At 41.8% G+C, this 72089-nt stretch overlaps 1 protein-coding gene across 1 annotated transcript; it reads right to left on the bottom strand.

The window, feature by feature from the left end:
• Positions 1 to 10982: 10982 nt before the first annotated feature.
• GRAP2 (GRB2 related adaptor protein 2) lies at positions 10983 to 25177 on the bottom strand. The gene is made up of 7 exons (XM_059816918.1): positions 25085 to 25177; positions 21835 to 21926; positions 19357 to 19476; positions 17445 to 17613; positions 15700 to 15831; positions 13398 to 13517; positions 10983 to 11162 (listed from the first exon to the last, which is right to left on the bottom strand). Exons 1-7 carry the CDS (start codon positions 25160 to 25162, stop codon positions 10983 to 10985), a joined length of 891 nt encoding a protein of 296 aa, XP_059672901.1. The 5' UTR covers positions 25163 to 25177.
• Positions 25178 to 72089: the final 46912 nt, after the last annotated feature.

Here is a 72089-nt window from a genome sequence, read left to right on the forward strand (position 1 = left end):
TGCACAAGAAATAAACACCCACAAAGCGCTCTCGTCTCATATTCAACCACCATAATAAATACAAACTCTCTTCTGTAACATTCAATCATTATATTTAGTCTTAATATCATGCTTTTCATCTGCAAACACCCACACAAGCATTGGTTAATTTGTCCTTACAACAGCCCTGCAAGGTAGGTAATTATGTGTTATTATCTCCATTTTACACATAAGGGAACTCCAGAAGAAATTATGAAACTCCTAACAAGAACACATACCCACAAATGTAAACAGGTACTAACTATATCTTCTACAAATGCTCACATACACACAGTAGTCTACATACATATTAGTGTACACCGAAAATAAGGGACCAGCAAGCTTGCTGTAGAATGGGAGAGAGGCGCTCAGCACATTGCATCCACCAAAAAGGAAACTTCTCAGAACATGAGGTCGGCCTGGACAGCAGAGGAGAAGTGCAGGAAGCAAACATGAGCTCTCTGCAGCACACTGTAGTTTCTGGGCAGCATTTCATGACTTCACTTTCCTGCAGATGAGCAAATGTGCAAGGTGAACTCCTCCTTGCCCCCATGTACTTTTTCTGAAGCACCACCGAGGTTTGATTTCATATTTGCAGTTTCACCACTGGTGACTGCCCTTGCTCTATCAACACTTGTTTCTGACAAGAAGTTGGGAAAACCCAGTCATGCACAACCCCCAAGTGAGCTCCTGACCTATTTGAATGCTAATTACCTGTTAGTGCTCTATCCGACTTGTTCTACTGCCTATCAAGATGTCAGGATGGGAAGATAATAGACCTTCTGGACCAAAGGCAGCTGCACACACAAAACCATAGAAATACAGAAGAAACATTAGTGGGAAAACCAGAGTATGAAAATGAACACGAGTAATTAACCGTGATCCAGGATGTCAACAGTGTGTGCCAGAGTATGCTGGATGCAGCAACTCCCCTCCACCGCGGGGACAGGATGCTCTGTTCCGGTCCCATGCGGTACTCCCCCACAGCAGCCCTTGCACAGCAGAGGCTCCAGGGGCTCTGCAGGGTCTGGCAGGGTCAGTTTTGGAAGGTCAGATCCTCAAGTGTAGTTAGGCATTGAATTCCCACTTATGCAAGGGAGCTTCACTGCAACTAATGGGTATTAGATGCCATTAATGTAAAGAAACTGGACATGGAAAGAAAGACTTCTGCAAGGATTTGGGCCTTTGTGACTCCCCATTTCATTGTCCTCCATTCAATGTGACACAGAGGCTCTCATGGACTTGGGAGTCATGGTTCAATGAAAACTATCCTCTTCCCCCTTTGTTGATCCTCCTGTCTTATTTTCTGAACCTGTCAATCCTCTCTCAGCATATGTCCAGGCAAATGATTTTGATATTGTTTTCCTTTCACCCGTTGTGTTTTGGCTGGGACTGCAGATAAAGCTATATGACAGAGTTTGCCAAGTTGAATATACATTGCTTATTCCATAAAAACTGACACAAGGCCCCATGTCTTCTCTGTATCAATAAAAATGCGAAGTCTGTATCATTGCTAGAGTTTTTCCTATTCCAGATTTTCTTAAAATCCTTTACTGTTTTTAGCTTTTCCAGCCAGGGCTGTGTCCTCGATGTATTTGGTTTTCCATGTCAATTTTCTGCATTTCATAATTTCTGCTTTAGAACAATTGCAGTCTCTTTTTTATTTCCCCTGGTTGGCATATGTTACTTTTTTATTTCTAATTGCTGTCTGAGCTTTTCCACTGAGCCAGCACAGGCTGCTGCTTCCTAAAATACAGACAGTGATGCCAAGGCTGAAACTTCACAGAATTCTGCCAAACCTGGTGACTCTGGGTTCCTGCATCACAGGGATCCTCTCCGTTTCATCTCTTATTAATTACAATCAATCGTTCATACCACAGGAGCAACCCAAACTTCCAGACTAGTTCATGACCTAGGTGTCTACGTGCTGTGGAGACAGGGAGGGAAGGCCAGCCCTGTCTTACAAACTACAAGTTGACAAGGTGAGGCAAAATGATTTTTCCAGGTAAAAACTGTGGTCCTACATAGATGAGTGGTCTTTGCTTTAAGGACTCTCTTTTCCTCTTTATCCATGGGTAAAGGATCAGACCACCAGCAGAGCACCTGTGTTGGCAAGGCCATGCCAGACCCACAGTATGTGGGCTGGCTGCCCATGCCTCTGCATGTCTGGAGGGGTCCAGCTCCCCCCTGCCCCCTTCACTGGACGTGGGGAAACCACACCGCTTCACTGGGAGCAAAGCTGTGAGAGGGGAGGGGAGAAGAAAAGCACCAGGGAGCACTGACAGTGGAGTTACTACTTGCATGGTGGTGCTGCTGTAGGTCTTGTAGCACAAACAAGTCTTAAAAGGGATTTCAAGTCAGGGAGGGAAATACTTTATTTCTATAACATGCACTGAGATGTTCAGATGAGTCAAAAATGCCTGCTGCTTTGGCCATCACAGTGATCTATCCTGCCTCATTGCTTCCTTGTGCTACTCCTGTCTATTTGCCAGTACCCACATCTTATCACTAGCTGGAAGCTGCAAGAGCTCTGGGGCATGGCCATAGTGCTATCACTACAGGGCCTTGGTCTTGGTCTGGATTTAACATTCCAAAGTGCTTATGGCAACTTGGGAGTAGTAAGAATAAATACTAAAATAATACTAGCAAAACTTAAAAAAAAAAAACCCACACAAAAAAAGAGAGGCTGCACCAATGTCCACGATAGCTGTAATGAAACGGAATGCAAATCTACACACTTAAGAGAGAGGCAATTGGGATAGTGATCCTTAGGAACACTGTAGAACAAGTTCCAGGATCACAATGAAGCATTTGAGCTGGGGATGCAGGGTGAAGGAATTAGAAGCTACGATGATGAAGACAAGAGCTTCCAGCTGATGTAGGAGTGCAAAGGGAGACAGTGGCGGGATGCAAATAGGAGGTTGATGTGATTGCAGTGCTGAGCCAGCCAAGCCTTGTCTGTACGAGCAGTATACATCCTATTAGAAAGAGTTTTGCACCCACGCTCTAAGTAACAGGATGCTCAACATAAATTTGAATTTAGCATGAACAAAAGACAACTGCATTAAAAATGGGCTAGTCAGTCTTGGTTAATGCTCTCTGAACACAACACATGTCTTATATATGCTAGGCTTCAGCCTCCTTGGGCGCTGTATTCCTCAAAACGTTAGCTCTTCCTTACATGGGATAGTAATTTACACACATTTACAACACGGTCATTCTTCACTGACTCCCCTGTGAGGTCTATTATTCTACATTGGGTTGGCCTCCATCAAACACAGTGTCCTCTGCTTTTGCTGTGTGGACTGTGTGCATCCATGCAGGATGCTTGGCGTGACCATTTACTGTGAAGCCATCATGCCACAGTCACCAGCTTGAGTTATTTACTGGGCTGAACTAGCTCTAAGTTAACCAGCTGTTTTTCCTAAATGACACATTTTCCCTGTACAGGTATGGGTGGAAAAAAAAACCAAAACGCTTTTGCAGCAGCTTTTTCAGTAAGCTGGAGGCTGCAGAAATAAGGAAGGTAGAAACAGTAAAGCATAATATGAAGAGTATGTTGAGAAGAGCTTTGGAGCTGTGGTCAGCTTTGTCTGAGTCATGAGAAAAGACAACCACGAGGCTTTGACCATATTAGACTGTCTTACACAGGTAAGTATAAAGATCCTTTAAATAGATGAAAGATGATAATTATAATTTCAGAGAGGAGTAAATCACTACCCACACCCTTTGGCTCTCTACATGAAGATCTTATCAAATTGAATTATGATCTTTTTCTGGAATGAGGCAGAACCTCAGCTGGTAAAAATCAGAATAGCTCCATGGACTTAGGACATACAACAGTGACTTACTCACACAAAGCTCAGTCCCACTTGCCTGCCCAGATATCTTCTCAGGTGTCCCCCCTCCTCCCAGAGTCACATGCAAGCCTGCATGTGCCACAGCTGCCCACTCGGGCTAAAACAGTCTGCTGTTCAGACAGCTTTCTCTAGACTTGGGGAAGGCAGCAGCTAAGAAAAATAGGCTTCATATTTAAATGTTTATTGTAAGGACAATAAACACCACCAGTCTTTTGTTAGTAATAGTACCTTTCATCATAGTGGTTGGCCTTCAATACACCAACAGAGCTAAAGGCTTCAGAAGACTGAAGGGACAGTCGTGACCACGTTCTCCAGCTTCCCATTACCCAGGCCAGAGTATTTCACCCAGTAAATACTGCATCCAGCCTTCTTTCCAGCTGTGAGCTGGTGACTGTGTGGTAGCAAGCAACAGCAAGCTTGCTACTTTGTTCAAATGGTTATGAACCTTCTCTTTTAAATATGCATGTTTTATTTTTAGTCAGAATTTGTCTAAAGTCAATGCAAACCACCCATTTGTGTGTCTTGAAGGCTTACCTCTTATTTTTGGAGTCCTAAATTCAAGATGTTTACAACTGGTGTTCCAGAGTGCATTCTGCTGTGTAAGTGCTTGTGAAACGCCTGTGCTTTTCAAGTCACACACATTTTAAATGACAATATGCAGCTAACATTTTGGTCAGCTGATGCTGAAGATTTAAACATGCAAGCACTGGTGAGCTCTCCAACCTGATAAACACGACTGATACCTGCACCCCGCCCAGAAAGAGCGGCATCAGCAACAAGTGGCACTAATTTAGCTACTTCACAGGGCAGCAAGCTACCTCTTGCTATTATTTTTTTTTCTCCTGAAAACTCTTGTGTGTGGTTCATTCCCCTCAGAGGTAACGTTGATAATAGCTTGGATGACTGAGAGTTTTACTCTGGTGACCATGTTAGGAATTATTTTTTTTTCATGCTTTAATTTACAGTCCAAAAAAATAACAAATTCTTACAGCTTTGCTGCTTAAATGAAAAGACTTTCCGTGAGCTTCCATGGAGGCCATGTAGGATGCATTATTTGTAGCAGATCTGAGTTTTTTCCCCCTGTCCTGCCCCCACCCCAATCTCCCAAACAAGCTTTAAAAAAAGGATTCCTTACTCATGTAAAGGCATTATGGCAACCTTAAAGCCAAGAAGTTTTCGTTTTGCTGAGTCTGCAGCCTAGGATGAGGTGATCTAATAGCTTCTGCTGCCAGGACTGGGAGGTTCTGTCTTCCCCTTTCCCCTCCTGGCTGTGCATTCCCACTGCTTACCCTGTGCTGGCTCTGGGCCTCCTTGCACTGCCCTCGGTGAGCTGACTCAACTCATTAATGCGGCAAAAAACCAAGTGGATCATTTTCTGCAGGGTAGCTGTGAGCTGTTAGATGGACTCACCTGCTCTGATGAAATCATGGCCATTGTTATTAGCAGATCATCTTCATCCGATAACAGGCAAATAGCTGCCATCACAATAGCAAGCTCAGATACATAGATATGCAGCTACAGAGAGGTGATTCTCTGCCACATATCCCTCTTAGTCACACCTCTGCCAAGTGACCATAAAAAGCTGCTAGTTCAGAATGAGTCATTGGTCGTATGCATGCATTTGGCTCTGAGAAAAATGACTGTATGAAGGGACAGAGCAAAGGGCAGTTCCCCAACCCCTTGGTCCTGGTAGCACACTTGCAGCTGATTTTTTTTTCCCATAAATTTTGGTGAGACCAAGAAAAAACAAAAAGGCAGATGCAGTCTCCTTATAATTCAGCATTTTGCAGCCAAACTTATGGTGTGCTGCACCTGGCAGAAAACATTCAGTCATGAGAAGGGTCACTGCAGACTGGTTCCTGCTGTTTGTTATTATCTGTTGGTGCTGCAATAGCACCGTTCTTGGAATTTGACACGGGAGAGGGACTGGCCACTACCACAAGCAAGTTACGGTCTGAGTCAGACACACTTAGTACAGCACAGACATAAAAGATACAATGCAAATGACCTCTAGATCAGTAGAGAAGGTGCCTCTTTTTTTTTTCTACTTTTCTTTATCCATGGCTGGATATCACGGAATGGTTTCCCAGAGGCACCTCTTAAACAGGGAATTGAGCTTCAGTCATGATATCAGGACACTGTCACTATTTTATAGTTTTAAATGCACAGTAGTAAACTCATGTCCTAAACTGCATTTTTTTTTTCCATAGCTTTAATCTCATTTTTATTTGTGACAAACAAACTTGCCATGGCTATATCTTTCATAAATCCTGGTGGAAATGAGCCTGCTTGGACTAGTGGGGAGAAGCTGCAAGATATCTAGAGATCTTTTAATTTATTTGTTTTGTCTTCCTGCCTTTGTTGCTGGAGCTAATTTTATTTCTGCATGTCTACAAGGATCCGTGCTCACCTGCCATTTGTGAAATTTTGCATTTTCATGTTAGCAGGCTGAACATCCACCAAGCAGCTCTCACTTGCACAATGACAGCAGACAACATGCTTTGAATTTTCCCTCTGCATAAAGGTCAGTGAATTTTCCTCCTCATTTGCCTGTTTCCCTGCTGTCCTGTAACTTGCAGATGAGTCCTTGGCTGTTGTCTACTGTCAGTTCTGCTTATGTGAGAAACTTCTTTTGCATTTGCTCCTGAATTCTGCCACATGAAAGCTACCTCTAAAAATTGGAGAAATTGGCAATGCTCTGCCCTCTTCCTCAGTGCTATTAAAGGCTTTATCATACACTCAGTTCATGCTTCCCCACTGAAATGCAAAGCTTTCAGTGGCAAGGAGTGGTTGGGTGTCAGAAGCTCTTTAGTCAATGTGTGTGTTTTAACCAGTAAATGTTACTGCCTGGGTCATCTAGGGAACACTAATGGCTTCAACTGATCTCTGTAGGGTTTCATTTAAAAGCAGCTAAGCCAATTGCTTTGAACAAGTATTTGAAATGAGATGTCTGCAGGGGACTTTCTTATATCAGCACAGAGGCATAAGCTGGGCAATGGGCTTTCTGGTGCATCCAGGGACAGCAAGGTGATGGGCTGCAGCTGCAGAGAGGTGCGGGGAGGCTTCTTGGATGCATTGGGCAGGGACAGGCAGCATCGGAAGGAACAACATTGCCAAATACTTCTCACACCTAGTCTGGTGCAACCCAGGCTTCTTGGCAGAGAGCTGCGGAAGCAGAACAAGAGTCTGAGGACAGCCCTAGCACAGATGGACACATCTCTGTCTTGCCAGACATCCTTGTTGTCCCTATGATGTGACATTGATATAATTAAAGACCTGCCACTTCCCACTTAGTGTAGAGCTTACCCCTCACCTCATTGCTGGACTACAGCTGCTGGAGCATTACTCCTGCAGTGCAAAATGTCCCAGCTGATATCACATTGCTGTTCAAGGCTGATTTCTCCTGACCACATAGTCCTGGCTGCTGGATCTTTTGCTTCTGCCATCCTTGGTTGCTCTCCACAAGGGCTGAAGGCAAAATGGCCTCCCAAGAGCCTGTAGCATCAGGATCCCATTGGGGAGGAAGGATGAGGAGTGCTGCTGAATAGAAAAGATGATGAACAGGTGCCTGTTGTGAAAAGCTCCAGATTTCCTGCACAGCCCGCTGAAATTGAGAACTACTTTCAGTTTAAAAAAAACAACAACCCAGAAACTTGTTGTATCCCTGGTATAGGGTGACCAGCCTAGCACCCTGACCAGGTGCTGACTTTGTGGCAGCACTGAGGATCGTCTCCCTGGTGCTCTTAGACTGTCAGCAGTCAGATGGGAACCAGCCATGTTCCTGTTGTTTCCACGGCGTGTTTCAGTGATTGCAGCCCTTAGAGTAAGCATGTACACCAAGACAGAGACATCTCTATTTTGTGGCACAGAGAACTGCCTGGACAGCTTTCGCACGAAAGGAGATTTCCATTTACTGTTTTTTGCTCAGCCTTATTAATCACTGAGACATTTATAAACAAAATATGGATCTGCAGCAGAATGTAGGCAAAAAGTTCATTCAGGCAGGAGAAAGCGCAGCTCAGCTGTGCTCCTGTCCTACGTTGCCAACACATGCCTCTTGCATGGGCAATAGAATCTGAGTTTTTCACAGCACGGGTGTAAGTGAAGCACCACAATATTAGCAAGGACTGTGTTACAATTAAAAATCTATTGGAAGAAGCAGCAGGAAGTTTGGCAGGATGAGTGAAGGAGAGGAGTGTCGCTCTCTCTCTTTCCTTATTAAAAGTGACCTGATCTATGGAAGATACCATTTCATGGGCAGACTACAGCAGAAAATGGCACGGGGCATAGAAAACACCTCTGTCCTGTGGCTACAGCACCTTCTACCCCATCAAAACTCCCCTCTTTGCCTACACCTCTCCTTGTACCCAGAGACTCCATTGACTTGGGATGGGCCATGGTTCTTCTCTGTGCTGTTGTTTTGCTGGGAGGAAAACATCTTCTACTGTGGAAGAATACAAAATGATGCCTGTGCTTCCCTGCTGTTGGCATGTACAGTAAATGCAGGTAGCACTGCCTCTATTTTGGGGAGCAGGCAAGGACAAAAGCAGAAGCAAACAAGACTGGGTCTTGCAGACCAAAGCTTGGCCAGCTGCACAAGGCAGTGCAGAACACGGCAGTAGTATAGTTACCACAGACGCCATGATACCTTTGCCTCCTAGTAATTTTGGTGTCATTAGGTGCTGCTCATAATGGGAAATCATGATTTTACTGTGGTTCTGGTATGTTGTCCATAATTAGTGTGCAGTCCTTTAATGTTAATTATCTTAAGTATTAATTCCTTAAACATCAATTAAAAAAATCTCATTAAAATTTACCTCTTCCTCAAACGAATCATGAGTTAACATGGGGGTACTTACAATGTACTACTTAGACTTGCTTAATTAGTTAATCTCTGTAAAGGGGTTTCAAATGTGTGAAGAGCTATCAAACTGCTAAGTGCATTATCTTCAATTAATTTTGTGCAACTACATCTTCACTACCAAGTGGGTCTTTAGAGTGCTGAGGAAAGGAAAAGGAGATGTTGCTTCTAATTTTAAAAGTTACTAATCAAAAAAAGAATTAATTGAAAGATGATTTGACATGGTGGGAATAAGGGTGAACATACCATTTCTTCTGTTTCAGCCAGACCTGAATATGAAAGATTCATTACTCATAACTCTCCTCTGCCTCTGCCATACCCAGACCTCTGCTGGTCTCTGGTTTCTTTGCCTCCATCTTTTCCTGGTCTTAATCCTCTCTCTCACCAAATATTAACCCTCTCTCTTCCAAATTCGATATTACCTTAGCAAAAAAGAGTGAATCACAAGAAAACACTCTGCAAACTGTGGAGTCACCCTCACACCAACCCAATAATAAGGTAGCTTGTTCCAAAAGAAGCCTCATGGACTTCACTTCAAAAGGAGATGCTAAAGGCCCTGCTCCTACAATAGAACAGGGCCAAGTCCAGCCCAGGAAGTCCTATGGTATCTTTCCATTTCCTGAACCACCCCGGTAGCTATTGGAGATAAGCTCTTACTGTGTCTTTCAAAGTTTTCTATTCTATTTAGAGCTTGTATGCCTTATTAATTATTCTCATTTTACTTCACCCACTAATAATCTGCTTTTGGTGGAGTTCTCTCAAAAATTTGACAATGGGTTCTTTCTGCTAATACTCCGTCTAGCTGGCAGCTTTATTTAGGCCAGCTACATTGAATTGAACTTTACCAAGAACCTATTTCCCGGATTATTTTTCTCCCACCGGGACTAACAAAAGATAAGAACATTTTTCTTCCTGGGTCTGATTTGTTTTTAGAGTTTTTTCACTTGCCTTCTTTCCCAAGAATAATAAATCATCACTTCCTTGCTGACAGCTGAGATCCCATGTGTTGTGAAAAATTTAGGCAGCAGTTTAATATCAATTTGCCTGAGCAGTGGTTATGCAGCAGTGTCTCCTTCACAGGGTTTGGATCATTTTTAATGTGCATTTGCAGTATATTTGTATCACATCTGGGCATTCACTCAGCAATGATTTGAAAACCTATTCATTTACCTTATTTCATCCAAAAGAAACTGGAACAGAAAACAGACTATTTGATGGCCACAACTTTATTCTCTGCATGCTGTAAAGTAACAGCTTAACCTGTTGGATGATGCATTCCACTAGCAAGTCAGAGTTTTGTACACAGTGACCCTGAACACCCCGCATTCTCAGGGAAAGAACTTCTGCCACCAAACCTGAAAAACCTCTTCTCTCCAACCCCTCCCCAATTCAGTTTTACAAAAGGAACCAGTGAGGGATATTAATTGTTATCTGATCCAGTGGATATTAGTTTAGCTGAAGGGCCTGACCTGCTCTAACCAGGATGTCTAACAGAAGTGTAGGTACCTCAGAAAGCAGGTTGAAAATGGGACAAGTTTTTGTTACGGAGTGCAGAAAGAAGAGCAGGACTGTCAGAAGAAGCAAAGAAAGTAGCTTCTCACCCTCCCACACCTTCACCACTGGTCTGTTTGTACAAAAGCTTACCGGATCTTTTCCCTTCATCTGGTATATCCATACAGTCCATAGGCTACAGGGGTAGGCCAGAAACTATTTAGAAAAGTCAAGGTTGCCTTGCACCTCAGCCTAAAGTCCCCTCACTTTCCTTTCCTACCTGAAGGATTAATATGATTACCAATGATCATTTAATTCACCTGGGTGTTCAGAAAGGTGAAATGGAGCTTGAAGAGGCTATGAGCACCACCAGATCCAAAAGGAAGGGGCAGGGCTACCTGAATACTGAAACCTGACTTGTCTGACGTGCATTTCCACAGAACAAACCTAATTGCAGGAAGTTATCAATACTTAGCCAAAGAAGTGACAGGGCAGGGAGGATCCAGCAAGGTCTCAATGAACAGTCCAGGATTTTTGCTCCCTCCCCTTCATGGATGTGAAAAATAGCAGAAAAAATTCCTATACTCTTGAAAGTGTTCCCTTTCATACCAACATTTCAAAAGATCAATTGCCAATAAATTAAGACAAAACCAAAACCACCGTATGTCCTGGGGGCAAGAGATAATGCACTCTCTGTCCCTGTCATGTCAGAAGAGCAGCTCCAATATGGCCCTCTGGGGCATACTGTGCTCTCACAGGGGCACTGGTGTGACATAGTTGGCAGGGAAGAGACCCAGTTCCCCACGCAGACGTCCTTTCCACCATGATGGGTTGGAGCTGTCCAGCACCTCTAAGATGTCTCCACTGCGGAAGCCCAGCTCGTCATGCTCCACAGCATCAAAGTCGTACAAGGCACGGACCCATAGCGTTCTCTGGAAAGGAGATAGAGACAGGCAGGGAACAATGAACCAGAAAACTTAAAGATCATTCTCCTGTCACCCTTCTTATGCCCCAGTATATATGTTCACTAAGAGAAGAAAAGCAATGCTGAAATTGAGACCATCTTGCAATTAAACCAGGAAGTGGCCCAGATGCCAGGAAGGAGGGACCAATTTACTGGGACACCCAAGGGATGGTGCTTGGGTTCTCAGCAGCCTCAGTACATTCATAGGTATTGGCATGATAAGGTAAAAAGCCAGACTGAGAGCAGGTCCTTAGGAAATAGCGTTCACATGGCTCTGTCTCCTCCACCCTGTAAGATCAGCTGTGGTAACTATACTTGAAGCCAGTTATGGGAGCACAAGAAGGGCTCCTACCTGAGTCCTGCTGGGCTCTACACTATAAGCGAATGGCTCTTGGGAAGTGAGCTGGTGCTGGTACGGATGTAGAAATGTGCCCTTGGCCAGCAGAGGACTATGAGGGATACATCAAGAGAGCCAGCAGACAGGCGAGTCTAGTGAGCATTGTAAAGAATGACACTTGCTCTTTCAAACATCTCTGGGGCATAGGGGAGTCTTAAACTTTCTTTGGACTAACACAAGGTCAGTCCCCTGAGATCAAAAGGATTTAGGAACTGTTTGGGTGTTTCAATTTATTTTGTGTTTGCACTTTAATGAGCACTATGGTCAGATTTTTTTTCTTATGAGAACTTCATCGTAAGAGACTTTGCAGTCGATCTCCCGTTTTGACCAGAAATCAGATTTTAAAGGACACAGCATGGGCTTCTTTTCTGGGAAATTGTTGGCACCCACACCATGGGGCATGGACAATTTGGGAGGTATATTTTGCAGGCACAGATGGAGAGATCTGTTTGAAGACAGACTAACTTTTACTAAATCTTCCATTCAGAGCCCTGCTTAGACATGGCTCCTAGTTATTTGGCTAGACATATACACCTTCCTATAATTGGATTTGTGGCTTCTAGATCACTGATGGGGTGTGGCAGGCAAGGGCATGTTGTTATTCATTGCCACAGCATCCAAGGGATAAAAGGCATTTTATTTTGAGCTGGATTATAATAAAGATTTGGTGCTTTTGCCAAAAGAAGACATGTCCCTGTTTCCCAGTTTATTCCAAATTTCCTAATCCAATTTGTCCTTTTTCTCTCACACTTGAGAAGGGTCTGCTGTCCTTCCTTTTCCTCCTTGGATGTAGGTTCTCTGGTTTTTCTGGGCTAAGCTGTACGTTTCCTCAAGGAAGAGGTGCATGCCTTAGGTCATGCTTCTAGGAACTGATGGAGAAATGCTTTGGAGTTGGCAGTGGAATCACAGGCTGAAGCAAAGACACCATGCTCTATGCAGGCATTCACATAGTGGGAATTTGCAGAGCAGGTGGTTACTTAAGGTCAGCTGCCAGGTATGGATCCAGGTAGAGCAGTCTGAGATGTCTGCAGAGACATATCTGGATCATGCCCACATCCACTGTGCTGAGAGGCTCTGACAGATAAGCATGATAGGTAGGTGAGTCCCACTTTGATGGCATAGTAGGTCTGAGAGGATGTGCCAGGTGCAGACAAGTAGAACTGAGTGATGACAGGTCTTGTCAGGACTGAAGCAAAAAATAGTGGAAAAGGCAGTGTGACTACAAGTGCATTGCAAGACAGAAGGTGCACTGTAGCATGGCACAGTATCATGAGGCAACTCCCCACAGAAGTTAAAAAGAGTACTGTACATCTAGCTACTGTGCTTAGGAAGGCCTGGCTGTGATGGCAAAGATACTTGATAGTCCCTTGCATCAGTGCACATGAAGCCCTTCTAGGAAAAATCCTTAGGTTTTCAGAAATGTCTTCTGCTGGACTGGACCCATGCTTGATCCAAACCCATGGGTGAGCTTCGGTTCATTCATAATGTCCCAGATGCCTATTTTGTTGAGCTCATGCTAAGTTTCCTCTTCTACTAAGTCTTCATGTTACTAAGACTGGCCTTGAGAGCAGTCCTAGAACTATGCTCATGTAACGCCATAGTCCTACCCTTAGAATACCCCAGAAGCAGACTCAAGTAGCAGGGATAGTCTTGAGACTCAGAAACATCTTCTAAGATATGTCCCAACAGGCTTAATACAGTATTCCTCATGCAATCTCTGTGCAGGTGACATTGCCCGGACTGCTTGGCCATTGCTAAGGGACCCATTAAATTGGGCAGATGGGGCCTTCCAGGTACATCACCTACCGGTGTCTGCTGTTGCAGTGGGTCCGTGTGTCTCCGTTGCATAGCTACTACATTTCCTTGGCTGTGATCCCTTAGTCCATGCAGCCCATCTTTCCTGTCCAGACTCCCACCATATCTATCCTAGAAAGAAAACAGCAAGAGAAAAGTCATGTACATGCTGAGATGTATAAATGAGGGGCTTTAAGAGTCACTGGTGGCCAGGGAGTCAGGGTCCAACCCTCAAGTAAATCATCTTAGATGTCTGCTTCCAGTACAGTCCCTGTGCTGTAGTTCTGCAACCAATGCCTCTCATGGAAGAGGTCACCTTAGACTGTTCTGTTTTGAATTTTTCTTCTTAGAAGTTGAAAGTTGACTATCCTCAGCTGTGTTCCACAGCTGCTGGAAAAAGTGGTCAGAGTGGGGCTTTTTTGGCCTCTGGGACTTTTGGAGAAAATCTAAGGCTGTTCTAACTCACAGATGAAAATCTGTGCTCGCCAAAGGGACTTCTACCAGTCTGGAGTTATTATGCCCCAGTCCTGCCTACTCCTTGCTCTTCCTCTGTCCCGTATGCTGGTGGAATGCCAGCGATGCTGATGCAGCTGACTGTATATCTGAGGACTCACTACTTTTTACTTTTTCTTAGGCTGCTCCATGCTGTGAAGGGCAGGGAGCAAGCCTGAGAATTCAACAGCCCAATTAATCAAAGAAGAAAGAGACAAAATCAGGTTCAAAGAAAAGAAGTCATATGACCACACATCTGAAGTCATATCAACTAAAATCAGCCCAGAAGGATGGAGAGAGGAAGTAGGCAACATCTAGGGAGCAAGTTCTCTTTTGTCTGCACAGCTGAGAGGTGCTGAGTGTCTTCATCCCCCCAGGCCCTTAGTGCATACACTAAGCTTTTTTTATGATAACGGTGTGACAGAATCTGTTATAACGTTAGCTCAGGTTGCAGCAGTTCTTCAGTGACACAGGGTCTGATCAGCTGTGTCAACAGAGGGGGGGAAGAATAATAGCTTGTGCTTGCTGTTGCTTGTAAACAGCTTTTGTCCTCTCCCTCTTGCTGCTTCCTTTCTTGCGTCCACTCTTCCTAAAACTCCCTTGGTCTCAACTGTGCATTTGTCAGCCTAAAATGTTGTTGAGGCTGCCTGAGACTGGAGCACAATTTGCACCTCACCTGTCCCTGCTGGAAAGTGAGTGAACTCAATGTGGTATTGCTGCTGAAAGACTTACTACATGGAGCTTCACTCCTATGAGTGTTTCTGCTCCATATCAAATGTGACTCATGCATAGAACTGTGCTCCCAACAGTGCAGGCCCTCAGCATTGTCAGAAGCTGTATTATTCCATCAGCAGTCCCCTGACAGGCAACACTGCTTGTCTCATGAGAGAACAGCCATTTCACGATTGTCCCTGGCCTTGATATATGGGAGCTCTCATGCCTTAAGGGGCATGGTTTTGGATTTCTTCCCTTCAGTAGGACAAGTCCTCTCCTTGGATGATGCTACACTGTCTCTAGCTAGAGACATGAGCCAACCTCAGGAAAACTAATTCCCCCAAAATTGATTAGGAAGAACTTTGAAGGCAGCATCAGGTGCTGCTGTTGTCCTCTCCATTCCTATGCAATCAAAGGAGTAAAGAAACCTCACACATCAGGGATGCAACATGATGAAAGAGTGCAGAGAGTACCCAGAATAGGGAGGAGACGGAGGAATGTTCTGAAGGAAACCAAACTCTCCTAAGGTTACCATAGTCATTTCTTATCCCTATGATGTGTTTTGTGGTGCTGAATGTCAGCAGCATAACTCGGAAAAAAGAAACAGACAGCAAGGTTTCGTTTGTCTGACAGACTAGAGACAAGTTCCTGAAACCATGTATGTGTGTGTGTGCAAGATCTGGGAGTGTTTTTCTGCACTCTTGCTGGATGATACTTTATATCCTTTCCTAAGCAAAGCAAGAACATGATGCCATTCCTTGTTTTCCAGTTTTTGGGATGGAGCCCCAAAAACTCTCTAGGAGTCCTCCCAGGTTCCCAGTGAAAGGGCCACTGTACACTGACTTCTATTTTTTGCTGGTTTGTCAATCAGTCACAGATCACAGAACTAAGTAAAAGCCCACATATTTATTACACATCAAAAGACCTCCCCAGGCTGACACCATCATCACTGCTACTCCCATACAAAGACCTAACTGACTCTGCTTCCTAAAGCAGGTTCAGGGTGGCAGATTTTTGACAAAATGACTGTTCACTCGCTATCAAGCAATTAAGGCCAATGTTTCATGTGCCTGGGCTTGACATCTCAGCCCCTCATTCCTGGTAGTACCTGTTGCTGCTGCAGTATGGGGATAGGATGCTCTACATATCTCTTGGATATAGAAGAATGATCTTCTCCAGCTGCTCCACCCAGGTGGAATCCTTCCTGGCCCATCCGTTCCAGGCTCCCACCACGCCTCTCCTGATGGAAGAAAGATCACAAAAGTGAGGTCAGATTTTGCTTTCCACCACATTCTTGACTGAAGCTTAGCAATTGTTGCACACTGATCACTACCACTACCCTCTAACTTGGAGGCTCTTCCAAAGGAAAGATCCTGCCCCTCTGAGCAGAAGGACAAATCAGGAAACCCATATTTTAGATCTTTGTCATAGCCATTCCCCATCTGAAAAGTGGGTAGTAATGGGAGGTGCTGGGCTGATGTGAGGACTGGCACAGGAGCTAAGATCTTTTTGGAAATACTGCCCTTAGACTTCATTTGTTTCTGAACTGAAATCTGTATATTACTATCATTTTATCATATGGTGTGGCATCTAGAAATTGGAATTGTGAACAGAAACCCCACTGTGACGAGTGCTAAATGTACCCTGCTGAGCCCATCACCATAACAAATGTACAGAGTGTTTGCCAAAACAAACTTGACTCCTGTTCTTTCATTTGCCTGTCTGCATCTTGGAGCAAATGTTGTTCTCTTTCCCTTCCTGCTCACAGTCAGCCCAAACACACATGGATACAGTCTTCCTTTCTCCTTCCCCAGACAACTCTTCGCTGTGATCTCTCTCTCATAGGTCCCATAGCCTCTATTTTATATCTTACCAATGCATTTTTAAAGCTCTGTGTAAGTGGTCTAGAGGGAGACAACAATGCAAGCCCCTTCTTCAGACCGAAAAATACATCTTCTCTCTTTTGGAGCCAGCAAGAATGACCCACATGCAGCCTATAAAACTTTACTACTCCAGTGAGCAAGTCACGTACTTTCTGCCTTGCCTCTACCTGCACATCCTAGTAATTTAATACCAGAATCCATTTCCCAGTAAAGCAGGACTTTGGTTACAGTGACCAGGCATATTCACTCCCAGTACTGCATGTACAATGCATAGCAGTCTCTACTATGTTATTTGCTTGTTCCCCTGGCACAAAACCAGGCATTCATTGGACTGGGATTTCCCTGTCTTCTCAAACAGCTACTACTACTCCCTGAATGCCCAGCTTGTTCCCAATATCTGCTATATTCTTCTCAGCAGTACTTTTCAGTTCCTACCAGCCACCGCTCCAGGTTCTGCCCACAGTTCCTCCACACTCCTTACTGTGTTCGCTCGGTAAAAGAAGATGGATGATTCTTCTGAGCAGACAAACTTTCAACTGTAATAACAGCTGCACTCTGGGTGCATTCAAGGACACTAGGAAAACAGACTCAAATTCTACTGAGACACAACCTACCAGTCAGCTGTGTACCTGCCCTTATGAAATCTAGGCATTTCAATAAGGTAAATCCTGCTCCCCTTGCATGTGTAAGGCATCTTAAAATTTCAGCTCTGGGGCCTTAGCAGAGCTTTAGCAAAGCACCTCTATGCAGATTTGCTATCCAAAACAGAATCAGAAATTTCTGCTCAATTATATAACTGTATATACCACTGAATCCACTAAAAATCTGTGTTGCAGGGCCCACCAGTGTAGTGATGTGACTGGGTTTCCAAGGACAGACTCCCCCTCCCCACCCAGACATTCTCATGGGCTGAATTCCTTCCACAGAAAGGTTTCCTACTGAGAAACTCCTAAAGATAGTTTGTGTTTACCTTCTCTTCTCGGCTGTTGTCCCTCAGGAAGATCTGCTTCTGCCTGGAGATGGAAGTTGTCTTGTAGTAGTCCACCAGCTTGTTTAGTGAGTGGAATTTCTCTGTCCACAAGTAATAGTTACCCTTTGAATCCCTCATCACTTTGAAGTGTTGCACATCATCTTCATGCCTGGATCCAATTGGAAAAGTAGGAGATCATCAACCAGATTGCATTTTTATCTTTTTCAAAAAAGCCTTTTCCAGAAGGGTACCAAAGCTTCTTTCTTGGCCAAATCTAGACTTCTGGAAAGTAAAGCAATGTCAGTCCTTGTGTGTACTGGGCCTAGATGTGGCTCTGTATTTCAAAAGACTCATCAACTTACAAACATGGAGTGCGGCAGGGCTGCCCAGTCACAAAGCACTATCAGAACAAAGCATAGGGTTTTAAAGCCTCTCCTTTGAAATAAAGTCCAGAGGAGCTTTCAGGGCCACAAATAGCTAATAGCTTTATTCCATACTTTGTACAGGAGACAAAGGTGCAATTATAGTCTACCCACTAGCCTCTGCAGGTTCCTGTTAACATCCAGTCTGCATTGACTATAAGAGATATATTATACCTTTTCAGACTGCAGGCATCACCACTACATGCAGACATAGTCACATGAAGCAATACACTGAGTTTTATAATTGTATAATATCTAGCGTAATATCATTACTACTGGTCATTCTCCCTACCCAGAAGAAAAAAAAAAAGAGGACTTATTAGTTGCTGTTACAAGCCAAATTAACAGTCTCAACCTTCTGCCCCTGCTTTCCACCTGCAACTCCCCTCCTCTTATCTCTTGTCTGATTTGGACAATTCCTCTTTGCACCAGGTGTGATCTAGTTTTGGTACCCACCTCCTTGCTCTGTGCAACTCCAGGAACTCAAAACACTCATCTCAGAGGCTACATCTGCACAAATAAACTAAATGGGGACCAGGCAGGGACTGAGTGCTCTCCTGGAGTGCTGCAGTCACACAAGCTGTTGAAGTGTTAGTATGGATTTGGTTTAAACCAAAAAGCTCTCCCCTAATAGTGCTGGGCCATGGTTAGGGGGACAGAGTGGACCAGGAACTGTTTGCAGTGAGCTGCTTGAATACAGCTGTTCTGCTCTGTGGGGTGAAGAGGGTTTAGCCATATGGAGCTGAGCTCTGCCGCATTGCTTGACCTCAGGGCCAAAGAAGGAGCCTGACTGTACTTAGTTTATTGGTGTAGATGTAACCAGAATGTTTTCCTGCATTTCACCCAGATAGATAGTTTTTGAGCCTCCTGAATCTGAAAGTGCACAGTGCTTGGAAAGGACATTGCTAACCACTACTCTAATTTAAAACTGGTTATCAATTGTTTGATTGAAAATTGGGAAATCAACCATCATTTAAGAGCTCGGCTTTGAAGCAAACGCTCTGAGAAGGGCTGGACTACAATAAGTTGTTGAAATGCAGCTGGGCTGCCAGCAACTAAAAGCCATTCCTGTCCAATGGCTGTTTAGTGACCTGTGGGAAATAAGTTAACAATGTAATAGTCATCTCTTAATGGGTAGTAGTGGAATTCTTGGATTCAGTAACCAGAGCTGTCAGGGAATTAAAACAAATGTTTTGCAGTGTGGAAGACATCTCATATACCACTCTGCTTTGCTGCAGTTCTTTCAGAGAAGCAGGTCACCAGGGGATGCAGCTTTGGAATGGGGCATTCACTGTGTCACTTGAAGAGGCAGAAACATTTGGGAATCAGATGCCTAATTTGTTCTCATTCACAACACAGCAGCACTGCCAGTGACTGGCAGCATGCAGACTTCCCAAGAGGCTACGTCACATTAGGAATCCTGCCAAGAGGAGGCTAAGGACACCATTAAACAGGAAAAGAAGCAGGAAAATGCTGTGAGAAGCAGATACCTGACAGAGATGGAGAAGTCACCGTGAGAGTTCTGACTGGCTCGGACAATGAAGGAGCCAACTCCTTTGCTCATGAGGATGTTCTCTGCTTCGTGGCGGGATATCCTCTCATCAAACCAGCTGTCAAGTGGGAAAAATCATGGAGACATGAATAAGGAATGTGAATTAAGGTGAAGAACAAAAAAGTTGAGGGTAGGGAGAATGTGAATAAGCAGGGTGGAGGAAAGACAAAACAAAAGGTTCAGGGGAGTCCACATGACTACTCCCAGTGGCCATGTACATGCTAAGGTAGAGGGTTTTGATGGGTGCAGACCATTTTGTTTGAACAGTAAAAGCACATAGATGCAAAGAGAACAATGTAAGCTTTGGCCTGCTCAGAAGCAACACTCAGCTGAAACTGTAATTACAGGCACAGTACAGTAAGGTGTTAGTCAAAGAAATTTTAAATTACAAATGTGTATGTATATATACATACACACATAATTCTCAGACATATATATCAAACTGCCTTTGGTAAACTGATCGAAAATTACTGGACTGTGATGGATAGATATATTGCAAGGGACACACATAAATTTTTAGCAGAAGCAAGCCATGCAACTTTTAGTACTAATAAATTGGTTCCTGCAAGAGTTATAATACCACAAAATTGCAGAAACACAGAATACATAAGCACACATATGTAAATTTAGCGAGGCATAACCAATGATAGTATAAGGCACTGGACAAATAATGAGAAAGTCACCATAAATAGTAAAATAATAGAGTGTCAATAGGAATTTTTCAGTAGAGAAAAAAATCATCATGTACACTTATAAATGTCCACTCCACAGCTAACAAGATCTACAATCTGCAGTCTTCTGCTTTTACTTAACGCTTAATTGCCTGTATTGCATTAAAATTAAGGACTGATAGTTTCATAAGCTCTGTCATTTCCACTTTTGAGTTTTGTTATACTTCTTACTATCATCACAGTTTACCTATGTAACATTAACAAAGGGAAATCAGACTTTAATCAGCATTGATAACCAGTCTCAGAGATTACTTGACAAGAAAAATATGGAAAAAACCAGCCCATCAAAAATAGGAGACAGCTTTCTTCCCTACATCTGGTTCTAGCATCTAGCCTGAATTGCTTCAAAGTGCAGACCTGCTACTCTTAGAAAAGCGGCAAAGTGGAAATATTTCTTCACAGCTCTTGCACAGGGAAAGCATCATGAAAAAAATGTGTGTGAAAAAAGAAGCTGCTAGTGTCCTTGCATGATGCCACAGCCCTGTGAAAGAATGAACAAGAACAACAGACTGGAAGATCTCATCCTCCTGAGGCCCAGAAGTGCAAGACCATATTTGCACAGTGAACTAATAATGTCCTTCAGCTCAGCCAAGCAGGCTGGCTTATGTCCAAAAAGGCCAGTAAATGCCACATCCAAAGGGGACAGTGGCACTTACTTGTACCCTCAAATTCCCTGTACACTCCCAGTTTGCCTGCTCAGGGCACCAGTGTGTTACAGCTAGCAGTACCGGGCTTGGTGCATGGTCTGTCTGTTTGCTCCTGAAATGCTGCAGCACTTTTTCAAGAGAGGATAATTAGAGGGGCTTCAGGGAGCATTTCTGCCAACTGAAAGCAAAAGGTTGTAAAAATGCCATGCATTGTCATATTTATGGCATAGGGCCAGACAGCACGTTTAACATGCATTTAAACAGCTATCAGTCCTTTCTGAAAGTGCAATGCCATCTACTCGGTGGAAGGAGAGAAATGAAGGTATGCCTGTCCTCTGACAGATCTATGTTTGGGTGTGCAGTCACAAAGCGTAAAGAAGGGGGGGTGTGTGTGTGTGTCTGCATGTGTGTGGGAGCAGGGTGGCATGTCTGGTCTATCGTCTCTGTCAATCCATGAGTAACACCAGCTGTCACATTTCGCGTAGCATTGCACTGACCTCTAGCGTATCGAGAGAAACTCACACACATTTTGCGGGGGGGGGGGGGAGGGCGGGGGCGCCGGGGAACGCGGATGGCAGGGTGGGGAAAAGGGAGTTAATGTAGTTAAGAGTCGGGGGGGAGGCAATTACATTTTTATAATTCATTTTCAGAGAGATCTCTTGCTTTTCCTTTTGTGCTCCGCCTCTGTTGCCAAGACTTCACATCATGACTATTCTCCTTCTGTCCGAGGAGATCTAAATGCAATTCCTGCCACATCCCAGTGACATCTCTCTGAGCAACAGTAACAAAGGATTCACTTGGGACGGATAGAGAGCATTGAGAACCATTCAGATCTGAAAGGACAGAGGATGCTTCAGGGTATAAATAAGGTGTGCTGGCAGAACTGCATATAGTATTATGGCAGTCCTTGCCAGCCTTAAATTGTCAAATATTATAACCAGTGCTTCCTCTGTCATGTCTTCCTTTGTGCACGCATGCTTTTGACAGCACTCTGTGGAAATATGCAATGGTGGTACACACAGTTTCCGTGACACTTACGGGGGAACGTGAAAATCGACAAAGTTCTTAGGAACATAGCCTTCTTGACTTCTGAGCTCAGCCTTGTACCACTCTTCCTGGGAGCTCAAAACCTGCAATGGAGAGATGGATGGAATAAACGTGTCTTCTGAGAAAGGCAAAAGCAACCAAGATTCTGGCAGAAACCTAGAATTTCTTGTAAGAACAGAAGAGAACTCCACATATGCTCTACTCCCCACCCACCGTGCAGCAAGGTTAGTAGCTGATGACCACTTCAGAGCAAGCAAAGCAATAAAAAACACCGAGTAGAATTAGAGGGATTGCTTGTTAACTTTATCCCTTCATCTGAATGCCTGTCCAGGTGGCTGGGGATGTCATCTGCATGTCTCTGATGTCTGTGAAATGGAGAAATTCAGCTCTGAAGGACTTAGTAGGGTTTTAAGGAGTTCTCTGTGCTGCTTTTAATAGTTGGTATTGGAGCACCTCAGTTTCACAAGGGAGGAAAAAAAAAAATCTGTGAAAACTCCTCTGACTTGTATGGGTATGGAGGGATATAAAGCTGTATCTCTGTGTGTGTGTGCGTTATGACTGCACAGATGTTACCATATGCTCTCACATGTCATTTTGCAAGAGATTATTTAGTGGGTTAAGTCTTCAGCTGCCCTGAGCTTTGCCAAGGTAGATAAAAGAAGGAGGCAAGAAGTATTTTAAAGTCACTATTACACTTAAGAGATTGTAGGATAGTAGGAAGCCAGTCCACAGTGCACACTGGAGCAGCTTCAAGTGTGCTCACACTAATGTTGGTTGTAACGGTCCTTAGGGACTGCACTGCTGACCAGGGACTGCCCAGAGTCACTGCTTCCTGGCTGATGGCCCCTGATATAGCGCTAAGCTAGAGGAGAGAGGACGGGAATACAACCACATTGTGATTTTACTGCAAATGTTGTGGTCTTTGGTGTATTGTTTGGTGTATTCCAACTCCTGGGACAGAATTCCGTTTTATGAAATAGAATGTGTTTCTGTTCTCTCTGGTTTTGGAGATGAGCCTGAAAGCATGAGCCATGACAGTTTTAAAAGGAGAAAGCAAGTGGAAAAGACTTAATTTAAAATCTATTGTTAACAATAATAATACTTGTTTTGTAAGCCAATCTCATGTTTTTGGGAGCCTAACGCACATTCTAACTGCTTGGTGTTGGCAACAGGATGTTACTGTCTCTGGGGCCGATTCTTCATTGCCTTGCCTGCCACGTAGGCCTTTTTTATGCGTTTGGATACAGAAAGGTTGGGGAATAGAAAGCTGTGGAGTTCCCTGCTTGTATAGTCACTGCTCCCCCCATCCCTGGGTGCTGGATTAAGGCTCTTTTTTGCTGCTGTGGCCAACCAAAGGGGATGATAGCTACTCCTTGCTCACACTCAGGCCCTGCTCTGTTGGCAGCAAGGTTTCCAGAAAGACCCACCTGCTGGTTCTTGGTGCAGGGCTGGCAGGGTTCTCTCAGTGCGTCATCCTCTCAGAGAAGGATGTGTGGGGAGGTGAGAGGGTGGATTTCCTCCTGTCACTGCTGGTTGAGGGCCTCATGTTTCCTGTTTTCTAATCTCTGCATCAATACTGTTCATCTTATCTCCTTTATAAATCAGAAAAGACAGCCAGCAGGTTTTGCAGGCAGCAGGAGGGGGCTCATGACGGGGTATGAATGTATGTGTGCATATGCCAGAAGAGAGATACTACTCAGGCTAATTTACTGTTACTATGGCTTGGCCGGCTAAGGTGTTACTTTGTTTACCTTGAGGACCTTAAAGCAAGAGGCAGTCTGACTTTTCTGGTAGTGAAGTCTCTGTGACAACTAATAATAATACTGATGTGTAGTGTTATTTGACACTTTTCATCAGTAGCTTCCAACGTATTTTGAAAGGATGCTCTAGCTAATAATGATTTTACAGGAAGGGAAACTGAGGAACAGATGTAAGAGTGATCTGGCCAACACCATCACCCAGCCAGGGACTTGATGAAACCACAGTCTCCTGAGGAAGAAGATATCAGGTAAAGATCGTGGAACAGCAGGGGTGTGGGGACTGCTCTTGACCTAAGGAAGAATTAGGGTGACAGTGTTCATCTATGCTGAAGAGAGGCAGTGATTTCTCCAGAACCTTCTCATAGCTCTCTGGAAAATCCTGGTATTTGATCTTAATGAGTTCTGGATGCCATCAACTTTGTCTAAGCTTCAAGAATTAAAAGGCCAATAAAATAAAAAATGGTGGTGATGGAAGAGTCAAGGCTGAGACCCAACATCAGGTTATTATCTGGAACAGGTGGGACTGTACAAGGAAGTAGTGAAGGCTTCCTGGCCAAACAAGGGTTTAAATCCTATTGTCGTACAACATTCCTTTGGACAGTGGAGGAGTTAAGGCCTTAGAGAGGAGTTATATTCAGGCATTTTCAACTGAAACAAAACAGCTATGCTGGGGGCTGAGAAGTGGATGAATAATTAGGGTGGAGCAGCATGTGACTTCATCTGTGGGACTTTGGTAGGGTTGAAAAGAACTGTTCTACCATAACATATGCAAGTCAACTTTAAAGAGACTCTCACATGCTCTGTATTGTGTATGATCAACTCTACTTCTGCCATTCCCCCACTGCTAAATTCCTGCAAGGGTGTATATAATATTATTAGCCCAGGTCCTTTTAAACTCTTCCATTATGTGTGTAATAGACTGTCTCATGGACTTTTCCTCTTCTATTTGCAATTGCCCAAAACCCCTGAAGAAACTAACAGTAATTACATACAGAGAAAAGTTAGATATAAGTTCTATAATGCAGGATAACTAGTTTAAGAGCTGGAAATAAGGAAGACAACAATCTCTCTGGACCACACTCATCCTGCCTGCCTTTAGACATAGTCATCCTCAACATAGTCACCCTAGGCTACCTATATAGTCAATGAAAACAGACAGGACCTTCAAAACTTGTCTACTGAAGAACTGGTTCTCTGCCCCAGCAAAGGTACTTACCCTCCCCTGCTCACTACTGGAGGACTATAGGGCAACTAAATCCATAGTTTATGGACCTAAAATCAAGTGAAGTGGACACAGACTCAAGCAACCTGGGAATTGTTGGTTCATCTATAGCAAGCCCTATGGAAGATGAGTATCCTGCATTTGTATCCCAGTTTATAGACATCTGTCTTCATCTGTTTTGTCAAAGCAAATGGAAGCATAGAAAGATCTAGCAGCGCTCTCAGAAATGCTGTTTAGTCAAGCCTGGGACTGCACTTACCTTCAGCATATCCCCAGCCTGGAAGCTCAACTCATCCTCTCCAGAAGCACTGAAATCAAACTTCGCGATAGCTTCCATACTGTGTCTTGGCAGAGCAAAGCTGGAAGAAGTATATGCTTGTCAACACCTATGAGCTGTTGGGACTGCTGAGTCTAGCCTCTAGAAAGCTTATAGGCAATGCTGTGATTTGTACAAGGATGAGCATGCACCAACCATTGGTAGACATTAGTTACCAGACATGGAAAGACATTAGCAGGCAGAAGAGATGGCATGGCCAAGAGGCTATAATTAGGTCAAGTCAGTAGTTCAAACAATCCATTGTGTGTGCTTATTGTGTATGCTCTTTCTCTGCAGCAATCCCATGGAGAAGTTTGGACACATCACCCAAATAAGCTGGTAGCAGGGAAAAACCTTCCGTATAGACCAACCACTACTCTGTCACAGTTCCCAATAAAGCAAGTGACTCTGTCATGCAACAGAAGAACGCATTTGCCCTCTGCAGTGACTTACTCTTTATCTCAAGAGTGAGACAAATTGCAGACAAAATGAACAGCCTGCAATAAATATAATTTCTTCTTGGACAGGGTCCACAATACTGAAGGTTGAAAGAAACTTTTCTCTGTGATGGCTTAGCATGGGTGACTACAACTTTCAGCTAGGAAAAACTGTTTGTAGAAAAGCTGTATTCCCTATTTTGGAGCAGGCAGAGAGTGAAACTGTAGCACTGACAAATCTAAGGCATGCACTTACCCTACCTCAGTGTTGGTAACCCAGGAGCCTGAAATGTACCAGACAGCCCGCAAACCAAAGCCCACTTTCCATCAGCAGAGCAGATGTGGCAGGGGAAGTAGCAACATGAGCTTCGCTTCTTCACCACTTCCTGCTCATGTAACTCAGAGGTCCCAGCAGGACCACTTCTATAATCAAAAGAGTTACTCATTTCCCATGGCTGGCTCACAGACCCTGCAGAGCAGCAGTGAGGCTGCCAGTGACAAGAAATAGCTAGGCAGTGCCACATTAAGTAAGTGCACTGCTGGTAGATGCTCGTGCAGCTCAGCTTGTGAAGACCATCAGACAGCTCCAATATAGAAGTAATTTTTATGGTTACTAAGCTAGGTTCGTGTGGGAACAATGATCCTGAAGCCAAAGGTTCCATTACCTAACTTCACCTTTCACAAAACCACCCAGAGTCTATGGCTTGAGAAGAAGTGCCAACTTGCCTGATCTAAAACGTTTTTAACCAGAAAGCCCTAGAAAGAAACAGAATGAACAACCCTAGTTAGGGGGCTATTTCTTGTCTCCTGTTAGAGCTGAGACAAGATCCCCAAAATATAAAGTGCTGATACTGAGCAAGCTCCAAAATTATGTCACTTTAAAATCAACAGGCTTCAGTGACCCTCCTTCTCTGCAATACTTGCTGTAAGCTTCCTTCTTTGACACGCAACCCGGGGATTTAACTACCTATATACTAAGGATCCAGGGTCCAGCCCTGATACAGTGCAACTTGACTCAAACTGCTGAGAATGAGCTGGGAGAAAGTCTGCAGGGCAAAAATTATAGACAGAGGTAGGACTCTTGAGAGGGTACCAGCAGTAGCCCAGGGATTCAAGAGGAAAAACACCAACATGGAAAGATATAAAATCTGAGGTAAAACAAAACCACAGGAAGATTAGTTGGGATAGTCAGTTTAGCTGAGGACCAGTCATGAATCATTTGGGTCACTGAGTTGAGTTGTCAGTGCCATCAGTCCTGACCCAGCTGATGGTAGATGGCAACCATGGAGGCCAACTCTTCCCTCCCAATTGATCCCTGCCTCACCAGCAAACACTCTTTGGGTGCTTTTACACAGGTGAGGAGTATGCTAATGCTTAGCCTAATATTTCATTAAATCCTAGCTAGTTTCTGTGTGTGTTAACTGTATAAAACAGATATTTATTGGCTAAAAGTTTTGTGTTTCCTGCTTGCAGAGTTCCTTTGCACTCGACTAAAGATGCCCGGATAAAGTGATCCACAAGAGGGGCCGTAACATCACTGGAGATTAGTTTTGAGATTTGTTATATCTCATTTCTAACTATAAAAAGATCTTCACATGCTTCCTGTTGGATTCTGTTTGCACTCTTTTTTGCTGCTTATAGATGAATTTGTATTTATGTGACTGATGTGAACTATGTGGCACCAAGGCAAATTTTTTAGCAGTCCACAGACAGCTCTGCTTGTTCAGCATGAACCCATCCTACAGCAATTGGGGTTGTTTCAGTGTTGGGGCCTCCCATGTAGGTTGGAGTACATAGCCCAGTTGTGATCTGCTATATGCCTGCTATTCCAGCCCGCTGCCTTAGGGTTTTGTCAATACACATCAATACTGAACTATAACACCCTATGTTTTACCAATGATGTGCTTTATTCTCAGTGTTCAGCTTTCCAGCTATTCAAAACATTTTCACCCCCTTTTCTCTCTGTTGACTTAGTGATGTTCTTTAATTCTTACTTTGGATACCCTTTGCAGATTTGCAGATGCAACTGAGGCCTGATCTGAGAACCATCCTCTGTTCTTGCACTAACGTTTTTGGAGCTTCAGTCTATAACCTCCCACAGCCAGTGTGAGCCCCTTGCATGCTAGCAGAGCGTATGAGTATTAAATCGGAGCGGAATTAACCATTGAGGGAACTAGTTAAACAACGATACTCTTTCATGGAAGAGAACTGAAGAAAAAGACTAAAGGAGAATTACTTTAATAAGAGATGTTTTTCAGTGTTTTGTTTTGCAGCGGTGGGCTGCTGCAGAGAGATCAGAGCCAAGGGTACAGATGAATCCTGGAACTCCTAAGTGCAGAGCGTTAATCCCAGCTTGAGAAAAAAAAACACCCCACACTTAAAAGATGCTATTGGAGATGTGACACCCTCAAAAGGAGAAGGGTTTGTGAAACAGTTAAAATCTCCTCTCACCTCCTTTTCAATTTCAGCAATTCCAGCCTCAGGGAGAGACCAGGAGACAGATACTTCTTCAAACAATCTAACACATGGATTAAATGTGCTTTTCATTGCCAGCAGCTGGATTTAGAAGTGATTCAAATACCATACACAGTGTTGGCTGTGTTGATAAATCAGCAATGCAGTAATGCTGTGGCCTTAAGCTCTTCCCCCACCAACTACTAAAGCAACACTAGCCAATAATCCTGTCTTTGAACTCCAGCCTACCACTTTTCATCACCTGAACTTCAAACGGGTTCTGTTTTTCTGATCCTGTTCCTCCCTCCATCTGTAACTTGAGAATCCTCACTCCACATGGGTCAGTGCTGGGCCCTCATGAAAACTCCCCTGCCAGGGGTCCATTCTTTCCCTCTCTGCATGTGCATGACTTTGAGCACCACCCCACGACACAGAGAGACAGGAATTTTTTTGTTATTGTCATAACTCACATTTCTCAAGCACCTTTTATCCCGAAGGACAGCACTGCAGTTTGCAGACAGAGTGCCAAATTCTGCCTTTAACTGCCTGCTGCAACTCCTTTAAGCTTTCGAGTAACCAAGGACAATTTTAGACTGTGCATAATGTTCTGTGTGAAAATCACCTTTGTACAGAGTTTAGCATGAATTCTATACAATGTTCAAAGGAGGATTTTTCAGTTCTGAGTGTGAGTTGATCAGTACCCTCCATTTTCTGCTGGCTCTCTGTGTGGAAGTGAATTTTCTCTGTGGTTCCCCATTGTAATGAGGTGGATCCAAGGGGCATAAGTCTACTGCAATTCTGTGGGACCGGTGCAGCAGAAGATTCATAAAAGGAGAAGTGAAAAGCAGCATGGCTTCGAGAGCACTAGGTAGGTATTTTAGTTTGGCAGAATGCCATTCCCTGAGCAAAAACATCAGCATCTCTCTGTTGATGAAAAGAGCCAAGACCTAAATCATGTCAACAAGCGACATAGTCTGACAGCAGCATCCCAAAGAGTTTAACACCATTACCCTACACCAAGCCGGATCGAAATTCAATAATAACAATGCCAGGGAAGGTCACCACCTATGAAGAGTTTACCACTCAGGGACTGCCCAGGCTTAGCCCTGCTCAATCTCACGTATTAACATCACAGAAGGAGGGTATAGTTGCAACAAGGTGCCCACTTAAACGAGCCATATGAACAAAACTTTTTATTTTTATGCCTGCAGCATGCACATCTCCAGCCTGCAGCTCCATCCAGTGAGGTTTTGCACCAAGATATACAGTGCAAGCTACTGTGTCTTTGTTCAGCTCTGCAAGAACAACCTATCAGACTGACAAGCAACCAGGGACAGAATTCAACCCTGAACATCTGTACAGAAACTCCAGATGATATTTCAACAGAAACAATGGAGAAGGGACCCATTATCTAGAAGAGCTGTGATAGATAAAGCTTTGTTTTCACCAGCTAAGCCACATACAAGTGGCATGGGAATATTTCGTTCCAAAAACACAAACCTCTTGCTACGGAGTTAACAGTGCAGCTCCACTGACTGTCAGCGATAAGAAGGTAAAATTTATAAGGGAGAACAAGTCACTAAAACACTCAGCACTGTCACATTTAAGTCTTGGCTATCTTGCCATCCAGAGCAATGCATAGCACTTGGGCTGAGCCTCTGGGCACAGACAAAATAAGCCTCCTGGAAACCGGATTCACAGAACAAACAAACATTCAGAACTCTACAACTAACAGCATTTGGTAAGAAATGCCCCAGACTAGGATAGAGCTTAATCTCCCTGGGGAACCTGGGTCTTCTGTGCCACTTCCAGTCATGACAGAGTAGAGCTGTGCAGCACCGTGGGAAGCCTGTGCAACAGCAGCCCTAAAGAGAGTAGCACAATACCGCATGATATTGTGAGAGTATAAAATGAATCTTTGCTGGGATGGAAGGGTTGGTGTGGAGGACTAGGGTGGGGTGAAGAACCTCCTTCTGTTTGCCCACCTCCTCCCTCAGTTTCCAGCTGGTCAGATTTGGCTGAAGCACAGGGATTTGTCCTGTAAAAGCACTGCCCTATTGTGGAAGTTGACGAACAAGATGGCAGTGGGATCCCATGCTTTTCCCCTACCGCGCAGTACTTTACCTCTCCTTCCAAACCCCCCCTTTCCTCCTTAGTACCTTTCCCACACAGCTCCCCTCACTCAAGTCTCAGAGCCACGCTCATCCCATACCTTGTAGCAGCTCTCCTCTCCTCTGGCACTTTGCTAGAAAGCAGGAGGTGCGTTACCATCTAAGGGAAGGAAGAGAAGGAGAGCTCAGCCTGTTATCAGGCTCCTCCCTGCAGCGACAGTGTGCCACATCAGTAACAGGTCCACATGTGGGGACGAGGACAGTCAGGAGTGGGCATGGGGGACAGAGGCAGAGGCACAGAATAGTGTCTGTTACAGGACGATTATCAGTCTCTAATGTTGGAAATATTCGGTACACTGCGTATTTAATATGGTGGTGTCAGTTCAAAAGTACCTCCCCTTTGCTGCTGCCTCAGGCCAGGCTGGTTTAACAGCTGAATAAAGGAGTGCACTGTCCCTCAAAAAGTGCAAGTTCTACCCAAATAAGGAAAATAGAAAAGAGCACAGATCTGTTAAGTTAAATGAGAAACCATAATAAGTTCGTTGAAAAGCGTATCTTGAGAAACAAGTAGCTGAAGACATAAAAACACGTAATAAAGTTATTTTCAGAGACAACAGAAGCAGGAAGCCTGCCAGAGTGTCTATAGGGCTGACAGATGATTGAGATGTAAAAAGAGTGCTCAAAGAAGATAAGGATGAAACACAAAAGCTAAATGAATTCTCTGCATCCATGCATCTTCTGTAGGGATGTAAGCAGGTCCCCACACTGGGGTTTTCTTTGCAGAGAAGAGCCAGGGGAACTGTCTCAAGCTGAAGAATTGGAAGAAAAGGTTTTAGGACAAATCAGTAAATGAACAAGAGTAAATCCAAGGATTTGATATTTTAGAAATCTTGACTGAAATCTAATCTGAACATGAAATAGTAAAGGCTGAGTAATTAAACTGTGGTATACCATGTAGAGACCTAACCCAGCCTCGGTACCAGGAGAAAAAGCAGCAAACACAATGCCAATGTTTGAAAACCATTTTGAGAGCATGCAAGGGGCAGGAGGTCTAACTTAGAATCATAGAATCATTTAGGTTGGAAAAGACCTTTAAGATCATCAAGTCCAACTGTTAACATAACACTGCCAAGTCCACCACTAAACCATGTTCCTAAGGCCTCATCCACATGTCTTTTAAATACCTCCAGGGATGGTGACTCCACCACCTCCCTGGGCAGCCTGTTCCAATGTCTGACAACCCTTTCAGTGAAGAAGTTTTTCCTAACATCCAATCTAAAGCTCCCCTGGCACAACTTGAGGCCATTTCCTCTCTTTCTATCACTTGTCACTTGGGAGAAGAGACCAGCACCCACCTCTCTACAACCCCCTTTCAGCCTCCTCTTCTCCAGACTGAACAACCCCAGCTCTCTCAACTGCTCCTCATAAAACTTGTGCTCCAGGCCTCTCACCAGCTTTGTCACCCTTCTCTGGACACACTCCAGCACCTCAATGTCCTTCTTGTAGCGAGGGGCCCAAAACTGAACGCAGGATTCAAGGTGCGGCCTCACCAGTGCCGAGTACAGGGGGACAATGACTTCCTTAGTCTGGCTGGCCACACTGTTTCTGATACAAGCCAGGATGCCATTGGCCTTCTTGGCCACCTGGGCACACTGCTGGCTGATATTCAGCTGGCTGTTGATCAACACCCCCAGGTCCTTTTCTGCGGGGGAGCTTTCCAGCCACTCATCCCCAAGCCTGTAGTGTTACATAGGGTTGTGACCAAAGTGCAGGACCCAGTACTTGGCCTTGTTGAACCTCATACAATTGGCCTTGGCCCATCGATCCAGCCTATCCAGATCCCTCTGCAGAGCCTTCCTACCCTCAAGCAGATCAACACTCCCACCCAACTTGGTGTCGTTTGCAAACTTGCTGAGGGTGCACTCAATCCCCTCATCCAGATCACTGATAGAGATATTAAACAAGGCTGGCCCCAATACTGAGCCCTGGGGAACACCACTTGTGACTGGCTGCCAACTGGATTTAACTCCATTCACCACAACCCTTTGGGCCCAGCCATCCAGACAGTTTTTTAGCCAGTGAAGTGTGTGCCCATCCAAGCCATGAGCAGTCAACTTCTGTATGCTTGAAATTGGTGGAAACAATAATAAAGAAAAGCATTACTGGGCATAAGAGAGAAATGACATAGCAATTACCCCTCATATGGCTTTTGTAGAAGGAAGTCATACTGCACAAATCCAAACAAGTTCTTTGAAGGAGCTGATGAGTATGTGGATATGGGTGATTACTTGATATAAAGCTTGCATTTCTAAATCCTTTTTGATGAAATCTCTCACCTTAGACTCTTAAATACCCTCCTAAGCTCTCAAAGAATAAGAGGGAAGGTCCTACAGAGGATTAACAACTGATTAAAAGTTAGGAAACAACTTGAATGAGCTGTTCAACATATTCATAAATGATCTGGAAAAAATGAAGTGACAAAGCTTACTGATGAGAAAAAAAAATCAGGGTAATACAAATTAAATCTGATCACAAAGACTTGCAGATTGTTTTCAAAATACTATTGAAATGCAAAGTGAATCTTGGTGCTGATGACTGCAAAGTAATGGACAACTGTAACTATATGAACACAGCAATGAACTTAAAATTAGAAATTACCACTTAGGAAAGGTACCTTTGTGTTGCTGTGGATAGTTCTATTGAAGTGTCAGCTCAGTGGAAATCAAAAAGGCAGGTTAGGAAATGTCAGGAAAGCAATAGAAAACAAAACAGAAACCAGTATCACATCACTGTACAAATCCCTGGGGCACCTGTTTGAATATTTGTAACTTGAAGATGGCAGCTAGTTCTCATCCCTCCATCTCAAAAATGGAGACAGTAGCATTAGAAATAGTAGAGAGAAAGTAATTAAGGATGACCAAAGGAATGGAAAGTTTCTGAACAAGGAAGGACCAAATTAAACAGGCTAGGATCCTTCACCCTAGAAAAAAAGTTGAGAGAGAGATAAATGCAAAAGCAATGTAGAAAATAATGAGAATCATGGAAAAGGCAAACAGGAAATTTTTATCCATCATTTCTCATAACATAAGCAGTAGGAGCTCATTCTCAAGAGTGCCAGAATCTGAGAGGCCCTAGTGAAAGAAGCTTCCCTGTGTACTTGCCCTGTTCGTACCCTCCTTCCCCAAACTGCTGTTGCTGGGCACAGCATCATGGGCTGTGTGGAACTGTAACCTGACCCAATTCATCCTTTCTTATGAGCTATGGTACTTCACAAAAAAGACCACAACATGCTAGTCTAAGACAATCGGTCCAGCAGCAGGCAGTGGCAGTCCCCACACACACCACCCTTTGGGGAGGCAATAATCTTCCTGGAATACCTGTTAGTTAAAACAAAGGTAGGCTGTAACTTATGAAGCACTCAAACCAGTGAGGGGTAGAAACAATGAGAATTCCCTCTGAAGAGGATAATCCCCAATATATTTTGCTGAAAAAAATATACAGGTGGAGAAAGCAGGGGGCAATAAGAAGAGTACAGCAGCTAGCTCTTGTCATGTTGCAAAAAGTTTTACATGTGGCTATCACTGTACACTTCAGGAATATAAACTTCTGTACAGGCAGGTGGGACACCAGTCCTCACAGCCTTCTTGGTTTTAAGCTATATTCTTTCTCATGCTCTGTGAATGGCCTGACAGATGACATTATGTTACACATTAGAACGACCTATTTTCTCTGTTTCTACCATGATGTGATCTAATAGGCCCCCCACCAAGAATGTGGCTGTGAGCTGTCACTCATGCTTGCTGGCTGACAATGTCACAAAGCACTGTCTGTGTTCCTGTTAGGTGTCCAGAACTATTCCATTATAATATTAAATCTAGTTGATGTCAAGCCATAGAAGATGTGTCTTTCTATACCATAAACAAAACACTCAATAGTGGCAAGCCCCCAACAATGAGAAAGGATATGTGTCGTGGTTTAGTCCCAGCCAGCAACTAAGCACCACCCAGCCTCTCGCTCACTCCCCCAAGGTGGGATGGGAGAGAGAATCGGAAGAGTAAAAGTGAGAAAACTTGTGGGTTGAGATAAAGACAGTTTAATAGGTAAAGCAAAAGCCGCGCAAGGAAGCAAAGCAAAACAAGGAATTCATTCCCCACTTCCCATCGGCTGGCAGGTTTCAGCTATCTGCAGGAAAGCAGGGCTCCATCATAACAGTCGCTTGGGAAGACAAACGCCATCACTCCGAATGTCCCCCCCTTTCCTTCTTCTTCCCCCAGCTTTATATGCTGAGCATGATGTCATATGGTATGGAATATCCCTTTGGTCAGTTGGGGTCAGCTGTCCCGGCTGTGTCCCCTCCCAACTTCTTGTGCATCCCCAGCCCACTCACTGGTGGGGTGGTGTGAGGAGCAGAAAAGGCCTTGACTGTGTGTAAGCCCTGCTCAGCAGTAACTAAAACATCCCTGCTTTATCAACATTGTTTCCAGCACAAATCCAAAACACAGCCCCATATTAGCTGCTATGAAGAAAGTTAACTCTATCCCAGCCAAAACCAGCACAATAGGAAATAGGATAGGATAAGAAATAACTCTCTTCTTTCTTCTCCATTTCTATATGCTCCTCCCCTATTACAGTTATGGCAGCACGTTAACCTCTTCACCATGTGGAATACATGCATCACAGCTATGTTGAAAAATATGAAGAAACATCCAGATACTTCAGCCATAATTAATGGAAACAAACCTTATGGGAAGGGTGTTAAACTCCATGCTTCCATGTTTTAGCTGATCTCTGTTAGACAACTGGATAAAGTCCAACCCAGGCAGACAGGTTATTCCACAACTACCTGCTGCAGACTTCTTATGTCATCATCTACTACTGGCACAATCCAGATGGGATAGCTGAACCATGGCTACGATACAGTCTGGGAAGACCTGGTTTTAAAAAGCTTAATGCAGATAAACTTACATCTGTTTTTACACTTAGGTGAATGACCCAAAATAGATGTGTCTGCAAACATGTCTGAAAACTGCCTAAGAATACATTGTCTCACAAAAATTTTAGTAATTTCTTGCTGGGCTGGAATTTTCAAGAGAAAAAACTTTTTCCAAGGCATTTTTTTCACTTTAGTTTTTATCTGGGAAGCATGAGAGCAGCCAGAAAGAAAAGAAAACAAAAGGGAAAAGAAAAAAAGGGAAGAAAAGAAAAGGAAAAAAGTTTTTTTCCAATAAAACACATAAATATTTTGCCTACTCTGAATTGTTAGGGTTGATAATATATGAAAGATTAAGTGGCTATGTTTTGTTTGTCCTCAGTGTAAACTACTTCCCCATGTTCTTAATTAGTTTGCCTCCAGAAAGTAACATTGCCAACAAGGGAAAGAGAAGTCAAATTGTGGAAACAAGGGAGATTTCAATTGCTATATTTTGTTGTAAGTAATAAATCAGCGTCTGTGGATTCAGGAGCATCAGGGCTGTAAATCCACATAAAGCTTAATGTTATGAACGGAAGCTGTCTGGTCCTTCCCGATTTCCCATCTATTCCTGTCCTCACATTCAAGTATGCTCCACACAGCAATTCATCCTCTCTCGCTGCTTTGCTTTCTGCAAACAGCTGCTCAGGCTGTCCACAGTGACAGGTCATTAGTGGGCAGTTACTTTTTTCAGGAGTGAGTGCATAGGAGTGGCAGTGCTATAAAAGCTTCTCTGCAGAGATCCATGAACCGATCTGGGTAGAGCTCTGTCCCAATTTCCTATGCTTCTTGTTGGCAGAGATTGTATTGAAAGCTCTGCACCTTGTTGCTCACCTGCAGCAGTCCTGTTTGATCATGTCCTAGGATTTTCAAACAGCTCAGTCAACAGCATCAGCTGCAAAGCTATTGCTATTCTAGTGTTGGTCTTGTCACCATCACCCTCATAAACCACATTCAATTTAGCTGGTATGACTACAGCCTACTGTGCTTGCACATGTGGTACAACTATTTCAATTAAAGGTGTGAAGTCATTTTTCTTACAGAAATAAGCTTTAACTATAAGAGTACTGTTCTAATTCTACAGTTGTGCATGCACTAGGAGAGTGTACAACTTTAACTGCCTGGTACCATCAGTGTAGCACCATTTATTGCAAGGACATGTGGCTTTAATCCCAAACAGCAGTGTTAATTTGCTATTTGATTCATGCAACTGTTCCCATCATTCTGTTAATTCATCTCCAAAGATACCCCCTGTACCATTCCACCTGATGAGCATCTCTGCACTTCTGAGACACTTTTCTTTGGGAATATATTGCTATGATCCTCTAGTTTCCTATTTTAAAGCAGTACTGGCAAACTTGATAATATTAAATATTTTCCTCAAATCCCTCCAAACCTGCCAACTTTCTAGTCTATGTTCCCCACCCCATAACTCCTGATTACTGAATTATTAGTGTCTCACTAGCAGCTTTTTCCATCTAATCAGTTAAGTTCTCTACCTTCTGCATTTGTAGGGTCATTACACTGAGCCGTGCTTGTGACATCCCAGATTATCATCTTGACAGCAATTACAAGATAACAGGAACTGAACTGTCGCAGAACTGACTAGATTAGCAGAGGAGGAAGGAGCAGATTACAATGGAGAAAGGGAAGTTTTGACTTCTTTTGCTTTACTACCAAACAATTCTGCTCTGAAGCAGCTGCTCTGAAGACACATAGCTAAATCATGCCTGCTGTGTTGTGTAGTGTTCTATGTCAGAGGTTCTCAGCTTGGGCCCATGAACTACTTTTTAAGGATCGGCAGATGAGACCAAAGAAGATCCATCTCACTGTCAAGGAAGCCTCTGTTCGCCACACAGCAATTTGTCCTTCCCTGGGAAATCTGGATGAGTCTCTAAGCCCAAAGAAGGTTGGAGACAACCCATCTCACTGTCAAGGAAACCTCTGTTCACCACACAGAACTTTGTGCCTTCACTGGGAAATCTGGATGAGTCTCTAAGCCCAAAGAAGGTTGGAGACAACAGGAAAAGATGAACAGAACATGGTCCTCATAACAGCACTTTTTCCAAGCCTGGCCTACATTTATCTCACCTAAGAGTTAAAGAGGGCCAGTTACTCAGTGCAAGAAACCATGGATCCTGTAGCCTGACCTCTGCTTTGGAGCTTTCCCCCAGCAGGACTAGTTTCTGATCACCCTTAGCATTGAGACAGAAACCTTTCTCTTTACTGCTTTCTTGGGAGCCAACACCACTTCTTTCAGACTCTTAAGAATTAAACAGTTGATCTCCACCATCATCTATAAACTCTACCAAGTTATACCAGCAGCAAATTTGGCACATCTGATTGTATAATACATTGGGCTAATTCTTCTTTACAGTGTTCAAATCCAAAAAAACAGTCAGGTGAAGACAGAGACAGAAGCACTGCTACTGATAGAAAAAGGAGCCTCTTCTGTCTTTACAATTTGTTTATTATCATCCCTTCTGAACACTAACAAGTAGCAAAGTAAGTCTTAGAGGCTGTTGCAATGGTACTCTGTGCATCCCTGAAAGATAAACATGACAAAAATACAGGAGTCAGACATCTAGGCCATTATGACAATAACTAATTTTGTCATCGCATTATTAGAATTTGAACTACAGATGAGCTAAGCAGGGGCTGCATGCCTATCAAGCCAAAATCAACATGGGCTGCATGAGCTGCTGATTTTCTTCTTTGCTGCATACAAGCGGTAGAGGGAGAAAGGAAGTGAGAGAAAGAAAGAGAGACTCTTCTTCAGTGATTTGAATCCACTGCTGGAGCGTTCAACAAAACATTCCTTTCCAGGATTTAAATTCTCCCTTTGATGAGCACCTAGTGACTCAGTGGGATTTGCTAAGCTTCCATTTGAAGATAGAGAAAAGTAATCTCACTCTTTATTTCTTCCCCCTCCCTGTGCTGCACTCCTCTAATCATAATAAATATATCTAAACATGCCTGATTAAGCCAGACAGACAATGCACCCCTAGTCTGAACTGATCAGGGCTCTGGAGCTGCCAAAGTGAACCTGCTGTCTCTCTATCAGACAGAGCAGTAAGGGGTTGGTAGTGCAACTCCATTAACTGCTTCCCACAGAATGCATTTTCCCTGGCTGCTCCGAAAGAGCAGACACTTAAGGAATGCCACCTGATGGGAAGTTTCTTCAAACGGTCTCTTTTGGCACAGTTGTCGAGCTGCTCCTTCTCAAGCCCTCCAGAGAAACAACTAAAGTATGAGAAATGTAGCCACTTCCTTCCATGCTACTTTTTAAAAAATCTCCTCATACGTTATCTAGCTAACTGCCTCTCAATTTTTCTCATCTTTTCTTGGTAAGCTTCAGCACTGCCTGATATGTGTTGTACTGCATGTGGTTATCAGAATAACAATCCTGTTCCCACTGTGCATGTAGTTATGTATGCAAGGGATCTGCTTTTGTGTACAGGTGGAGCTTGCACTTTGTGGATTCACAGAATTTAAGGCCGCGATAGACCACTATATCAATATACTATATCGATGTATCAACATATCATGTGCATTTAGCATATTTTCACTCATATTGGAGGTTCATTGGAGGATAAATGGATATAGATCAGAACAAGTGCAAGAATGTACACCTCTGAATTTGTTCTGGAATCTTTGCATGTGTACGTACACCTGCTTTCATGCAGGTGTAGCCCTCTATGATCTTTATCCTCTGGGAAGATCTACTCTTAGTAAAAGACTGCAGTTGAGAGGAAGCAAGGAGGTGTCAGACCATGTTTGGACTGTGTAAAATCCTGGGACTACTTATCCTAAAACTGGTCTTTGGTATAATTACAAGTACCTTCAAAGCCTCTCTGAATCACACCAGCTGTGAACAGCTCTAGGGAAACATTCTGCTAGGAGCAAGTCGGGTGGAGAATTATACTTCTCAAATTGATCATACAAGAGACTGGGATGAGAAGTGATGTTATATTTCAGTCATGTTTCCTATCAGAAAGGACTTTCCAAAAGTCACTTCCAAAGCAAAGGAGTCAAAACAGAATCAAGAATCTGGTACTATGAGACCTGATTAAAACCAACCAACCAATCAACCACAGACAATAAGACCCACCTACAATTAGATCCAGATACTCCAAGTTGCTTTCCTTGTATTTGGGTATCTAAATACATGAAAGAATACTCAAGATCCATTATCTCCAGCTTTGACCGTCAGAGAGAAATTTCCAAAAAATGTACAGTATATAAAATGCTGTTCTGTAAATCTGAGCTCTTGTACTGTAACAAAGAGCTGAGCAATTCTGGTGTTCATGCAGGTCTGCATATGAATACACACTGGATGTACATCTGAATGATAAATTCCCTTTGTTTATGCATGATCGTGCATTTTGCAATCCTAGAGAAACCTAGAGAATTCATTACATTAAGGCATTATCCAATCTGGTAAAAATAGTTTTTGATCAGGCCAGCTGATAAAATTTTGTGTAAAACGGGAAGAAGAGCAAGATCAGTGATGAAACTGCTATTCTCCTTGGTAATTTTTGTGTAAGATTAATCTGGGCAGCACAGATAATTGTGCAAAACCTGGAACTCTAGTACTAAAATTACATTGTGTGCCAACAGATATTGCACAAAAAGTAGAACTACAGTTAGTTCAGTAAGAAAAGGTAAATTTCTTTGTCCTTTTAACTATGAATCTATTTTTGTACAAAATTGCATCTGACTGCACAAGTTGTGTTTTTACTGAAAAGTTTGCCTCACCTCTTTTCCCTTATATATTTTTCCTCTCCTCTTGTGCTTTTATAAAAGAATGAAATATAAAAGTCTAGCTAAATGTATGTTGAACTATGATAATCTAAACACAAACATAGGAAATCTGATAATTAGGTTCTCAGAGCCCTCTTATCTTGGTCATGTTATACATAATTTCAGCTCACAGCCACCCGTGTTCTAAGAAGATCTGATACACTTCATATACAAAGCTTCACATTTAAGTAAGGACAGAGAAACTGAAATGCTACTAGTGGTATCTGCCATGTGGTATAATGAGCACTGCTGTGGCACCTTCATTGCATAATGTCACCACTTGCGTATTTACCTTCTAAGCCTCTGTGTTGCATTAACTATGTTTTTTCTGCTTAATGGATCTTCACGGCTCAACTTCCCTTTAAACAGAGAACCCCTTTTACAAGGCCTAAGTGCTACAAAACAGCCTTTCTAGAAATTAAAGTCAGCCCATGTGCATCTGCATTTGGGAATGCTTCTGAAAGGGTTTTAAAAGCAATCAATTACAATAATTCATACCTTTAAGGATGTAACTCCAACAGTCAATCCAACTTTTCTTCTCATTATAAGGTAAATGTGAATGCTAGCTTATTGCTGTTCCTAGGGTTTGTCTCTGCACAGCAATCATACCATTTTAAGTAAAAGTGTGGAACATACTTCATGTTTGTCTATGCATTTTTTAGTTCACTTGGATTATGATACCTTTGAAATTAAAGTGCAGCAGCAGTTCCTGAATGATTTAACATGTAGACATTTTTACTCTGAAGTAGCAACAACTCATTCTTGTTTATCTTAATCTAAAATTGAGTTATATCAAATTGGAATAGGTTCTCAACATCTGGAATAAAAATACCCAGGTCATACCATGACGTAGGAATATCAGTTACTAAACTAACGTGCAGACTAAGACTTAATTAAATACATGAAGTTCCTTATAAGTAGATCAGGCCTGACATCCTACGTTTCCTGTTCCTGCAGCATGGCCACCTTCATAGCAATGAGGCTAACTGGAACCTGACTGCGTAACCCCTGTACACCCTGCAAAAATAATCATAGTCCCACTCCTTCAGTGAGCAAGTGATCGATTGCCGCTTTGCAGGGAACCGCACAGCCTTCAAACTATTCAATAGATTGCATGTGGCAAAAAAGGAACACTGCGCAAAGGGTGTGAATGAGTCATTCGACATTTCAGGTTGACTGAATTCATTCTGCTACATTTATTTCTAATCTTGATGTGCTATCCACATTTGCATGTTAAGCAGGATGGGGAGAAAGAGATTTAAATTATTTGCTACAATACACACGTGGAAAACAACAGACTCTGCATGTGTGTGAGAATGTAGGATTACATGCATGATTAGGTGAACACAGCATCATGGGAAGTGCCTTTTCTACCCTCATATAAGAGTAGGCATTCTGCATGCAAGCCTGAACACATCTGAGCAAAAGTATGTTTTAACAAGTGTATCTCTAGGGATCTGATTATAAATGAAAGATGTTCATTTGCAGTATGCCTGAATGGAGGAACAGAGGTCCCATGAGCGTACTTCAGGTGACATGTGTGTTGTGTTTTCTTTGGGAAATACAAATCCAAGCAACCGTGAATGAGCTGGTCTGTGTACAGTTGGAGGGTACCTACGTGTGTTGTGCGCATGTGGGTGACAAGGAGCACCCATGAGCACGTGTCAGTTGAAGCTGGAATTTATACATTAGTCAAACATCATCAGTAGTGAACCACCTACTTAAAGATTTCCATGGAAAGAATACGTGGCAACCTCTCAAAGTATGATCTGGCCTAACACTATGCTTTTTCACTCCTGGTCATACTTCCAATTTAAAGCGCAAGTTTGCAGAGAGTCTGACTTCTTATTGCTCACCCTGAAGTTTGTTTGACCCATGCATGTTTAGCAACTTTAAGCATAAAGCCATTTTAAAGTACATGCTCACTTCTGAGACTTAGGACCCTCAGTTCAAGCATGTGGGTTTGAAACTCTGGACAAAGACACTGGCTTAGCTCTCATTTAAGAAAAAAATAGCTATCAGTATGAAGACAAAGATCCTGGTGAAATGCCTTGCAGGAAATATTTTCCAAGGGTGAAGAGGCAAACATAAGATACTTCATGAGATACTCAAGGCTATGTCACAAGGACTCAGTGCTTTAAACTGAAGATGGAGAGTCTTGCTGTGAATATGGAATCAGTGGGCCACACATGAACTAATTCTTGAGGAGATGAAATATCAGTTGGGTGGGGCAAGCAGAGCTCTGGTATCTCGCCTCAAGCTAAAAACAGTCAGGTTTCCTTTTGCACAGAGGTAACAATGTATTTGCATCCAGAGCAACAGACTTGCAGCATGTTGCATAGGTAAAGCGCACTGCCAAGATCTGTGTTATTATATTCATTTTTTTGATAATGCCCAAATTATTGGGTCCTTTAAATTATTAAGATTTGCTTACTGCATAAAGTAGTGCAGATCCTCCCCCCCCCCCCCCCCCCCCATTCTGCAAGTTATTGATACCACATTCAATTAACCTTGGTGAGTGAATATAGTATGGACATTGTCTCTCTTGGTTTCAGTCATTTTTGCTCAGTGCCACAGTTTGCATAGAAACAACTGAATGGCGGTACTTAAATCTCCAAGTAAAATTGTTTTAATGGAAACAAAAGTGCACATTCATGACATTGGTATTCATATTAAGTCACATATGCTTCATTATCTGAAAGCCTAAACATTGGGCCTAGTCTACGCAAATTCTGTCCTATTAAATAAAGAAGTGAGTGCAATTCTGGTTCAAAGAGTTTAGAAAAAATGTATTCTTACATTTGTTTGGGTGGCAATGACAGACATATTATTGCAATTCCAACTTACCCACTGTGCTTGTATTGACTTTGTACAGAAGATAAAAAGGAATGAGATGGAAATCCAATTTTTATTAGTGAGTCCACTCCAAGGCACACCTATTGAGGTACATAAAGGTCTAGCAGCCATTGGAACTGGTAATGAAATGATGGTAGACTCCTCAAAAAAGGACTCTGTATAACCCATGAGGGTCTTGAGTAGCAGTGGGACCTCTGGATGTGCTGAGGATACCATAGCATAGGTAATCAGAGCAGAGGCACAACATGATCTATAACAGCTACAAACCAGTTCACAGATCCCCTGAGAATTGGCTTTGGTCCCACCAGCTCACTTAACCGTGAGAGCACAATCGTTTTACCTCGACTTTGTTCTCAGGCTGAGAAATGGGTGTGTACATATTTAAAGAAGGCAGCTGTTGCATTCAACATTACATTATGGTTTATGAGGGGAGGACAACATGCTATTTTTTCCACAACACAATAAAACATCATGCACAGTTCTTCCTACAGTTATGCTCCAGAATACACTGTGCTGATGGCAGTGTTGTCATCTAAGAATTACCTCATGAAAAAGAGTTGAAAGAAAGAAAAAAAAAAAAAAAAAAAAAAAATCAGGGAATTGACAGTCTGTTGGATTGGTTATTGTGTTTCTATGTTACATCTCTTTTTCTTAAACTTTCACTGTCTTTCCTATTCATAAGGCAAACTACTTGAAGCAAATAGTATTCCTCCATATGGTGCAATTTAAAGAAACCAATGGGTCAGAGATGTTTATAGAATCATACAATAATTAGATTAAAAGGGATCTGTGGAGATCATCCAGTTCAAGCCCCTGCTCACAGCAGGGTTAACTTTGAAATTATACCAGATGAGAGTGTAACCTGATTTTTCTACAGTGACTACTCTGATGGAACACCATTCTCATTCAGGCAATGATATAAATTATGTGCATGTCTAGATCAAAGACATACCGAAAATCATTTAGGTAGAAGGTCTGCATTAAATGATTTGAGAATTCCTTTCAATATGCATTCACAAGATGATATTGACTTCAGTGCTAGACTCCAATTATACAGATGCATATTATCAAAACACACACTAAAACGAGGCTGGCATTACAATCATTATTTCCTGACTTCTGTGTGCTTAACATCCTCATTGTGTAACTTTTAAAAAATTATTATTCGTAGACAGAATTGAGAAAACAAGGCAAAGGAGGAAAGAAGGATAAAATTCCAGAATGGAAAAAAAAAATTACTTGGCTAGGCATTGTGGAAACGCTGTATGTCATGTACCTCATACAGCCTTCAAGAAGGTGCTCCTCTTCTACATACCTTAGAAAGTCTGCAGAAGAAAGTTTTGAGAGCTGCAAACTGTAGGAACCATGCAGCTCTCACCCTTCAGGATGCATCGTGAATGTGGTAAGGGCTCTGCAGCGAGAAACCTGCCAATGGCAAGAATTACTTATCACAAGACTTAAACAAGACCCCTGCAGTGCTACAGGATTTAACCCCTCAGAATAGAGATTAGTGTGATTACTTCTATGATGAATGGGGTGTATTTTATCCATATTGAATACATCTAAAAACATTATCATCGCTGCAATTCTGCTTCCATATGAAAGAAACAAAATCCTGTGATGCTTACTGCACTTCCATTTTCTACTCAGTTCTCTATGAGTTTCTTCTACTCAAATCTACTTGCTATCAGATTTAAGGAACTGCAATGTTCAGATTCATTACTATTGCATATCTTGCTATATTTGATTATGGTAGGCTGTCTCTTTTGTCTTGAAGATGAGCCTCACTGTTTAGTTTAGCTTTACAAAAATAGTTATATTTAATAAAGTGATCATCTTTGTAAAAGAAGGTAATCCCCAAATATCCCCAAAGCATTCACTGGATTTTGGGATACTGTTTTCTTGGTCGATCTGTCTGAAAGTGGTTGGACTTCGCTCAGCTCTGCAGCTTGTCAAGGGAAGAGGTAGATGTTCAGCCCTTTCAAGCTCAAGTCAATTAGCCATCTAAGATTGCACGGCAGAAGTTCATGTATTCAAAACCACCCCCTTAAAAATATCATGCCAGGATTGTTTATACTGAACAGGAGAACAACATTTCAAAAGAACATCCTGCTCAAAAGCTAAAAACCATTTCAAACAAAAAAGTAAAACTAAACATGCCAAACAGAAACTGTTCAAAACAGCAGTAATTCATTAAGAAAATAACTACTGTTCACCCCGAGAGATTCCCAATGCATTTCACAAATCATGAATTAAACACAGACTCACTTTGTATTTCTGGTATCCTGATAGCCTTCATCAAAGGGGGATGCAACAGTGCTGGGCAGGGGCCACACACTACTGTAGTTTCTCCCTGGGGTGTTTTAAAGGATTACAGCTGCTCCTTTGGCTTCTCTTGCTAAAAACACCCAGCACTTTAATTAAGAAGCCCTATTATAAGCTCTTTTTTTGCCGCAGCCTCACTGAGAATAACACTTGTCTAGACACCTCTGATATGGGTTAGCTGTGCTGGTAAGGCTGAATGTTAAAATATGATGACTGTGTCCTTTGACCCCAACTTTACCCTGGAGGGTAGCTCCAGTTTGGCTGCTCTTTCCCTGACTCTGTATCTATCCCTTCACCTAACAAGGAAATCCATCCTCCAGTGCTTTTCAGCAGTGCACAGCAGGTTAGGAGCAGAAGCAACAACTGCCCAATTAAAATCAAAATGTCAGATGTGCAGAAGGCAAACTGAAATCTGCCTGGGCTATCAGGGTAAATGCCTTTAGACTTATGCAATTAGCTGAAGGATAATTGATGACCACAGGCAATCAACCTACAGTTGTGAGTCTCATGTGCAAGAAATGTGCTAGGGCAGATCATTCAGTATTGACTCAGAGGAAAGGTCTTGATTCTCTCTGAGTCACTAACACCATCTCCTGAAGTGATGAGGGTTTCCTTAAAAATCTCCCCTAAATTACCAGGTGAAATCACAAAGTGCTTAGAAGACTCAAAGCAATGGCTACAAGTGTGCTACCATTTCCACTGTCTCTGTAAGTTATGGTATACAAAGAATGGTAAAAGCTCTTCATCTGGCTGTGGAAAGGAAGGGAATCCTTCAGTTGAGAGTGGTACCCCTGATGATTTATTACAGAGAGACAGTAATAACACAGGTAAAAGTAGGTGTGGGGAGCTTTGACGCACTACCAAAGAGATAGAAACCAAGCCAGGAAAAGGAACTCTTACTCTGGAGTACCAACGGCTACCTGAAGAACTGTACTGAAACAACTGCCCTGGTACAACAACGCTGGGAGAGCTCCTCATTCAAACAAGCCCTTCGTCTTTCCTCCCTTCTCCTTCCCATTCTTCATTTACTTTTCTTTTTAGAATGAGAGATTGCTGAGGCCTGCTGTTTTCTTCTGCTATGACTTTGCCTGCACCTCAAGAACTGATGTGTTTACTTGTTTTTGTTTTTTTTTTAATCAAGACAGCTACTGCATAGTAAATTCCCAATAGAATTATTACCTTGATGTAGCTGTTTGAGGAACCTTCCAAGCAGGTGTATTTTATTGACCACAGCTAGCCATATTACCATAAAATCACTTGTGCTTTGTCTTCCCTGAGATTCCACACTGAGGAATATACCTGGAGTAAACTACTTGAATATTAAAGCACTGCTTGTTTTTGGCAATGAAGACATAACCTCTGTCAGTGCAGAGCATCCAGTGACAACAGTGTCTGAAAGTCAAGTTAAAGCCTGTGTGTAAAAGAACTAATTAATAATAAAGCTCAGGATGCTTAAAGAGCTGACTCTCAGAAGCCCTGGAGATTTAAGAAAATATTTCTAAACCCATTTTGCAGTTGCAGTTATTAATGAATGATTAATTTCTACAGACATCATCTTGTCGTTGCTTCAACCCCCTTTCCCCCAGTGACCTCAAGAGTCAAGGGGAGCAGATCAGAACAATGTTGAAAAACAGTTAAAAAAATAAAATTAATTAGTATATACTATGGAGGTACTTTTCATGTCTGTGTACTTACAGCTGATCTGAGTTTTGCATTTAAAATAAGGATTTGGTGGTTTTGCTATGTATGAGAAGCACGGTGTGCATTAAGAATTACAGCACTAACTGTAAGGGCACATAATGAATTTCCAGAGAAGTTACAGGTAAACCTATTAACTAATTTATTAACTAAAATTATTCTTAAATATGGGTTCTTTACGAAACTTGGCACTTTGGGTTTGATCTTTTGTTTTTTTCTATAGCCTCAACAACGGATTGATTAATCCAGATTTTTATTCTACTTAAAGATCACAAAAACCTTGCATTGAAAATATATGAAGATTTTTCCAAGATTCTTTTTACCTCTATGATACTTCTTATAAAAAATTAATTTATTCCTCCAGACGGTGCTGCAAATGGAGCTTTCAAGATATCTGAGCTGCCCACAGCTAGAATGGCCCTTTTAAAATCTTCATCGCTTCACGTCAGGATTCTTGGTAGACAGCAGAGACTCCACCGTCTTTCAACAGGGACACTTGGCTTCACTTCTGTTGGAAACTGCTGCTGCTCTGTATGATGAAACTCTAACTGTGAGCAGCGGTATCAGCCCCACTGAGAACTGCCTTGTTGTGATGTCGTGGGAAAGGAAAAATATTTTCTTGAACATCATTTAAAGCTAATCTGACAACACAAACATTCAGAGGTTTTGATTATTGAATGGGCTCATTACAGCAAAAGGAGAAGATAGCATTAAACCATTTAGGCATGTAGTACAGGTGTAATTACTTGGGATACAGGAGATAGCAATGTATGCTGTATCAAATCAGCAGGCAAAGGATGCAAGTGCCGTACATGGCCTCTGCTGAAGATAGTGACATGATTATGACAACGCCTACATAATTTTCAGCAATGTAATATTGCATGTCTCTTCATCCCCTTCTACTAAGAATGTCAAAGTACTTGATGACTTCAATGAATTAAGATTCACCTTCTGTTCAAGATAGGAAAGTATTTTCAGACTAGATTCAGTTCTCTCCGAGAGTAGAGTAAACCAGGAGAATTTTTGTTTGCTTTAATGGATTTAATGTCAGAGACCTGTTACACTATTAAGATTACCAAGAAAGGAGAATCCAAGCACATAATGGTTCAACAATGGCATTATTTCTGTTCGTCAGTATAATGATAATACAGCTTGAAACTTGATAATACAACTTGAAACTGTGAACTAATCACCCTGTTAGAGTTAGAAAGTGTTTGTTCCATCCCCATGTAGAGCTCTGCACACTTGGTTGATAGAGGGTTTGGTCACCTTTCTCAGAATCATTATGTTTTGACCACTATTTGGGTAGCATACTGGACGTGACAGACAAATAGCCTGATCTGGTCCAGCAAATGCCGTGTAGAAACAGTCAGACAAAATGCCTCCAGTATCCTATCGTTATACACTATACGCTTCTGCATGAAAAACAATTACCAGGGCATATTCATGCACAGAGACAATTTAGAAGTTTGTCCGCATCCTAAGATAACCCCTGTTTAGATTGCAGGGTTATGGAGTGTTTGTCCTGTGCTGGAACTCAGCTGTAGCTTGGAGTGGCTATGACCTAGAAACACAATGTTATTTATCTGGCTAGTTTTATAAAAATAAAAAGGGAATGCCAGAGCTCTGAGGGTTCAAGTTTGCACTGGCAGATTGGTCATGATGAGACAATAAAAAAATTGGAGACCTAGAGTGGAAAGTCTAGAGAACGTAAGGCATACAGCGCCTTAGGGAAAAAAACAGCATGTAATTACTACTGTACACTGCTCCAAAAAGATAAAGCCATATGTGAAAAAAGGTTATAGAGTCAGGAAGGGGGAGGAAGGATAGATCTTGGAGCTCCAAGAGAGGGAAAAAAGACTTTCATCGTGTATTGGCACATACTGTTCATTTAGGAATTTCAGTAATTTTCTTTCATCTCGTAGTATTTCGCAGTACTGACCTGTGATCTTAGTGCCAGGATAATGTGTCCATTCTTAGCAAGCTTATTCCTCAAAGGTTAGTCTCCTCTGCTTAGATGTTATTTAAATGGTACTTTAGCACAGTTCTCTAATCAGCAGAACAATTTAAAAAATTTAAGGCTACAGAAGAACTCAGACCCTTCCAGGATCACTTTTTTCCCATTCTCATCTATTTGAAAACCTTCTTGAAACAGTATTTACAACTATGTTTCAAAGATAGCGTTCTGAGCTAAAGCCAAAAGAAAAGAAAGATGCCCTTCCTCTCACCCAGATTACGCAGCTGGGTAAGTCTGACATCCATGGGACAGTAGTAAGCAAACATCAGAAACCTTTGAGTAAAGCATCAACCCACTAGAATGGCTATAGCACGAGAAGCAGTTTGTACCTTGAAGCATGAATACTACAGTATGTACACTTGTTAGCCTATCTAATATCACTTCCATTTCTATTCATGTTTGTGCAAGTCTCTTTCTCTCCTCCCTGCTCTTTTTGAAAAGAGTGCTTATTTCAAATCATATTTAAAACTAAACTGTCACTATAAAATGCAGAAACAAGGCAGCCTTGTCTAGTGAGAAGAAAGAAGATCAAGAATCTAGTTTCCAAGCTCAGCTAAAGATTTGCTATGCATCCCTGGGCAAGTCACTTCAGCTCTCTGTACTGTAGGACACATCTAAAAAGTACAGTGTAGCCATACATGGAGATATTTAAATGGAATGGGGTACTGAAAGCCATAAAGCTGCCTTCTCAGGAGGCCAGTTCATTTTTGCAGATTGTCAAGTTAGTTAGGCTAGTACGGCTTTAGTGCTTCTGTCATCTCAGTGTCATTACATTCATGTACCTGGGCCTGATTATAAAGTGAGAGCATTCATACTCACCTGTCTTAAGGGCAAATGGGCAAAATGCTCATCAATAGGCAAAAATGTGTGTAGACATTAAGATGAAAGGTTTATACAGGAAAGGCAAAGTTACTGCCATATAACTGCTGATGGTAATATACTTCCTTTGCTCCTGCCCAAATGTACAAAGAATGGTGGAAAACTAAGCTGAAAAGGCTAAGAAGTCTCCTTCAAGGGAGCTGCAAAATAAAGATTTTTGAAAGATATCAAGGGATTTATGGATACCATTTGCGCTGACTGGAATATGGCTTGCAGCCAGCCAGCCCTGAGTTTCAGATCAAGTGTGTGACAATCATTATATTGCGTATAGCAATTTGAGGAACTGAAAGAAGACAGAATAGCTATGTTCCTCTTAAACCAAAACCAGACTCTAGAGAGAAGGGAGAAAGGTAGAGGAAGACGGGGCTTTATTATATTGTAAAAACTAAAGAAACTAAAATGAGCCCCAAAGACATAGGCATATCAAGTGTTGATAGCAATACTTCGTTACTGGGAAATCATATGGCATTTTCTCAGCCACAGTGGGTAGGCCCTTCTGACTAATATCAGAGACTGAACTTGCCAGTGAGTGTATTTTATGGTATGTATCTCACAGCTCCACTAAGAGGAGAATTTAAAGTAAAAATACTGTTAAGGGAAGAAACATAGTGAAGGGAATGAAGATCATTTTCATTAAGTTAGGCAGTAAAAATAAACCAAAAGAGACTGCCTACAGCAGTAGTTCCAGACCTGTAGCTTAATAGCAACCTCTTGCCTGCCAAACTTTCAGATATTGATTGTCGCCACAGAGAGCTGCTGTCAAGCTGCAAATTGATGGGGAGGGCAAAGTATAACATTGTACAGAGGGCATTACATCCTCACTGCTGTTGCCCTTGAATGAGCAAAAACTGAAGGCACTGGTGTATGGTTGCAAAAGTAGAAGGAAAGTGTCGGGAAAAAAAAGAAATTCTGTGTAATTAGGTAAAGGAAGGCAAAAAAGAGAAAAGTGATGTCTTTTATCAGAGTAATGGCTATAACTTATAAAAAATAGACAAGCTTGCAGACACGATGTACCTTCTGCAAACTAATGTAAGAAGGTAGAAGAGATCAGGACAGACAGTTAACTTGAGCAGCAGAGCCCTGGTTCTCTGTTGTATAAAATTATATCTTGTGAAAGACCGATTTTTGTTTTGCCCAGGCAGATCCCTCAGTCTTCACAATTTTAGGAGATGTGTGCAGAAGGGAGTGGTAGAGATGAAAACAACTGCAAAATCCAGACAAGAAAACTAAGCTTAGATAAGTACGTTTCACATTGCCTACTCATCCATCCATCTCTGGGTTATTCTGCTTTCTTGACAAAAATGGGCATGACACACAGCGCTGTTTTGTGTTTAATGTCGTATCTGTGGGATTGTCAAGTTTGTATGCAAGAAAGAAACAGAAGTAAATGTCACTAGATAGGAAAGTAAAGGGAATTGCTTCACTGGGATACCAACAGCATTTTTTCACTGAGCCACTACTAAAGGAACAAATTTTCTCCATATCTTTTCCACAACTCATTTCACCATCACATCATAGCCAGGGTTTATGTTCTATCCAGAAACCTGGGAGCAGAGGCTAAAGCATGGGCCTCTCTCTCCTTCCACTTACAAGTGGATGACTGGCATTGCTAGCTGCGTCAGCTACAGTCTTCCATGCCAAAATATAACTGGTGGGCAACTCTTTCTCATCCCAAAACCCAGCTCCTCCTACCATGCCTGTTTACTAAAAACTCAGTCATTATAAAACCTTTCTTCTCCAGATGAATATAAATGTGACACCTTTTCCTGCTTCTGCTGAAGAGAGTTTAGATTATTATTTTATCTAAGAAAATTTTGTGCTGAGAAGGTTGCTACTAAATCATGTCTTCGACACTGAGGCCCTTTTGCTCACAGGTTAACTACAAGACAAGTCAAGTATTATGAACTTTTTCTATGCACACAAACACAAATGAAACACACACAGACCTTGCCATACAGCTCTATAGCACTCTGTTCTAAAGAAATGTCTTGTAACAATACTGCATATTACACTTACAATGCATAAAAAAGCTTTACAAGAATATTAAACAGCAACTGAGGAGAAGTTACATTCATGCCTGGCCCCTCAAGACCCCACCACATTCCACAGGAGACACCAAAAGGAGGGTCAGCAATGACAGATCTACGGTTGCAGAAGCATTTTTCTTTCTAGGCATCTTACCCCAGTCAGTATGATCACACTGGGTGTCCCAGAGACAAAATAGTCTAATCTCTGTCAGAGCAACGTTAAAGTTTCTGGGAAATCTGGGTATCTCTTTGCTTTGTGCTTCTGACCAAAAAAAAAAAAAAAGAATCCCCCATTTACTATTTTCTTTGCTCTGTTCCAATAAGTACCCTCCTTCTGAGCACAGTCCTGATCCCCACTGACGTGGAGCAAAACTTGATGCTCCTGTGGTGGAAATGAAAACACACTAAATCTTGAGCCTTGCAGCTAAGACCTTACTTGTTTAACTCTGCAGAAAATGTGATGCTAATTTAGCCAACGCATCTACCCTTAAAACTTCATAGTCAAAGAAGGAAGCAGCCAAGCAGATCTGTACCTTTGAGGCAGGTGGTTGCACTCTGCTGTTTCAGGGTCTGTGTTGAGACAAAGCAGTGGGGAATGGCACAAGTCTCATAACAAGATAACCAATTCGCCTCCTGTCTTCAGGGCAAGTGCTTAGCAAGGGCCGAAGTCTGCAGAGCCATGCGGGACACACAAGTCTTCACCATGTCATCTTCGCCTCTCTCTCATGAAGCACAGCCAATCAAGCTGTCAGGGTGCAAACCACAAACCATGCAGGAACTGACAGGCTTGGTAGCTTACTGAGCTGGGTGTGGGACTCAGCTTAGTGTGGTTTTTATTCTCTTACTGCAAGGGTTACAGCTGCTCTAGAGCAGTTTCTCTGAATGCTACAGCTGTTTTCTGCTCCAGCTGTATGTCATGCACTGGGGCACCCTATAATTCAACGCTCAGTTATTTACTGTATCTGTCTGGAAAGCACTGGACCCTTTGGACACAAGTAGAGATCCCCAGGAGCAAGCTGTCAAAGGTCCCCTAAAATGGGCGCTCTTCTCTAATATGGGGTGACAGTGGTGGTCATAACCTATCAGCATTTGAATTTGTGGAGCACCTCTTCTGCCACACATCCCATTTGATGTGACAGAGTCAATGGCTGCGTACACACAGTGCACCCATATGTGAAGATGTCCTTCTATCTCTGTAAGTAAACACAGGCTAATACAAAGACCATCTTGTGCCCATGTAGGCCCATACCAAGAGGGAGTTGATAGGAGAAAGAGTTCGGGATTTCATCAGATTCTGTGATTAGTGTGAACTGGGGGGGCTGTCTTCAAGCTGTGAAAAAAGAATTATGAAAATCTGATTCTTATAAGAACACAGAAAAGGCAAATTTTCCTATTTAGTTGTTGCATCAGTTTAGCCACTAACAGGGGTGCATCAGGGGAGGCTGGTGGCCTGGACAGAGTGACTGTGAGGTACCCAAAGCAGTAATGATTTGTCTGGCCAACACCTGTGCTATGGCTCTTTCAGATGGCAAAATATTTATGGACCACAAAAATGCCATAAAAATAAAACTAAAACTATAATTACGGCTTTCTCCTCAGCTGGGTTTCTGCACTAAGCTGTCCCCCTCACGCCTCTCTCAGTTCCTCTTCCCGCCACCGCCACAGAAAATGGCAGGGGTCTCCTGTCCCTCACTGAAGGGGCTGGAAGCCAGGGAGGGGAGGGGCTTGAGGAGTGATTGACAGCCCCTCTGAATGCAAGGACCCTATGGGAGAAGTGAGGGCTGGTTGAAAGCATTCTGATTGAATTAGGAGAGAAAGCGTGTGGGTGTTTGCAGGTGATTGGCAGCAGTTTGAACCTCCCGGGGAAAAGGTTACCCAACAGTCACTGCTGTTCAGGCTTCCTGAGGTATCGAGCAGCAGGGACAGGGCATAAGGAGAGGGCTGGTCCTGGTGGTGTGAGTCCACCTGTGTGTCCTCTCCTACGTCAACCCCTTTGGTAATTAAATCCACACATTAATTATACTGGGGCAAGAGTTACCCCTCCCCTATGCTCATCCCGTCCCTGCTGGGGCTTGGCCTCCCAAAAGGCTGTTTTCCTCCCGCCTTTTCTTCCTTGCCCTCAGAGCTCCAGTCCCTCCTCCTGCCTGAAGGCTTCCAGGGGCCAGCAGGGCCCCTGTGGGAGAAGGGATATGGGTGATTGGAAAACTGGTTGCTACTGGAGATCAGAAAGCACCCTTTGGAAACGCAGCCCTTGCCCTGGCTCATGGCTGCCTGGTACTGTGCCTGCAGCTGTTAGCACCAGGCATTTCAGAGAAAAGTAAAAAGGGATTGACATCAAGTGAAATTTCTCCCTGCAGCCATCACTCTAACACCACTTAAAATCATAGCCTCGAAACATAATCTAAATTCTGTCTGGTAGCCTGTAAGCCAGGAAAGGTCCATTTGCTGCAGCTGAAATAGATTCATAAATTATCGAGTTCTTGAGTCAGTGAGATCTACACGCCCTGATTTCTTGAAGCCACTTTTCTTGACTTTGTACCTATTTGAGGATCTGGGTGGGATTCCATTTCCTTGAGTATGGTTCAGAGCCTGGCCAAATGGTCCATGCTTTTTCCAGCCTCCTGCTCAAAAGCAGCAGAAAAAAATGTTTTAACTCCTAATTATCGTTGACTTTGAAGAATAAGCGGCCGATTGCTCAGGTTCCATCTGTGGCCATCAAGAGCACAGGCGGTACAAACAGAAATGGGCAAGGTTTTCTTGATAATATTAACATATCTAATATTTTAAAAAAGTATTCTTAATAATGACTTTTGTCCAAAAAGTTACAGAGAAGGATTAAGCTGGTTTGTGAATTTCTATTAAATTACTGTTTTGCCATTTTTAATAGTTTAAGTACTTCCAATAAGAAATGTTCTGATTCTTCAGCTTAAACCAGCTCTTTATCTCAAAACTTACTTTGATTTGCATAAAAAGGTAAAAACGCCTTAAACAATAAAAAAATTTTTTGGGCAAAACACAACTTTCCATTTGGCCTAAGATAAAATACTCTCAACTATTCAGCCAAAAATATTTTTTGTTTTGCATTATAGACATTGATCTTGGAAGCAGACTAAAAATCAGTTACATATGCAGCATTGTAGCGCTCATCACACAGAGCTGGCTCAAGAACAGAGGCACAGCACGCAAGAATGGAATGTTGATGTCTTGTCTACTAACACTAAGACCTAAACAGTGTTCAGCTTCATTTATATGACATGATTTGTCTGACATTAACTGTCAAACAAAAGCAAAAGACAGGAAATGAATGCATGGCTATATCCAAGCTTCAGGCCTTTATAGTCTCAATGGTTCAATTTTAATATCATTTAAATGCAAACATCTACCAAATTTTATAGTTCAGGGGTGGTTTTTGTTGTGTTTTTTCTTTTTGTCAGAGGAGGGTATTTTAGGGTAATAGCTTGTTTTAGTTATGATTTAACTATTTTGACATATTTTTATCCCTAGTACATCCTACCCTTTTAGTGTCTCAGAGTACTGGATAAATATCTACATCTGAGCATTAAGAGTACATGATTTGTCAATGTAGAAGTCCTGTCTGATACTGCCCCCAAAATACTTATATTGTAATGCCATGTCACTGTAGTACATTCTTTTTACACGTCTGAAATATTCCTGAGCTTCTGAAGCGAGGGGGAAGTATATGCTGGTGCTGTTCATGTTCTTTTTGTACACATGTAGAACGTCAAGCTGTCACTCTTGAACTTTTCACCATTTACTAAAAACAAAGAAACAGAAGAAAGCATGGCATACCCATCAAAATCCTAGACCTACAAAAATCAAACCGAGTGGGGACCCAGCTAAGGAAAACATGTGTACTAAGTTTTCTGTTAAAGCAACTTAGGATTGCAGGAGGATTATCTAATTGACTTGTAAAACAAAGCAAATCAATGTATGCTGCCATATAACCAATATCACAGTGCAACTCCGACAAAGAGAGAGAGAAAGAGAGAGAGAGAGAAACATACAAAGGCAAAAGAGGAATCTCATTGTTGAAGTTTTTAATAGCTTCATTGAAACACATGATAAAACCAGTTTCTCTCAGCAGGAGCAAGACGGATAAAAATGGACTCCATTTGAAGTGCAAACAACAAAGAGACACAGGGAGTTGTAAAACATACAGCACCCTCCTCATAAAGATCCCACTTTCTCTAGGTTCCAAGTGTTTGCAACTGTCTCTCCCTGTGAAATCTTAATTAAACCAATATATTTCCCATCTAAGTCATTTGAAGATGTGTGTAGTTTGATAAAAAAGGTTAATTAGCTCTATTCTTTAAAAAATTAAAAAGGTACCATTTTGATCTTTTGCTTGAAATTCATGCCTATCCTTGCATTAAAAATATCCCTCAATCTGGACTGTAGTAGCTAGCAGATAGGAGACGCATGCTCGTAAGTGGGGCTGTGGGGAGGGGGCTCAGATGGAAAACAAACATTTATTATGAATTTTAATATTTTTGCCTTTTGTTCTCATAAAATGTATTACAGATTGTCTCCCTTCTTGAGGCTGGGTGTTTGTCAGGGCTTGAAATCAAATTGATACATGATGAAGGCGGATGCTTCGCTGGTGACTCAGCTAGGAATTGCACAGAAATCTACCCAGCCTGATACTAACTAATAAAAGGAAAGGAGTGGAACAGGAACATCTCATAAAGCTGTGAAATGACAATTCACAAGCATTGTTTAAATAATTTGGAGGCTGCATTCCCTTTTTGTGCTATTACTGCATTGACTAAAATGCAGTTCCTGTTGAGTATATCAGCTGTGAAAGCTGACAGATCCAAGCCGATGAGTCTAGAAATACTGTTGTTACAGTTTGGCAGAGCAATTCACAGACAAATGGAAGCTCTTGTTTTAATTCCTTCACCTCTCTGCACTTGTTTAGAGTCCTTCAACAATTCCACAGACAGAAGGGTTGCAATAGATTGACATAAGACATTTCCTTCCCTTCTCCCTTGTTGCAGATACTGTCCTTTTGCTGTAATGTAACTTTCACTGGATCTGACATTTGCATTTGGATCTTGTTATGGGTGTGATCAAAATGCTAGCAACAGTAGCACCATAAGTCAACTGAAGCTGTGGTTTAATAGTTGAAGGTGTTAGGCTACATTTAAACAAGCTTACTGGAAAATAGAATTATCCATTTCTTCTTTTACTTGCTAGTACTCTCCATGTTCTTGGTAGACTTTTCATTGTGAAACACCTGACTATGGTGTTTTCAACCTATAAGTATCAAAGCACCTAATTATTATGGCATACATTATTGAGTAGAACCAAGCCACTTTCCTCCTGGTTTGGTGTCAAACTGTAGTCTCACCAAAAGGAGAGGCTAGGCGTATTCTCTCTATTTTCTCTTTGGGTCTGTCATTGTTGCTGTATTTTTTGTTAAGAGCAGTTGAATGGGACCAAAAGGTTATTGCAGAAAGCAGTCTGTTCTATCTTCCTGTTCATTAATTTTGCTACCATGGAATCCCAATGTTGGCTGTCTTACGCAGATGAGAAACGGAGAATGAAATTATTTCTGTCTCTGCTTCTTTCTCCAGAATTTTAAGTGTAAGGTATCATGTTTGAGCTGTTACATTTGCAGAACTGTGTTGAGTTTTCTGATTTGGAGAACAGAAAAAGCACCACAAGAAATGTTTGGCGTCACTTACTGACTCTAGATGCAAAATAACCTTTTACCTATGGCACTCAGGAGGCACATGAAGAACTTTATGAAAAATTATTCTGAGGCTAAAGTGAAAGTCAGAGAAACAACTTCTAATGATTCTTGGGGCCCCCCAAGTTCACTAATGTGAGAGATCAGTGAACAGACATACAGGGCAGTTTCTCTTTCTGAGATTATGGACGTGGTATGCCACAGGATGAAGGACTGTGGAAAGTACTGGAGGGATGTGTGCAAGTGCCTCACACAGTTGGATTATTTTATAAATAATGGATCAGAGAAAGTCAGACACCAATGTCAACAGGGCTTCTTCAACATTGAGACATTGAAGAATTTCATTATATGAATAACACTGGAAGGAATCAAGGATGACTTGAGAAGGCCTGTCAATTAAAATTAGGAAGCTTTGGGGGGATTATTTAAGCTAATTGCTCAAGGAAAGGTAGCAAGTAATTACAGCTGTGCAAAGAAATCAGAAAAAGAGTAAGGAAAACCAAGCTTTTCCATGTTGTTTTCAGAAAAAATTACTTTAAAATATCAACACCTTTACAAGTAAGAACTTAGGACAAATGACATCACTGCTGACTTTAGGCTGACATATCAGTGGAAATATTTTTGAATATAAAGACAGGTGAGCTGAAATGCTGAAAATTGAAAAGAAATTAGCATCCATTTGGCATTTCTAAAAATGAGTGGCTTGAAAATAAGCAAGACAAACTATTTCCTAGCTCTAAAATACATATTAAAATAGATTGGGGTTTATATTGCTCTCTCATAGCTATACTTTCCTAGATTAATGAAGGGAATTGCACTGGAGAAGACAGACAGAATCTGTGTATACAAATTCCTAGTTATAGGGTAATTAATGCAGCTGCTTGGTGTGATGATAGCCCAGACAACTTAAGTTACTAAGCAGCACCCCAGGTGTATGTCAGTTAGGAAGCAAGTGCTGAAGCAGTTTCAGCCAGCAGGTTTGCTCATTCTGCAGTTCTGACAGATGCCACTGGTAGAAACAAGTTGGGTTTGAAGCAAATGTGATTTTGCCAAGAAATCATACTAAAAGTGCCATAATGCACATAAAAGCACTACAGTAGTGTACAGGGTCAGGCAAAAGGCCTGTCTGGCCCAGTGTCCTCTAGCTGAGAGTGCCAATAAGATCTATTTACAGAAAATAGGAAGGAAGAAACGAAACAGAGTGAGCCTTCTCTTGACATTCCTTCCAGGAATTGTTCCCTGCAACAGTCTAGGGACTTGTTGAGCCAGAGATTGTATTTGAACAATTATATTTAAGACCCACTTATTTTATGTAAATTTCTCTATTTATGTTTTTGCCCTTCACTACACTCTGTGGCAATAAATGCCACAATTTACTTAATGCACAGTATGAAAGAATATTTCCTTCTTTTTGTTTAAAACTACTACTGGTAATTTCGATAACGTAGGTTTGTTCCTCCTGGAGAAGTTAGGTTGTGCTAACTTAATGGACTTCAAGTCACTAGTCCCATGAAGTTTATGTTTAAAGATGAGACTCAATGTTTACCACTCAAACATCTTTACCATTGACATTTAAGTAACTTCTTCTGTTTCATAATTAATCAAATTTGTTGAGAAACTTTGTAGTTTAGGAAACCTGTAACAGCACATAAAAGCTGTTATCATTATTTTCAATATAATCTCTAGACAGTGTTTTTAGCTCTGAACCTGCAAGAAGTTCTTGATAATTACTGTCTAACATTTTTATAGTGAAAAGAAATGGAAATGCCAATCAATTCATAGTAGAAAAGTATCCACACTACAAAGACAATTATCCAGTTCAGATAAATTATTCCAGCTGCTGGTGATCCCTGCAGAGAATCTAAACATAAGAGGGGCCACGGAAAGTGAACTTCCTATTGTTCATCCTATTGTAGAGTGTTTCTTCTTGCACATTACTGACACATTGATGGAAGAACAAGAGTCATGTTCTATTCTTGCCCATGTGATAACTGGTATCTGGCATATTATATGAGAATCCAAATTTTGAAAAGTACTTTTTCTAAGGAAAACAAAGAATGAAGCACAAGCAGAGCACCAGAGTTTTCATTCAAAAAGAAATCAAGGTAGCTGTTGCCTGTATTTTCTATATGATAGACTTTTTAAAATTTCAATGAAATATGCTGGAACAATTATCCGAAAGTCGAAGCCAGAGAAACAATCTTCTTTTTCCTTCCCCTTCTTCACTGAAAATACAGCACTCTTAATCAGAACTAGGGTTATTTACATAGGACACAGAATTGCTCATCAAGTCAATTTGCATTCTGGGGAACAAATAGATGTATTACAGTATTATGTATAAAACTTACTCCTGCTGTAGTGATCCATGAAATTGCAGTTAATTTTGCTGAAATGGACCATTATATTTTTAAGTGAAAGAAAATGAGAAAGAGGAGGTAAACTACTAGGAACTGAACTTCAAATACAAGATTAAATTATTAGTGGGAATGTAGCACTGCTGGAAACAGCATGAGCTGCTAGATGAAGCCACTGACCTGTTGGCTTTCAGACACAGCCAAGTATCCGCCTTGCCATAGTAAATTAGATGAATTATTGGTAGTGATGGGCCTGTCACATTGCACATTCACGTCCCTAAGTGATGTATGTGAAAGTGAATTCCCGCTGATAAAAGCTCCATGCAGCTCCTACTGGCTCTGAGGTGCCAACAGCATGCATCTGTTCTGTGCAATGGAGTAATAGCATTGTGATGCTTCTATAGTACAGCTGTGCATGATGATTTTGCTTGATTTTATACTGATCAATGAGATAAATTCAAGACTGTTTAATGATTGTACAAAAATCTGGGGGCTATGAGATTAGACTAAGGAAAACTCTAACTATACCATGAGAATTTGCATTTCAATGCCCTTTTTTCCTCTCTCAGCAAAAGATGGCATATGCTTCCACTTCGTCACTGCTGAACTTGAAAGTAGTATGTGGTTTAACATGGTTTCAGAACAAGTCAGAAAAACCAACTAACATTTGGTCACTCAGTTCTAAGAGGTGTGTCACTGTCTTAACCACCTATTGCCCTTCACCTGAGTTTTGATAACTGACAATACATGCAGTCTTACTTCATTCCATTTGTGAAGTAAAATATCTCAACTTCAAAAGCCCTCTGAACAGCAATTTGAAAGCCCTGTACTCATCAATGACCAGAAGTAACCACCTGAACTACCAGGTGCAACTCCAATTACTTTGTCCATCAGGTCAGTCTATTTTAGGGCACCCCAGACCAGAATTCATCAGTGTGACACTACAGGGAGACTAAGGGCATTATCAGATTCAGTGCTTGAAAAAATTATCAACAATAGAATCGTAAAATCGTTTAGGTTGGAAAAGACCTTTAAGATCATCAAGTCCAACTGTTAACATAACACTGCCAAGTCCACCTCTAAACCATGTCCCTAAGGCCTCATCCACACATCTTTTAAATACCTCCAGGATGGTGACTCCACCGTCACCCTGGGCAGCCTGTTCCAATGTCTGACAACCCTTTCAGTGAAGAAGTTTTTCCTAACATCCAATCTAAAGCTCCCCTGGCGCAACTTGAGGCCATTTCCTCTTGTCCTATCACTTCTCACTTGGGAGAAGAGACCAGCACCCACCTCTCTACAACCCCCTTTCAGGTAGTTGTAGAGAGCGATAAGGTCTTCCTTCAGCCTCCTCTTCTCCAGACTGAACAACCCCAGCTCTCTCAACTGCTCCTCATAAGGTTTGTGCTCCAGACCCCTCACCAGCTTTGTCACCCTTCTCTGGAAACGCTCCAGCACCGCAATGTCCTTCTTGTAGTGAGGGGCCCAAAACTGAATGCAGGATTCAAGGTGTAGCCTCACCAGCACCGAGTACAGGGGGACAATGACTTCCTTAGTCTGGCTGGCCACACTGTTTCTGATGCAAGCCAGGATGCCATTGGCCTTCTTGGCCACCTGGGCACACTGCTGGCTGATATTCAGCTGGCTGTTGATCAACACCCCCAGGTCCTTTTCTGCCATGCAGCTTTCCAGCCACTCGTCCCCAAGCCTGTAGCATTTCATGGGGTTGTTGTGACTCAAGTGTAGGACTTGGCACTTGGCCTTGTTGTACCTCATACAGTTGGCCTTGGCCCATCGATCCAACCTGTCCAAATCCCTCTGAAATAGAAACAAGGAATAAAAGAGAAAAAGTAATACACAGAGAAGGACATCTTAGTATTGAATTTTCAGATTTATAATTCTAAGAGAGGAAGAAGCCAGAGGTCTTCCAGTGTCTGCAACCTGTCTCTTGAGGCATTCTGTAGCATATGTTAATGTCTCTGCTCAGCATGCGAAAAACAGGAAAAATATGCCTTATCTATGGTTCCTGACAGCATCAAAAGAAGTAATATGACAAACAGGCATCAATATAACTCAGGCATAACTAGATGTTGTATCTCCTATATTATGCTGTCCCCTAAGAGGGCTACTATCAAAGGCTGTTCACCAACATTGTATTTCTCTCAGCTCCTACCAGAATTTCCCTGTTCAGACAAACTTCAACCTAAACAGCTCATGCTTAAATTTTAAGAATATACGTGCTAAAACTTTAGTTAATTAAAAATGAAAATGCTTGCCATGCTAAAAAAGTGCTATCTGTTAAAAATAAATCTTAAAAATCCATACAATGCAAAAAGTAAAAGTTATAGGTCAATGGTTTTAGGAAAAGGGGAAAATTGAAGCATTTAGGAATAAAGTAATGGGTCTGTTATAGTACTCTCTTGTGTAGTCACAAATAGAGTTGTATTGTGGGTGTTTAAATCTAGCAAACATTTCTCTGTCTCAATCTGTTTGTCTATTGTCTTAGTCACTATTTGGTACAAGTTGGTTTGATCAAAAGATTTCATTCAAAACTGGAATAGCGGGATCTATTGATCATTAGTCTTAAAATAGCTTGACAGAAAGTCCATTGGGATCCCACAACCAGGAAAACAAAGAATTGCTTTGGGTCAAGACTGAGGTGCCTGTGCAGAACTAGGAAGAGAGCATCAGTAAGGGAATAACAAGTCATCAGTTTAATGGACTCTTGTTCAAACTGTGTAATAGTATTGGGACTGAAAAGTACAGAGACCAACACTAGAAGAACAAGCATGCTGTAGAAACTGTAGATCAAATGCTCTGAAAAGGTGGGTAAAGATCAATAGAGTGGTTACAGTATATTTGTAACACAGCTTTCTTTATGTTTCATCTCAGCTACAGATGTCTTGCATAATTTAGAGACTACCGGTATTCACACAAACTATATAGGACATATAGATAAAAGGAGAAATTAATTCTCTGGGTTTTAGGCAGGATTCAAAAAAGTCCTCCACTTTTCAGGTGGATCACTACTTTAAGAATAAAATGTCAGATGATGTTCACTGTGAAATAACATGGGAATAAGATGACTGTACACTAGCGTTAACTAAATCAGTATGGCTCTGTGCCACAAAACAAAGAAATTGAGCACTGGTAGCATATTTTAAGTTATTTTTGTACGGCTTTTACATATATCAGATATTACAGAGGTCTAAAAAACTTCAAAGCTATTTATTCATGAGTAAATAATTTTACATAACATTTAAACTATAAAATGAAGGGAGGGGAAACTTGTGAATAATTAATATTGCCAGGAGTTAATTTTGTTCAGATAATCTTCTAAAATGCTGTAAATTTCATTTGAGCTGAAGTTTCAGTAGGAAACTTCACTAAAAAAACAGTGTTTAACATCAGAAAAAATCTACTCAGAATTTTTGGCTTGTTTTTCTAAGGCTTAAATGCCAGATATTGAATACAAAGTTATGGGACATGACTATTCAAGTTGACATACCGTCCAAACCAAGCAAAATCACTGTGTACAGCATTTAGTCTGTTGCTGCACTTTTCACCCTGACCCATCAGTCCTAAATATTTTTGCATTTTAGATGCAATCAGTATAACATAAAGGATATAATGTTGTCCAGTTTCACCAAGAGAAAAACAGAAATGCTGCAATTTTTTGACAGGGTGACAACAAATCTTGTGTGATGTGACAAACTCATTTCAAACAGACAGAAGATTACATCTGTTTTTATTGGTGGGGATGTATGGTCCACTTGCTGCAGCTACTGTGGAGAGAAAGTATATGAAGTCCTTGCTAGGCCTTCCTCTGCAATAACATCTAAGATTTATCTGTGCAGCAAATACAGGTGTAGAATGGCAGGGGGCAACTGCATGTTTATGTCAGCTATAGTGTACGGTCAACAGTTGGCAGGTATGCTGTGTTTAGGGGTTGTGAGGTCTTCAAACACAACTTAATGTTTCCATACGATATGTACTGTAATATCTAATCATCATGGGAGTAGAGTCTAATGTTTCAGCACAATTTAGTTGTTGGCTGATAAAAAATCAGCTAACACTCAAAATGCTATATGTTACTAGTCTTTTTTTTTTTTTTTTTTTTTTTAACCAAGACAGAGAAAACCACTATAATCTGCAGCTGTTCTGCTTTCTACCTCCCAAGCTTGCTTTCTCCTTCTCACCAGACAGGAGTTGTAGCCTTCTCCCTCTTCCAGAAAACTTAAACATTTTCAGACAAATAGTTTAAGATGATCTATTTCTCAAATATTTGGAACACTGTGTAGCTCCTAACAGAAGAAACTTCAGAAATGAATTTTATATGGGAGACTAAATCATACTGATATAAAAGACTTCCTAACAGCATATGTTCTTTTTTTTTTTTGCATTTCAATACTTCCATATTGCAATGTTAACTTCGAACAGACTTGCATGGGAATCACCAGAGTCTTTGATATGATTAGATTTTTTTCCGTACTAAATTCTGTTTACAGTTAACTGAGGAAAAATAATAATCATACCAAAACTAAGAAACTGAAGAATCAAGGTTCCTCCAGTGTGTGCTCCACAATGCCTCAAAGAATATGTATCTCTCACTCATAGCTCCACAACTTGTTCTTTTCAAAGCAAATTGATGCTGAAAGATGTAAGCTCTTCACAACACAGCAAAGGGACTTGTTTTTTTTTCATTATGATTGCTACAACTATGTGCAATAATCCAAATATATTCAAATTTTCAAAGGGAATCATCCCATTCCTTCCTCTCAGCTCCAGCTATGCCCTTGTGCAGGAAGTTGTACTCATGTAACCCCAGTGGGCAGGAATCCATGTTAGGGAAGAGGAGAGGAGAAGGGAAGTTGTGAGATTGCCCACTTCAGCAACTGCCAACTAATGGATGCATTTACCTGTAGTACAAAATCACACCCTTTTACACAACTCTGGCAATGACAAGACACTTTAAAGCGTATGTATATTGCACTACATTTGCATCCACTCTAAGAACATTTTACATTGCCAGTACTATGTGAAAAACTATAATGCAAGTAAAAAGTAGACCAAACACATGCACTATTGAATTCAGTTACCTGTAGCTTCCTTTGATCAACTGTCTCTATGGAAAATGTGCTGGATAAGGGCAATTTTATTCCATTTACTGAGAAGTCCTAGAAGACAGTGAATTTAAAGCTTTTTGATCAGTGGAGCCCTAAAGATTGTACAGTTAAGTTGCAGTCTTCTGCACCGAAAAAGTAAGCATAATGACGGTAGTCTTGCTTTTCCAAGATCCCTTAGAACCAGATGATGCAATTGGTAGATGCACCTTGAAAATTTGGATGAACCTTGAAAATTTGGATGAAAGCCTGAGAACCCTTCATTACAAATAAATTAATATAGCTAATAAAAGTTGCATCAGCTTTCTTCAATGTTCTACAGCAGTTAAAATGTGGATGTGCAAGTCCTAGGATAAAAATCTCACTTAACCAGACTGAATGTGGTTACAAAGACATTCTCACTGGCAGCAACATAAATAATGAAATATGCTCAGATAATAGTGCATGACAACAGTCCCCTTAGGAGCTAGACAAAAAATGTGGTCAGCTCACCCAGCAATCCCAATGCGTAGAAGTTTTAACAGCGATAACGCTTTTAGTTATACAATCTTAGCAATGTATGGTTAAAAGCTGAAGGAAAACACAAAACGTGAAAACTTTATTTAAGTAACACGATTTTTGTTGTTCTTAATTTTTAAATATTAGAAATTCCAGTTTAAATGCCCCTTGGAGCAATAAAGAGGACATTTTTTCCTTTTGTATGTTAGCCATATCTGTATCTTATTGATCTAAAAGGCTTTAACTTCCTGTAGCATAGGTATTATCTTCACTGGCATACAAGTCTTCTAACTTTTCATAAAATGACTACATGTGGACAAAACTCAAAACACGGTCTCAGATTTTACTACAAGTAGAGGGTTCTGGCATTTTTAGACTGACCCACCATCTGAGATGCCCAGCAAGGGTTAGCTAAAAATACATTTATAGCATTCTATATGCCTTTAACCAAATCCTAAGAATAAAGGTAGATTTTCTCCACCATATCCAGAATGATATAGCCCTCTCCATCTGTTTGGGGGGGGTGTCTCATAAGCTTCTCTCCTTTGGCCCTGAATTATACCCACACCCCTACCTTATTGCCTTTTTACCCTGATGGAAGATTGGATGGTTTTATGGTTGAGTCACTGCACTGGATACAGGCCTACATTATTATTTCTGTCACAGATTGCCTGTGTTGTCTTGGACAAATAATCTCTTTATTCCTCCGATGGTAAAATGAGGCTAACACATCTCAAACTCATAAGGATATTCTGAAGATCAGTTGATTAGTCTTTGTGAGATACTCTGATATTAGAGAACAGATGCTTCAAAAAAGCCAGTAAATATACAGTGATCTTTGATTTCTGGTCTTCCACAGCTTTTTAAAAAAAAGTTTTCCACTTAATAAATCCCAGCTGGATGACTATTCTTTTTTACTCAGCAGCTCTCACATTAGTTTTCTAAGGTGGAGCCAATTTTCTTCCCTTCTCCTTTTTGGAACTCTTTACCCTTCACTGATTTAGTACAACATACCCTTTCCAAACATTTATTTTCTGCTTATAAATATATGCTTATAAATATATGCTTATAAATATATGTATATAAAAAACTTTAAACAAAGAAATAAGAATGCTGCAGGGATACCACATAGCAGACAGCTAAATAAGCTATTAAATAGTTAGCTACATTGTCCCTTCATGATCATATCGGAACACCCACCATGGGAGGTATGGGAGAAATACCATATATTCTATAGAAACTGCAAAGAGAAGCTTTTAATTGTGTACAATGTAATATGATCAGGACAGTAAAATTAACCTCCTAGTCTTTTAAATTTAATTTGGGATAATTAACCACTCCAAGTAATAAGGATTTTGAGGTTTATGTCTCATCCATAGTTGGTTGCAAGGTCAGCATCTTCTACGGATGCTGGTGCAACAGAAACTCAGAGAAGTATTCTGCAAACTAAATTGTCATGACCCGTTTCAACAAAGTTCTGCTTGGAGACTCCTAGCTGAGAACTAACAAGTCATGTTCCTAATAGTCTAAGTGAAATATGGAGGTAAGAATCCAAAGGACATACAACCTATGTTAATATAGGGAATGCTCTACACTGCTGTACACCTCTCTGCTGAACTGGATTCCGCAATGAAGAAGTCTACGAGGGCTTACTAACTTCTCTAGGAAAGACACTATGATTCAGGACACTGGCTATATGGAAAAAACTATTAAAAGCTTTCATGCAGCATTATTTGAAATAGCCAACAAAAGAACACACATACTCACACATACAATAACAGCAACATCTCTTCATTTTCCTTCTATATTTTTTCACATTTCTCTTAGGAATAAAGATTTCTCTCAGGAAACTGCAATATTAAAAATTAGTTTTTCAGCTGCTCCCTACTCTCCTGTTTTGCTCCATGTGCTATGGGGCTTGTGTCTGACATAATGCTGCAATAATGTTCCTTTTAAAGCAGTAACTAGAAGTGGGGGAGGGGATGCTGATCCTGGTTTGCTGGGTGTTCACTCATCTGTATAATTTTCACATAAATGAGAAAAATAACCCAGTTTCTTATATTCATGTCTCCCCTGTTAAAAAAGGAAGCCTGTTTCAGACACTGGGGTTATAAACGCAGAAGGCTGCAGGTAAGAACAGGAGAGCTACAGTGAACTGTGAATCTGTCTGGCTTTGTCAATTATCATAAAGAGTTATAAAATCTGTTAGTATTCAACTCCAGCCATTGGCAGTTGGCATTGCAGTTAATGGACTGAATGATGCCTCAGAGGCATTTTTCTACCCGATTAACTCCAGGAAATTTAACACCTGTGTAAAAAATATCACCCCTCCCCTCACCAATAATTAAAAAAAGACTCTCAGCAGAACATTTTTCCAAGGCAGCATCAATGTCACATCAAAACTAGCTTTTTCCAGCACCCAGGCAAGCAACAGTGACCCAAGAAAGACAAGTTCTTTGAAAATGTGAAGTCACCAGAGGCCTATTTTATATGTAACTGTGTTGTATTTAGAGGGGAAGAGTTGATGGATATCTAACAGATTTATTTTTCATCATCATTCTATTCCCCCACCTTCAAAGTAACTAACAAATAGCAAACAGATGGTGTTAGCAGTCAAATACTCCAAATGAGTGTGTTATTTCAGGGGCAGAGTTGTGAGACCCAAACAACTGAAATGAAGGTAGTGATTTTATCTGTCATCTTTTCCCTCTGGTGTAAATGAAGTAAGAACTTGGACTTAACCATGTCTTGCCGAGTGTCTACCATATTCCCAAATACAAGGGGCCATGGTAGTTTCTTGCCTGGATTCCACTGACAGGAAACAAACATCTATTGCAACAAATGTACAAACTGCCATTTAAAAATTGCATTAGAGATAAAACTCCACAGTTTGAGCATTAAAGCTTTCTCTGGGCCCTCTGTTACTTTGCTGGATCTGCAAAGAACGATGTGCAGCTCAGAATACTTCAGGATAGTTTTTACTGGGACATTGTGGTATCTTGCAGTAGAGTTCATCTTATTTCATGTTGTAAAACTGCACTCTGAGATCCCACTGAGACACACGTTTTGAATTGTGCCATGTACTCACGTTTAATACTGTCTTACATCATGGATAATCCTGTTTAAATCTGTCAGGTGCTACCTAATATGAATAAAAATATCACAATTTGCCTCAGCAACATAGACAGGGGATTAGGGTAGTTGACTAAATTGGTCTGGCACCTGGCTACCAGTCAGCAGAAATGAAGCCTCCTATAATGTAAAATGCTGTGTAATTGCAGGACTACATTTATTAATAGCGAATAAATGAATAATAATGTATATCCATAAAATTGTGTGGGTATTCTAGGGTAAAACTCTTTACCCCCTTAACGATGCATTGGATGCCTGACTACTAGTTTCTGCACAAAAAGACTATTTTTAAACTAGTTAATTAGTATCTGGTTATCAATGTCTTACATCTGTCAAGTTTAAGAAATATTTCACCTAGGTAGTTAAAATGTTCAATTTGGAAACTGTTTTATACATAAATATACTGTTCATATTACTCAAGGTATGTGCATAATGACAGAGTGCTGAAAGATTTCAAAGCACTGAAGAACCGGTAGTCTTCTAGGTAAGGCAGACATGCCTGCAATCTTCCCTTAATACCAGAAATAGGGAAGGGCACTGGTATGACCTGTATTGAAACTGGCAAACTGGGGGGGAAAAAAAAAAAAAAAAAATCTATGAAATTATCAAGCAGCTACTCATTCCTTAGAGTTTACGGTAGAGAATATAGACCATGGCTGGATCTGAATTCAGCTGCTGGGTAAATGAAATTTTCAGCAATTGAATTGCAGAGCAGCAGGAGCAAAGAGGAATAAAAAAAGGAAGAAAATTCAAACCTGGAAGATTTTATCTGTCCTCAGAGAAGGACTTTTTAAACAAATTGTAACCAGTTATAACTCTACACTGTATAACTCCGAGGACATATTCTCCAGCCAAGGTAACCAATTCGTTGTGCACTCAGGAGGGGAGGAATACGCCCCCAAATATTTTGTGACATCTTGTGAGGAAATGGAGGGCAGCCTCATCTCTGTCTTTTTGCTACCTGCCTGTGATGATTATTTCAGTGGGCTCTGTGAAGACCTGCTGTAACTGGTTTGCCACTTTCTTGAATACAAATAATTTCCTATAAATTGTGGCCCCTGCTTTTCAAAGAGGTTTTGAAATTATATATTTTTTTGTTTTAAAAACATTATTATATTATGGCAATATTCCACCATATTCTTGCCAAGTTTCTTATTAGTATCAGCAGCATCCACCACAATCCAACTCTTCCCTCTGCTCAGCAAGCTGCCTTCTCAGCGGATGATGGAACTTGGCATGGATAAAGAGTAAATCTTATTAGCAATGCCCACACGTGCTGTGCAAGGGCTTGTACGTGATCTATAGAGCTGAGGGAAGACATGCAATCTGATTACAAAAGGGGATTTTGTAAAGGCTTCATCTCTATGGTTGCAAAGTCAGCACAGGCAAAGCTTGCACATCTCTTTTTTTAAATGGTTTGAGATAAAATCTGCTTCAGTCCATTCTGATTTCCATGCATAGCCCACAGGAATTTAGGAAAGCAGGGCTTTCCTTTTCCTACTTTTTTCATGCTTTGTAGTACTAATATTTAGCGTTTAGAAAGCACTTTACTGTTTCAATTCACTGTCTAGCTAAATATCACTGTAAGATACTAACTCCCCTAAAAAGTTAACAGTTATTCTGGCATAGTGCTGCACAATGATATCTGATATTTTGCACTTCTGTTCTAAAAATAGAGGACTGCTGTGATTTCTCACAATATGATAGCAGCAGGGAAACACTGACTTTTTAACAGTAATGACATTAGGTGGTACTCTTCATGATGTTCTTACTGATGGGAGCACTACTGTAAGGCAACATGAAGAGGTTTTTAGGTGTTTGAACACTACCAGGTAGTTTCATTCCCAATTTTGCAACCTGTGCCATGTTCCCCAGTTGCGTAACCTGCTTGCATGTTAGCACGCTCCTGAGCTCCAGCTGGAACCAAATCCAGAAGTTGTCCTTGTAGGGAAGTCTGAGCACACTTCAGATGTGATTGCAGACCACGCCTAGAGCAGCCTATTCTAACGTGTCCTGACAGTCCTTCCTGGTATGGCTCAGAGCATGCGTGAAATACTGTCGGCAACAAACTGTAAAAACACAATGCCAGCAAACTAAGAATCAGCCTTAACATTATATGGTCATCTATCACAGAATCACAAAATGGTTGAGATTGGAAGAGACCTCTGGGGACCATCTGGTCCAAACCTATGCTCAAGCAGAGCCACCTAGAGCTGATTGCCCAGGATCATGTCCAGATGGCCTTTGAGTACCTCCAAGGTGGGAGACTCTACAATCTCCCTGGGCAACCTGTGCCAGTGCCCTCATAGTAAAGAAGTGTTTTCTGATGTTCAGATGGAGCCTCCTGTGTTTCAGTTTGTGTGCATTGCCTCTGGTCCTGTCAGTTAAAGGGGATGGAATAGTCTGCAGTGAGCCAACTAGACGGAAGCTAATCCACGTATTTCATTCCTGTTTCCAACTGAAGTGTGTGGCACAGGACTATTCCTCACAAAATCTTTTGTTCATTTCAAGGAAAGAAAGATGCAACTCTTGCAGTCCATGGTGAAATGTCCTCAGTACTGTCAGCCACTCCTGGATGCAGCTGATTTATTGCCCTTCCCAGCATTATCACTTATTACTATTAATTTATTTAATTGTTTCTTCTTGCTTGAATGGTGGAAGATAATAACCATGTCACAGTGATGCAGTACAAACTCTGGGAACCAACCCTGGTGATGTCATGGCTGTGTCACAGCAGACAGAATGTTGGCAGTGGCCATGGAACAGAGGAGTCATTGGCCCCGGACAGGTATAAAAAGGGCTGCACCAGGGCAGTCGGGTAGGTGAGGAGGCAAGGTGAGAAAGAGCTGAGAGGGGAGGGCAGAGATGGAAGGTCAGGGAAAGCAGGGGCTACCTGTGGTGATGGTGGCATGAGGGGGCAGGGGAGGAATTAACTTTTCTTGCTTCCCCAGACACCATAAAGGCATGTGACCAAACCATGGCACACTGCTGTCCTCTCCCTCCTTGGCCACTAAGTTGGAGAGCTGTCAATGCGCTACAGGACAAATAAGACAGCCCCTACCTATACTCTGTCATGGTCTCATGGGGAGCTGGAAGGTCCCCACAGCCCTACGCAAAGGCAGCTCTGTACTTGTTCTCCCTGGCTGGCTGAGAGTTGGGTTTCGCACAAGCTCCTGGCAGCATCCTGAGCTCTGTAGTGGCTATGTCGTAGTGGGCAGAGCACCAGTGATGGCCCAAATCACCATGGAGTTCGTGACGTGGTGGGCCAGGGCAGATGTCTCCTGGCTGTCAGGGAGAGGTGGGATGGACAGCTTTGGTGTGAGGCTGGGAGAGCCCTGGGCAGGGAGGCAGGGGCTGCTTGTGGCAATGCCAGGTGGCTATACCGTTTGTTGATTCTCCTGTCTATTACAGCCTCAGCCTTGGTCAGGAACACAATGAGATCATGGTATGCTCCTGTCATCTCCCTCCTCTGCCCCCAAGCTGGAGAGTGTCATGACTTCCTACAAGGACAACTACCTAAGGACTATGGAAACACATGTAGCCCCTGTCTCT

The sequence above is a fragment of the Gavia stellata genome, chromosome 4, assembly GCF_030936135.1.
Source record: "Gavia stellata isolate bGavSte3 chromosome 4, bGavSte3.hap2, whole genome shotgun sequence".
Taxonomy (NCBI): domain Eukaryota; kingdom Metazoa; phylum Chordata; class Aves; order Gaviiformes; family Gaviidae; genus Gavia; species Gavia stellata.

What these genes read in the sequence shown, in the direction of transcription:
- GRAP2 (XM_059816918.1), bottom strand. Translation starts at nt 25,162, where the DNA reads ATGGAAGCTATCGCGAAGTTTGATTTCAGTGCTTCTGGAGAGGATGAG. An exon ending in ACAACAGCCGAGAAGAGAAG is followed by an intron (nt 15,832 to 17,444) that starts GTAAACACAAAC and finishes TTCTTCCATCAG; the next exon opens with GAGAGGCGTGGTGGGAGCCT. An exon ending in CCATACTGCAGCAGCAACAG is followed by an intron (nt 13,518 to 15,699) that starts GTACTACCAGGA and finishes TTTTCTTTCTAG; the next exon opens with GATAGATATGGTGGGAGTCT.